The following is a 72,089-nucleotide window of genomic DNA, read 5'->3' as shown; positions in this document are numbered from 1 at the left end:
TCCATGAGGTGGAATGAAAAAAAAAAAAAAGACAGCTTATTTAGTAGAAAGTGATGATCCTGGCAACAGGGAGGAACAGATCAACAGGCTTATCAGAAGAATGAACTAAGGTGTCTACCACGATTATTTTTCTAATCTGGTGAGTTAATAAAACAGTACCTGCTCTCAGATTGAAAAAAAAAAAAGCAAGTGAGAAAAAAATGATCCATTTTTGTTAAAACAAACAAACAAACCAAAATTCTGTATATGTATATACACTTATACGATTTTGTGTGGGCATAGGCTAAGAGAAAATACAAAGGCTACTAACATTGGTTTAATTATGTTTGTATGGAAAGAGGAAAGTAATTAGGGAGAGCTAATAAATTGGTTATATTTCTTTGCATTATTTCTCTCATTACAGTGGTTGTGTAATATTGAATTAACATTTCAATGAGAAAAGTGTTAATTAACAAATGGGTATTTATTACTGTAGAACAGCATTCTAAATCATTTGTTGGCATCTGCAAGGTACTGTGTTAGAGTGGAGACTTGCAGGCATACATGAAATCTGTCCTCAAGAAGCTGCCAATTATTTTTCTACTTCTGTTAAGTCAGACTAGGTTGACATAGATAGGCCAATCGTCTAGACATATTTAGGTTTAGGAAAGTTTTAAACATCAAGGACTAAAGGAAAACACACTGAGGTGAGCCCAACATTTATTGCATTTTTTCCTCTTGAGGCATTTGCCAATTAACATGTAGTATCTGGTAGACTGGAAAGGTGGTAAGCAAATGGCAGCTTAACGCCTGAGAAATTGGGCAGAGCTTCTGGCCATTTTATGAGGGTGATGGGACAAAATAATTGTTCAAAGTGAACAAGGAGGAGGATTTTGGGCAAATACCTCAGGCTCTCAGTTAAAAACCTTGGGCCGAGCACGGTGGCTCATGCCTGTAATCCCAACACTTTGGGAGGCCGAGGCGGGCAGATCATCAGGTCAGGAGACTAAGACCATCTTGGCTAATACATGATGAAACCCCGTCTCTACTAAAAATACAAAAAAATTAGCCAGGCTTGGTGGCAGGCACTTGTAGTCCCAGCTACTTGGGAGGCTGAGGCAGGAGAATGGCATAAACCCGGGAGGTGGAGTTTGCAGTGAGCCGAGATTGTGCCACTGCACTCTAGCCTGGGTGACAGAGTGAGACTCCATCTCAAAAAAAAAAAGAAAAAAAGAAAAAGAAAACCTTGAAACCTTGAAGAATTACAACTTAGGAATATGAGTGAAAGATGTAAGTCATCCGTCACAACTCACAAAATCTGCATACTGCTAGGGTTAACTGTTAATTAATTCATCCCTAACCTAGCCTGCCAGAAGCAAAATTACACCCTCTTTGGAAGAATATAATATCATCCATAGCAAGAGAACATTTTTCATATACAATGTTTGGCATTAAATAAAAATTACTATAGATAATGGAAAAGAAAATACATTTTTGAACATCAAGGAAAAATTTCTAGAATATAGAAACGGAGAATATTATTATAATCAAGTTGTCATGAAATTGTAGAACAATATATAACATATCAGAAGAAAACTAGAAACTATTAAAAAGTAAATATAAATACTAGTTATAAAAAATACAATAACAGAAATTAAGAAATCAAAACAGAAATTTAATAAGAAGAAGACACAGTTGAGGATCAGATTTCTTTAAGTCACAGAATAGATTCAGTTTTGGTAAATAATCCTGATGCTGGGGACATAATGGAAGCCTCAGAAATCTCAAAAGCCAAAGCCAGAAATATATTTGGTTGGTCAAAGTGTGCATTTCAGGCATGGGAACAGCATGAGCAAACCATAGAGACAATAAAGTACAGGAAATGTGAACTAGTACTGTTCATCTTAATTATAGGTGGTACATAGGGGATTCAAGAAAGATGAGAGTGGAAAAATAGGTAGTGGTTAGCTTAAGAAAAGTCAATACACTATTATGTGAAAAGCAGTATATATTAATAGTAACTCTTCATTTTGTCAGTTGAGGACACAAATCTCATGGCAGAATTTAAAATGGAAATATAAGAAACTCACTTCTCACTAACTTATACAATATTTTATCAGCTGTTTACATGTACATGAATAGTGAGCTTGCATTTTCTTATGAAACTCTCAGTTAAAAGGAGTTTCTTACATCACTATTTTATTTATGAATTTGTTATTCTAGATATAGAAGCCACAATGTGACAAAGCCCAACTTTCTGAAAAATAGATGTAAACACAGAAAAATTAAAAACACCTCTAAAGTTCTGGCATCTTTCAAAGTGAAGCTGTGTGGAGCAATGGCCAGAGTTCTAAGTCCCATCATCTGTAATGCCTTGGCCCATCTTGCCATCTCAAGTTTTCCAGGTTAAAAAAAAAGTACTATTGGGAATAAAAAGGAAAGGAATACATGTGAGATATGGATGTAAAAGCCATTAGGGATGTTACTCCACAAGACTTTATTAGATGTGGAAGTTGTGGTAGAGAGTAGATTTAAAAATAATTCTGAGATTTTTCAGCCAATAATGAGCACAATTGGTTAATAACCAGAACAATTAGTATTTATAAAGATATACAATATCTTGGGAGATCTTTAAAGGGGGATTCCATAGTTGACTGAAAAATTTATATTTCTCAGCCATCTTGAAGCTTGTTATAAGAGTTCAAGATCTTGTGTTCTTACATATGGAAGAAATAGTTGCAACAGTGGAACTAAATGTGATTCTGTGGAAAGAAATGGTGAGAGAGAGAGAGAGCAAGAGCTAGAAAGAGAAATATTGAAATCAATATCTTGAAAAATATAGTCCAGAACAAGCCAAAGAAAGAGGCTATATCTCACACACCTGTATCTTAGAAACTGTGTGTCTAAGACACCTGTGAATGGCTTAGTACTGTGCTCTACACAAAAACTCTGCTTAACAAATAGTTATCAAATTTATGGACAATTTAAACATTTATTCTGATTCCTCTGTCCATAGCAGGATAACATAATGAATTAGGGAACTAAGGAGAGAGATTGCTAGAGGCAGGCTGAAAGAAGTAAAAACCAATAACAAAAATAACAAGAAACAGAATAAACTATGAAAAGCAGCAAAATATACTTAAAAAGCCAAACATCCTATGATCTTAGGAGGGAGCAACAAATGGTCATCCCAACAACATAATAGCTCATAAAGAGGATACTGGGTTTCAATAGGAAGCATGGTTGACAGTGGTAAGTATGACTCGAGATTATTAAGAAATCAACCCAACCTAAAGGCCTTTCCCTTTATTTGTATTTTAGTAAAGTTACTCCATAACAGAAATACATTACAAGGATAGGAGTAGAGTGAGATGACAGCTGAGAAAAATAAGACTTATTGTTGCAAGACTTTTTCCTTAGTTCAGCTGACAGCTGGGTTCTTTTCACATAGCCATGAGAGATTAGGCTCACAGACAATTTGAAGGGTGAGAATAATGGGATTTATTGGGCAAAAAGGGAAAAAAGGGAAACAGGGACCCCCTGCAAGGCCAGGGTCCTGCTAGTATACTTCCCACCTGGCAGATTGAATTCCAGGTTCCTCCCAGGAAGAAGAGGAACCAGGTTCTTTCCTGCTGTGAATGGTGCAAACTTCTGTGGCTCCACCCCAGCGTGTACTCCTCCCAATGTGCAGACTGGTTGGAGTTTCTCTGGAGATCTCTTCCCACCTGGCTATCTCATTCCCCCCTCTAAAGAAGTATATCTAATTGCCGTTAGAATAAGGATGAGGATCAGGATGAAGACTGATCTTAACTGCTTCCTGCTGGCAGGAGGTGCTGTTTGGGGGAAATAGCAGTCAGAGCTCCCTCAGAGGCCTATTTAAGGGTTCCCAGCATAAGGGACGAACGTGTGAGGCTCCAGTTGCATGACTGTTTAGAGTTTGATGGCCTGAAGGCAAGATGAGACAAACCAGGTTATAGAAAACGTGTATCAAAACAAAACAAGGGGAGGGGTAAGGACACCTCAAATATCCTGAAGCTTTTTACCAGTTTGCACAGGGAGAGGGAGGCCAAAAGCATGACTGGTGAAAAAACAAAACAACAACAACAAAAAAAACAGCCTTTTGCCGCATGTTGGGTTTCTGAGTTCCCTCCCCTGAGCCAATTCTAAGCCAATCAGTTTAAGGTTTGAGAAATTAACTTTTCCCAGTTTGGAGGATGCATCTGAGGAGAGTGTCCCATAGTATAGAGACAAAATTACCTATCAGTGAAGAGAGGACAGAGGAACAGAAAAGAAAAGAAGGCATTTATCAAAAGAGTCCCCGGGTTCAGGATGCATTCAAAAGGGGTACAGACTGAAGATGAATGGCTACCCATCTAGAAAGAGGGGAGCAGCCATCCCTGGTTTCCTTCTCTTTCTAGCAGATACCTTGGGTACAAAAGGGAGAGAAGGAAGAACATCCTCTTTTCCTCTTCCATCTTTGCATCCCTGAGTCTTGGTGACCTTGGCAGGTGCCACCAGGGATGCCAAAGCAGCTTGCACCCATGGAGTGAGGGGCATGGGGGGGTGGAAATTATCCACTCTACCCATGGACACCCTATTTCCCCTGCTATCAGTACCCATGAACTTCCTAGACCTCATTTATGCATTGAGTTTGGGTCAAAAATATGTCTTTAGGGCTGTTGCTTGGAATCCTCATTACAAGTCAAATGCTAAGGTGAAGCTGGGGAGTGGAGTCCTTCTCCAACAAGGGAGAGAAAAGGATGTCTTGTGACACATCCATATAGCTGGTGGCTATAATGATGCTTGCTAGGATTTGGGTGTGTGTTGCTTGGCCTTCGTTAACTCCCTTGGTATTACTTTCCCAAAAAGAAAACCTCCCAGTGATGGGTATCCTATTTATTGCTATCACCTGGCAGGATTTGCAAGATAATTGCTCAGAGTTAGAATATTGATCCTGAGTTCTACATTACCCATCCCTTTTGTTCTTTCTGAACTGTAGCTGGAGATTGTTGGTAGGTTCACAGGAGCAAGCAGGGTTAGTCTAAAAATGTAGGCAAAAACTTAAAAACAACTAGTGAGTTTAGAATTTAATGACAAATGTATGATAAGTTGTAAAACATGATTTCTCTCTCTCCAGTACCCATTTTTGTTAAAGAAAATCATGATAGGATTGAGTTGTTTGCAAAATGGACTTTAGTCTTATACTTGGCCTAATTATTGGCATAAAGTTCAGCAAGAATAACTATTTCTGCATTGGCCTTTTAGATTGGCTTTGATGGAACTCTGTTCCACAATGAATCTCAGATAAGACCTTTTAAAGCCCAGCCCAGCCATGGGTTTCTATCCTCAAATACCAGTGAGTTGGGTGTTCCTTTTCGTTTAAGGTCCCAAGATAAACTTGGAGTTCCTGGACCTGTGAGAAAGTGACATTCTTTACTGACTGCAGGTCAGGAAACTTGTGTAGGGACTGTGTAGGTAAGGGTATGAGGCCAGTCTCTTCACAGGGCTTTTATTAGTCCTGCAAGACCAGTTTCTCCAATTGTGTCTTGCTGCAAAAGAAAATGGATTCTTATCACACTGATGCAAACATCTATATTGCCATAAGTTAAGAATACTCACAGATAGTTTCAAATTCTAGAGTAACCAGGCAGAGAGAAACAAACATGCTCCAAACCTTGTTCACAGGAGAATACCTTACTCAATTATTAAAGGCCATAAATAGTGAAAAATAAGTTTCCTTGACTCTGAAAAACAAAATAAGTATCAACAATATTCCAAGCAAAAGTTAAAAAGTTTGCTTCAGATTTCTGAGTTCTGCCCATTTAGTTCTTGTTTTGCTTGATTGTTGGGAATAGGCCCCCAAATCTGGCCATAAACTGGCCCTACACCTGGCCACAAACAAAATCTCTGCAGCACTGTGACATGTTCATGATGGCCATGATGCCCACACTGAAGGTTGTGGGTTTACCAGAATGAGGGCAAGGAACACCTGGCCCACCCAGGGCGGAAAACCACTTAAGGCATTCCTAAGCCACAAACAATAGCATGAGCGATCTGAGCCTTAAGGACATGTTCCTGCTGCAGATAACTAGCCAGAGCCCATCCCTTTGTTTTGGCCCATCCCTTTGTTTCCCATAAGGAATGCTTTTAGTTAATCTTTAATCTATAATCTATAGAAACGATGGTTATCACTGGCTTGCTGTCAATAAATATGTGGGTAAAACTCTGTTCATGGCTCTCAGCTCTGAAGGCTGTCAGCCCCCTGATTTCCCACTCCACACTCTATATTTCTGTGTGTGTGTCTTTAATTCCTCTAGAGCCACTGGGCTAGGGTCTCCGTGACCGAGCTGGTCTCGGCACTTGATATTTGTGAACATTTTAGCTCCTCATGAGTGTTGTACATTTTCCTTTGTCATTTTCCAATGTCACAATCTCCAAAGTTATCAGAAACCTGTATTTGAGAACACCTGTTACAATTCTATTGTATCTTATTATAAATCATCTTTTGAAAAAGATTAAAACAAGACAACAATTGCCTGTGAATAGCAAAATGTCCAAGTTAGTTACAGTTAGAAACACACTTGACCAAGAAGTTTGGTTGTCTCCATGGTTTACAATAACTTAACATAACAACCTTAATTATGATCGATAGCATATACTTAGACATCAGAGTTTTAGAAATCCCATACAATTTTGGAACACATATTAGTATTACTCACAAAAAATATAACCTAAAAAGACTGAATATCATTTTGGCAATCCCATGTACCTAAACATGTCAAATAATCCTATTTACCTCTTTTCTAGATGTCTCAGTGGTCCTCTGATCTATAAAAAAAGCCAGGCATCAGGAAGGACAATTTTGAAACTAAAGTTAGATTTGGGGAAGGCTGTTTGATATGCTCGAAGTTTAAAACACTTGATATTATGAAATAGAATTCCATATTACCATAGATATTTGGCCAAAATAATGACTCAGAAATTTTAAACAAGCAAAAACCTTTTATAACCCTTCACAAATTTTACCTAAGAGCAGGTTAACACCTTAAGAATACCTTATTGTGTTTTACATTTTAATGCTTAATTTACAGAAAACCCATGTAATACCTTTGTGAGTTAATTGTTCACACAGAGAACCTCTTCTACAAAATTAATTTCCACAGTCCTTCCACCACTTGTTTAAACCTTCAGCTTTATCCTAATTTAAAATAATCCTTTAACCTTAGGCAGAAAATTACATTTCTGTGCATTCTTATAATCTTTTACCAAAAAACCCCCCACATTTTACTGTTCTTACACAACTTGCATGTAAGTATTTCCAGTAGTCTCAATTACATGTTATAATGGCAACTCCTAGTAATTATTAACTTTAATTTAAAACCTGGTAAATTGTTTTAATTGTGTGGGAGGTGCAGCCATGGTTTGACTCCCAGCATAATTAAGGGCGTGTGTGTCCCATATGTACCCTGGCCTTACCAACTGTGAAGCTAGCAAGTTAAATACTTCTCAAAATCCAAAAAGCAGTTTATAACCTCAAAGTACTTAGCAAACCTTACATATAACCTGCATAATTTAGTCACCTTATTTACACTTTGATGACATCTGCCTTTTGCCAATAATCTTTAAGGCTGTTTTTATTCCTCAAAAATTAAAGTCACATGAACTGAAAGGTACAACGGCTTTTATCTTCCCTTTAAAAAATATTTGATCCAAGTGCTTGTCTTTCTTTAGGCCAAGTTAATTAGAGTTCTTTTTACAGACATCACACACACACATATAACTACACACACAGGCAGGAGAAAACCCATTCCACTGGTGGTGTGCTTTAAGATACAGGACTAGGAAAACATGCAGATATCAAGCCAGAAAGGAACTCATTCCCTAAGGCAGGATTGCTAAGCAAAGCCTTGCCACGGAGTTACAGGCCATGCCCCCAGGATGTTAAATAAGATGGAGGCCTGCAGAGAAGTTTGCTATGAACCATACAGACATGCAAAGCACACTAGATTGGCTACAGCTTAAGGTCAACCTCACAAATCCTTTTTCATAATTAAAACTTTACAGAGAATATAAACAGTGATCCTTATCACTTCTAGCCTAGTAAAACGCCTTCCAAATGGAAAAGAAACTAAAAGTTACCTGCTGATGTTGTAGGGAAAAGGATGCCTGGGGAATCAATGTCTTATTCTTACACAACTGATTCCTCCACCAGGGAGAAAAGCTTAATTACTGTCCAATGAAGTTGAACCCTTGGCTGAGGAAAGGCATGGACACGTGACATTCCCCACCCCCAGCCGGGAGTGGAAGGGGAGTGAGGAACCGTCGCTCACCCATCGAGCCTGAAACTAGAAGAAAAAGGCCATGGAAAAGCCCCTGATCCTGGGAGTGACAGGGGTGGAGGTATGGTTTCCTCTACCCTCAGAAGTCCGAGGATTAAAAGGCTTAGAAGTGACAGTGAAAGGTCTTGAGTTCCCATTTCAGTCGCCCCTTCTAAGCCCCAAGTTGGGTGCCAAAGATATTGTAGGACTTTTTCCTTAGTTCAGTTAGGAGCTGGGTTCTTGTCAAATGGCCATCAGAGATTAGGCTCACAGACAATTTGAAGGGTGAGAATAATGGAATTTATTGGGCAAAAAGAAAAAAAAAAAAGCAAACAGGGACCCTCTGCAAAGCCAGGGTCCTGCTAGTGTGCTTCCCACCCGGCAGGTTGAATTCCAGGTTCTACCCAGGAAGAAGAGGAACCATGTTCCTCCTCCACTGCAAATGGCATGAACTCCTGTGGCTTCACCCCAGTGTGCACTCCTCCCAGTACACAGGCTAGTTGGACTTTCTCTGGGGACCCCTTCCCACCAGGCCGTCTCATTATCAGAATTATGTATGCATATATAATTATGTTATTAGTTGTAATGCTTTCTTTTATCAAAGCTTTTACCATTCTTAGAAAGAGGGTTCAGGTAACTAGCAGTAGGGATGGGTCCTGGGAATAATTTCTCTTTATAGGCCTGTTTTTTTCTGACTCTTAATGTTCTATCAGGGGCAGCACTGAAGACTTTAGACCAATGCAAGAATATGTGTATTTACAAAATGCCCACTGAATACTCTCTCTCTCTCTCTCTCTCACACACACACACACACACACACACACACTTTGGCACTCAGTTATCGAAACTTCAATTTTAAAATTTGTTGATAAAGAATACTGTGTTTCCCAACAGTAGTAGATAAATGAGGTCTTAGCTCTTCAAATAGCATAACTATTGACATATGATCACCAACTTTGTACTTAAAATGGCATGAACTTTATCGGCCAAAACTACAGTTAACAATATTTTCTCTTCTTGAAGCATTATTGTAGGTGATATTGTGTATGTATAATTAGATATACTATGTATATACAATATGTTACATATTATATTGTAAAATGCTTACAAATGGCTAAAATATGACTAACTCCTCCTTTCCCTTATTTTGCTTTTTGATCACTATCAATTAATCTCAGGACCTGAGTTATAATTTCACAAGAATTTGAACTTTATTTTTCTGCGGAGAGTCACGTGATTTGTAAGTATGAATCTTATCATTGCACATTATTTCTTAATTTGTTGTTTTACCCTTAGCATTTACCAAAAACTCTAATTTACATCCCCTCTATTATCCTATCATCTTTCTACATACCATCTTCTTCATTTAAAAAAGACAAATTTGTTTGGAGTTATTAAAAAAGTAAATAATGATCAAGGAAAAACTGAGGTCACAAGGGAATACTTCTCTGAGAAACGTATGTTTGACCTAGATTGCAAGTTTGCTCTATAAAAAAGTGTGCCTTTATTCTCGTGCTCTGTTAACATTGCATTACTATAAAAAGTCAGACTAACAAAATCCCAGCAGAATATGTACATTACAGCGGTTACTAAGGTAACTCCTTTAAATTTCTCTAAATAGAAAAAATTAAAAATATATTATTTGAGGGCAGATAAGTTAAGTCTGTCCCAAGGCTTTCTAAGAGTATTTTTGTGGCAGCAATAAATGACTGTAAGGAAAATATCCTGGATCTAAACTGAGTCTGAGTCACAGGTACATAATTAATTGACCGATATAAATGAAAATAAAACAGCATAGGATAAAATCCTTCTGAAGTCCCTTTTAGGTGCCCACAAGAAAGAGTGGCCTCAAGGAGGACTAAAAATGAGGAAATTAAACTATACTGTCATATTCGTCCCTTAGGGTAAATTCACTACTGAGATAGAAAGAGGCTGGGAATAATTTGCTCACTATACAACCCTTTCTACTCAAACTTTATCTTTCCTCTTGGGTGACCTTTGAAACTATAGATGTATTATATAAGAGCCTGAAATGCACATAGGAAAAATTTCAGAACAACATTAAATTACCATTTATTTGAGCAGTATAAAGTATCCAGATATATATTATTTAAAGAGACAGCCACTGGATGTCATTGTTAATGCCATGAAAATAAGTTTCATAAATATTACTATTATTCTTTACATTTGGTAGCATTAAACATAGTTCAGTCTATATTATTGAAAACATCATCAAATATATGCTTTCAAGGTTTGTTTTGTTTATTGGTGACAGTGATAAGATATTCACTAATGGATTTAGATACCTTATTTAATATGTACTTTTTCTGTTTTATTAGTCAAATAAGTAGAATGAAATACTTTATGACTTTTCTATTACTATACTTGGAGTATTTTAGGCAAAATTTGTTTTAATAACATATGAATGAGCATTTTCTTAACTAAGACATCATGATTCAGTAGAATCAGAGAAATAATGAAGACTTGGGGTCTGGCCCATATGTTGCTTTAGTTTTTCTTAGGGCTACGGGAGATAAATGATTTACGAGGACTTCCGGCATGCTGGGCACTCATTTGAGGCATTAAGATATTGCATTTGCCAATAAAATTGGTCCCCTATACTACTTAGGGCACCTCATTTAAAGTACCATTCGTTCGGAAAAGCTCCTGATGGGTTTCCACCGTTTAAGCCAAATTTAATAACTCAAATGGAATCAATCTCTTTTTTATCCAGTTCTAAAGTCAGTCTCTGACAAAAGTACCAATGAAAGGAAGGTTTGGATGAGATCATCCTTATTCTATTTGTGGTCAGACCAAAAAGCTTAGAAATTTAGGAAGGTAACTTACCCTATGTCTGGCATCTCTGTCTTTTATAAGAATCCATAACAACTCTGTTATTTATCTAAACAGATTTATAAAAATAAATTCAATGAAATCAGGGTTCTGCCAAGATTTTATGTAAATAAATGGGCCTCATGGTCAAAATTTAAAAATCAAGTATACCCTACAAACCTTTTGGAACTTTATAATGAGCTTTATAATAACGGTGCTGAGAAGGTCTATAGTAAAGAACTCTATCTACATATGTTTAATATATATTTATTGCATTTTAATTTCTATCATAATTCATCAGATCTAACATGTCATTTATCATGTGTCTTTATTGCTAGATTTTTTAAAGAAACAAACTCCATATTAAATGTACATGCACAATTATTAGCAACCGTAATATTTAATTATTCCTAGACTTAAACAGCACTTTTTTCTTCAATGGAAATATCTAAGTTTTAGTCTAGACCTTTTTCACATTCTGAATCAAAGAATCATTTGTAAGTTTTTTCCTACAACATGATATCATTTTATCAAGTTCATTTCTGTGCACCTTATCAAAGATTGACGTTTTGGGATTACTTTGAGTCATTTTTTCTACCAAATTCTCATTCTGCAAGCTTTGGTGAATGCTTGTCCTTTTAGTCTTACCATAAGCACCAGAAGAAAAAATGAAGATCACTATAGGTTTCATAACATTTCCTTAGATAACTAGTTCTCAAACTTCAGCATGCATTAGATACACCTAGAGGCCTTGTTAAAATATAGATTTCTGAACCCCACCTCCAGAGTCTGATTCAGAAGATCTTGAGAAATCAAGAATTTGTATTTCTATCAGGTTCCCAGATGATGCTAATGCTGTGTTCTAGGGACCATGCTTTGAGTACCACTGACTTAGATCTTCTCTAAATGACATGTTTAAGCATCAAGGGCTTCAGTGTGGCTAGCCATGCTATCAAGAATAACAGTCATGTCATAGAATTTTCTGCTAAACTTATTTTTAGTTGATAAGATTGATTGTCCATGGAACTCATTCCAAATTTATGGATTGTGTTGACTAGAGATATTTTGTATAGCTATTTGAGAAAAAATTTATTGTGCAAAAATCTTACATTCACTTTTTATGAAAACACGATTATGTATTAGAGAAAAGTATTTCATAATCCTATGTAATATTGGTCTTAAATTGATACAATGTGGCAGGAGCACCAAGGCACCAAGTAAAGCACTTCACTGCAAAACCGGTGCTTTTAAATTAACTAATTTAATTAGTTACATTTAGCAGCATTAAAATTGGTAGTATAATTTTGAGGCATATTTGAGTCACACTTTGTCTATTATTTGATTAAGTTTGCTTCATTTTTTCCTCATTGAATCACTGAAAGTCATGCAGCATCTCCAAACAGTTAATCTTTAAAAGATGGAAATTTTTTCACCTGACTGATACTTCTACATGATGCACAAAATGGATCATAATTTCTTTTAGCTTTGAGAATTCCATGATTTAGTTATAAAGATTTGGCAATGTCTACTGTTTTTAATTACATTGCCTAGTATGTGACAAGCAAATATTTTGGATATATCTGAATAAAAAAATGAAACAACTTTATTTATTCATAGCTTGCATCGTGAAGTTCTGAAAATCTCTTGGTTATTTCTTCACAAGAAAACATAGAAATGTAGTCTTTTCTCCAGTGACAGGTGTTTAAATCTTATAGCTGTTATTTCAATGTTATTTTTTGTTTTATAATTTAATTGTAGTGGCAACATTAATATGACATTTTAAATGACTTTGGAGAATACAAATGTAAACATAAACTGCATAAGATTTTATCAATACTGAAACTGTTTCTATAAACTTTATAAAATCAACCAGAGAAGAAGGGAGGGGGAAACATGAAAATAAGCCAAGCTTGCAGCACATTCAGCATTCATCATTAAGCCAGCTTGCTCTCTGGCCTGCTTTCTCAAATTGTTTTCTGCCTATTGCCTCCAAATCACATAGAACCTGTTACAAGATTATACTCCCTCTTAACTACTCTACAGTTAACATCTTAAGCATTGTGAAATGTTAAGTTTTCCACTTAAGATATTCTTTCAAGGTCCTGCGTGCCAATAAAACTACTGATGCCAGCTGGCCTGAAGAACTCCATGAAGATCTGACTGACTAAAGAATGCAGTTTCCAATCCTGGTGATTTCATCCCCCTTATCCCAAGCAGTCAATAACTTCTACTTTCCAGCCTCTTGTCCTCCACGATCCCCTTAAAAACTCTAGCCCAAAACTCCCCAGGGAGATGGATTCGAGGATTCCTCCTGTTCGCTCACTCAGCCACTCTGCAATCATTAAACTCTTTCTCTGCTGCAAATCCTGCTGTCGCAATGTGTTTGTCTGTTACTGCACAGCAGGCTTATGAACCTGCTGGTCCTGTAACAACACTAGTAACTCAATGTAGGTGACAATCTAGTCATATTCCTTTTATGCACATCTGACACTGTATAGGCATAAGTAAAGGCAATAAACACATCTTTCCCATCTGTCAAGAGATTGGCTGAAAAGATGTGAGAAAATGTATATGCATGTATCTAGTATTAAGAAAATATGGTATTTGAAGAACAGAAAAATAATGATTAAACTGGTGCAAGTCATCATTAAAATTTCAGGAATTGTTAAGTAGTTTTTGTGTACTCTATTGCCTTTTTGCTTCATGCCTTTTTAGAACAGAAATTATGAGGCAGTTTCTACTGTTGCCAGGACTATTCAGTGTGGAGTTTCTGTATGAATACAAACTGCCTCCATTTCTTTATCTAACCTGAGTTTAAAATTATCCCAAAGAATTTGTTTTAGGAAATAAAAAATGATAATAAAACATTTCAGAGCCAAAGTGACATGACATAGGAGATATAAATTGTAATGCTTTTCTACTCCTTAGTTTCCATACAGACAAGTAAATGGTATACAGGTTGTACCTATATAAAAAGGTACAATATATGTATAATATAGGCAGTATTCTATATTAAAAGGGTACAAGAAAATTGAAGAATCACTGCATAGAAGACATAATAAAATGAACAAAGATATGTAAATAAACCTGAAACTTAGTAACAGAAAGGACTGTAGAGATCATAGAATCTAATCTTTTTTTCAGAAGAGAAATTTCAAATCCGGAGAGGTTACCTGAGTTTTCCAAAAGATGGTTAGTGGTCATGGATCATAAATATCATAAAGATAGTGACAAAAACAGGATTAGAACAAGACTTTTCTACTAAACATTCTAAAGGAATGTTTAAGATGATATGTAAGTCTCAATAACAGTTTCTATTCATAGTTGATTGTGGATTTCAAATATAGTCTTTCCCCAAGCCTTTCTCTATAATTTTTCCTTCTGTTGCCTTCTGCATATCACCCATTCCCTGAGTTATCTACTTTTTTTCCTCTGAAGCGCCTGCATTCCTCATGGAGAAGAGACAATTCCCTAGGCAAGAAAATTGGTGGTCAGATGGGAAGCACAACTGCTTATGAAATGAATAAAGAAGAAGATAGGAGTTTGGGGGAGTGGGCATAGGAGAGAAGTCACAGGAGTGTAATTTGACAATGTTGGACTCAAATGTTCAAGCTTCTCCCTAAAGAGTCAGCAGTCACCCAGTTCCTAGAGGAGGTATCTCAAAAATCCTTTGTACTTTAACATCTTATTAATCTCATACACATGCATATGTGTGTATGGGTGTGGGTGATTTGTTTCTTCCCTCAACCTGCAAAATTATAAATTCCCTAGAGTTGTAAAGGAACTTGGAATCTTCAGCATGGTATTGGACACATAGCAGAGATTCTATAAATTACATGTTGATTGGTTGGTTTATAATTTTATGTGCATGTCTGATGTTCTCAGATCTGGAGTTATAGATCTATCCTAATTGTCTGAATTAAAAACATTCTATTCACTATTTCACTTATTCATTATTAAGTGCTTATTATGTGCCAGGCAAGTGCTGCGCTAAAACCTTGAAGCTGCAAAGATTTTACTGCCTCTACTATATCCTCCACCACCACAACTAATGAAACTGTTGCTGCTGCTGTTGCTAAGAAAAATGATAATAAAGATGAAGGCAATGATTACTAACATTCGTTGAGTGCTTACTTTCTCTCAGGCATTGTGCTAAGTGCTTTACTCATATAATCCTTCGAGCAAATATAGGAAGTAACTACTATTATTATTTTTGTTCCATTGTTGAGAAAACTGAAGCTTGTTGTCCAGCATCACATTGCTCATAGCTAACACATCTAGGGTTAGGTATCACAGCTGGGGTTAAGCAAGTCATCTGGGAGGACTGCAAGCAGTCCAGCTCCAGAGCTACTTATGATAGAGGGAGCATCTCTGCCCTCTAGGAGCTCACAATATGGAGCAGGAGAACAGTACATGACTGGATGTGATGTGTCAATTATAATTTTTAAATTAAGTGCAGTGAATGCACAAAGACTGACATGCTGAGTGGTCTTCTAGAGAAGTTATGGAGTCTTCATAGAGCAGGTAAATTATGACATAAGTCTAATAGGAGTTCTTAGCTTATTTTTTATATAGTACCTTTTGTAGTCTGATAAACTTTTCACAGACAATATTTTTAAATGCATGAAATAAAATACACAGAAAACTATATGGAAATATAGATATTTATAAAATAAAATTTTTATGTAGAAATAATTGTTTCTTCATTAATGCATTAAATAACAAGATCTCGTGATGACTCTAATAATTTTCCTAACTCAAAAAAGTAATGAACCTAAATGTTTTTGCTATATCTACAAAAACTGTGACCTGTTATGAAAATACCTAATTTCTGTTGGTGACAAAGTCATAGCTTCTGCTGATGATACAGAGGCTTGCAGCCTACAGATAATTTTTAAATATACCCTAAATTTCAGTTAGAGGGTAGCAAAAGTAAACATATATTTTTTCCCTTCCCCATTCAAAAATATATTGAATTATATTCATGGTCTATCTGAGGTCCATGGGCCTCAGGATAAGAACCCATGGAAAAATGAGGAGGCATTTATGACATGAACAAAGAAGGTATAACCTGCCATGCTGATGTGGAAAATGCCACTTTAAGGGTTATCTTAAGTTTAATCACAAAGTCCACACTTAACGAATAAGCAACAGATTATTACTTTCACACTATGAACTGTAAGAACAGCCTGCTGAGAAGCACCATTAATTAAGACTGAACATTAGGCAGGTTTGCTCTACAAATTTTGTTCCTCTTTCACTACATCCAACTTAGAATTTACATGATCTTTCCAGCACTATCCTGCTGATTTCAGTGTCTTAGTAGTTTTATTTTTAAGGTAAACATTTGGTTCAATGTAAACATAGTTTCTACTTAGGTAGCATCCAGAGTAGGGGTAAGTAAACCCAACATGTACTCATCAAAGTAGTCCCCAGTCACACCGGGACCAGCATTTTGGCAGATGACTGAGTGGGAGGATTCAGTGACTATCCAATTTGGGGCCTAGGAAACATATTAGAAGGGCTGATAGAAGATAAGAATGAAGAAAGGAAGGGGTTCTTGGTCACTCTTTGAAGGTAGGGTGGCCATTGGAATGTACTGGACATCACTGAAACAGAATGTTCACATACTTGCTTTCCATCCAGCCCACTGCTGCCAGGCTTCAGTGTGTGCTGGGAAGTTTCTCATAGCACATGCAAAGGCTCCAAGTAGTTCATTAAAGCTTCTCACCTCTTCCTTGCTCACCCTCATCTTTGGAGGTGTAAATTAGAGAGGCAGATGTACAATCTGGGAAGTTTTCCAGCTATATATTTAGAACATGGAATGTTCAGCACTGTGGGCGTTGAGCAGAGTTTTTCAGTCTGTCACACACCCAGACTCAGTGCCAAGGAAACCCCCCAAATGGCCCTTGAGTGCTTGGTTCTAGAACAAAATAGCAACCCCTCAAAGGACAGGCCACATTTTGCATATTATTTTTATTGTATAATAAATAACTGTATAATATATTGGGGGAAAAAAGGTTTCCTATTGAAGTCTGGGAAGCTCTAAGTAATCTGGCCAGATGATATCTATTAGGAGAAATATTAAAGGGTTCCTTTATTGTAATTGGTAGAAAATCGCCCCAAGAAAAACACTGGATACCAGAAGGCTGAAATAGCATAAGAGTATACTTACTTATATTTGAAAAGTACTTTCCAGCTTGAAAAGTGCTTTAATATATTTTATTTCATATTATCCTTACAAAATTTGGTAGAAAATCAGACTCAGATTGAGTAGGTCTGTCAATGTCATGAAGATATGTCATGGTAAACTTAGGTCTCAAGCTCTTCATTCAAGAAACTACTCAATAACTACCATTTGTTAAGAGAATACACGGGGAAAAAAATAGAACTCTACAATCACCAAATTTTCTCCACTATTTCCCAAATAAAAGAATCATCTGAGAAATAGAAATAGTCAAGTATGAATGGAGATTAAGGGAAGCCTCATCAAGAAAAATTGTTCCTATGGGTGGTTTTAATGCATAGAGATCTGCATAAGTGAGTTGCTTTAGTCTTTGCTACTCTAAAATTATCTGGTCTTCTTTTACTCTAAATTGTAGAGTTAGGCTCCACTGATAGAAAAAAAGAGCTCTCTTTTTTAAATTCCTCAATCAGATAATTCTGAGATGATTTCTGCATGGCTTTTCAGAAGCTCACAATAGGAATGAGGGCCAATTGCTTCCTGTGATGACCATTGCAAGAATCCACCCTTTTAATTATCTTCCTTTCTTTCCATTTTCGCTCTTTCTCATCTCTTTCTTCTCTTCTCTGAGGTCAGTTCCAAAATAAGCCAGTTGTATACAGCTTTTGTTTCAAGCTCTGCTTTGTAGGGAAAGCCTATGTTAAAAACACAGGGAACTATAGGTCTTTGTTTTATGTAACCTAAATTTCTCTGTTGCTCTATGTTTTTTAAAAAATGATGTTACTTCATACTATGAACTCCAAACATTAATGGTTGAACCAAAACACCTTAAGAAAAAAGTGAACGCCATATGCTTCCAACTTTGAAGGAAGCTGGAGTCAATGTAGCCCGTTTAAATGGCTCACAATACATACCACAAAGTTTCAAGACCATATTCAAGTGTTATGTTCTGCCCATCTCCCATAATTAGAGCTCTGAGCAGAAAAAAAAAAATGAAAACACCTTCTGCCCTGCAAGTTTTCCCAGCATAGATTCAGCCTTAAGGCAGATTTCCTTTCAATTTTGTAGGCCCCCAACTGAGGACTCTACTAATATGCTCTATTCTATTTTTATCAAAAAATTCAGCTTGCCTTTCTTAGCATGATCCATTCCAAGTGAATGTGCTTGGAATTCCTAGTCTCTTGACTTTTCTCTGGTAGCAGAACACATGTAAGCATTGTTCCTGACAGCCACATTGCCACAGGCACCTCCTTATCTCACATTCTGCATTCAAGAAGAAATGCCTTCTGCCCACTTTACTGGTCCATTCTGCATTGGCTTTGGGAAAGATGACCACAGTGCTTCCAATGAACTGAATGCTTCTAACTTAATCTAAGGAAAAAGTAAATTTCCAAATTCCTCATTCTATATTTAAATAATGACCAGTTAACTGACATTTTTCAAAAATGTAGTAAAAAGTCATATGATTGACTTGCATTGTGACATTATTTACAAAAATTTGGGGAGGCAGTCATTTAGCTGCTGCCTCCATTCATCTGCTGCTGAGGAAATAACTGTGGCAAAGTTTTTATTTTAAACATGATACCAATCTGTGTGAAGTGCACAAAAGCATTGGCTGTTGTATTTTGTTGTCTACTATTAAGCCTCATTTAAATTGTTTAAGTTCAGCATAAGGACATTCTATTTTAATTCCATGGTTGAACTCAAGAACACAAATAAATATCTGATAAACATGGTGTGCTACTGCAAAGACCCAATATTTGATATATTTTAAAAATTAGACAAGCATGAAATAATTATGATTAGATGATCATTTTTAGGTGTTTCCACATGTCAGAAGTAAATAAAACCACTCTTCCTCTTATTTTTTAATGACGTGAAATGACAGGTTTTGTGGATTATATTTAGGTCAGGTATAACCGTATATACTATTTCCGTTTAAACACAAATTATTTTGAAAAAATTTTGCTGTTCTTTAAAGTGACCACTAGATGGTATGCAAATACTCTTTCTTCAGTTCTGGTTCTACTGTTTTTAGATTTTTAGAACATGAGATGTACCTTGTGTATGTGATGTTCTGATTTAACTTTGTTCTTGTCCTTGCAATGGGGAATAGGAGGAGGAGACATTGCTTAGATTAGGTATTTTTAATTAAGTATAGTCAACACTACAGAAACAATTTTATTTCCCTACATGTTGAAGATGATATTTTGACTTTTTAAATTTTACATTTTTCATACCATTTTCCCAGTATACTCAAGAATTAGTTATTAAACAATAACATTTAAAAATTGGCTGCAATTAGCTAATGTATTTCAAACTTAGAAGTTCTCTTGACTTGAATAACTAAAAATATTTTACATTAAGTGTTTTAAAAATTGCTTAGACGTTTAAAAAACTACATGATTACCAAATATAAATGCCACCTCTACTCTGCCAAAAAAAAGTAAATAAATAAAGATAAATGTTTTGTATGTAAACTAGCGAATACTTTTAATAGCTAAAAGTAATTCCCAAGTTAGCCTATTTAAATATATGTATTTTCATATATGTGAAAATGTTCAATGTCCCTCTGTCTAACTGAAATTTTGATTTTTTTCTTTTTTGAGAGGGAGTCTCACTCTGTCACCCAGGCTGGAGTGCAGTTGCGCAATCTTGGCTCACTGCAACCTCTGCCTCCCTGGTTCAAGTGATTCTCCTGCCTCACCCTCCTGAGTAGCTGGGATTATAGGCACCTGCCACCATGCCCAGCTTATTTTTGTATTTTTAGTAGAGATGGAGTTTCATCATATTGGCCAGGTTGGTCTCCAGCTCTTGACCTCAAGTGATCCATCTATCTTGGCCTTCCGAAGTGTTGGGATTACAGGTGTGAGCCACCAGGCCCAGCCTGAAATTTTGATTTCTTTTCCCTAACTAATGAATGAAACTAATGGGTTATGTCTTAATCCATTTAGTGCTGCTATAATGGAATACAAGACACTGGGTAATTTACAATGAATAGAAATTGATTTGACTCATGATTATTGAGGATTGGAAGTCCAAGATTGAAGGTCTGACATCTAGTGAGGTCTTTCTTGCTGTGACATAACATGGTAGAAGGTATCACATGTATGAGAGGGAGTGTGAGAGAGGGTCAATCTCACTTTTATAATAAACCCACCCCTTGGAGAATGACATTAATCCATTCATGAGAGCAGGGCCCTCATGACCTAATCACCTCTTAAAGTTTCCGCTTCTCAACATTGCTGCACTGGAAATTAAATTTCCAACACATTTTGGGGACACATTCAAAACATAGCAAATTACTATTTCCCATGAGGTAATGCCATCCACTGTTGTACAGTAGTCTCCCCTATCCATAGGGAATATGTTCCAAGAGCCCACAGGGATACCTGAAACCACGAACAGTACCAAACTCTATATATTCTATGATTTTTCAATCTGATTATCCTCAGCCACTAAGTGACTAACAGGTGGGTAGCATATACAGTATAGATAGGCTGAGCAAAGGGATGATTCACGTCTTGGATGAGATGGAGTGGGTTGGTGTGGGGATTTCATCACAGTACTCAGAACAGTGCACAATTGAAAACATGAATTTTTTATTTCCGGAATTTTTTACCTCTAATTTTTGGACCACAGTTAACTGCAGGTAACTGACAGCATGAAAAGCAAAACTGTGGCTGAAGAGAGACTACTGTATAGCAAATCGATGGTGAGCCCAAGTCATTCCAAAACCAACTGCTATCTGAAGTATCATGCAACACTACCTCCGATAATTAGACAGTTTATATCCATCATTCTCACTGTATTATTCCTCCTGTAAAGCAGAAGTTTTGGGCAGCAGTTACCTGCCTATGGTCTCAGTCTATGGCCTCCCGTTGGCAGCAGTCATGCTCCTGTCATTCTTCTGCATGAGGGTTAATAAAATATCAGCAAAGCATAGCAGGGAAAGTGAAGATGACATGGATGGTCACAGGTATCCCTGACTCAAGTGCGTATGCATTAAGTGAACAATATCCTTCAATATGCAATATACTTATATGTATTAGTGCAGTTTCAGGGACAAAAACACCATATTTAGTTACATTATTTAGCTGTTTATATAAGCACATATGCCTATACAACTATACACAACTATATATGTATCCACACTATAAATGTAAAAGGTAACTTACATACATAATTAGATAAATAGTAAGGAAACTCCTTAAATCCTAAATTATCTAAATTTTCCCTATTACCCATTCTCAGGTAATTGAGACTTCAGCAGCAGCCTGAACTTCATGTTCATCTACGTGATTCCTCTTTTTACCACATTTGTTCTAAATCCTTGGCCTTATAATTTCATACTTGCTTTCTGTTCTTGTTCGGGGTCACAAAGTAATCTCAGAAGGAGATAGACAAACGTGGATTTCTCACCTTACAGAGACCAACTCAATGGTAGTCCTCCTGCTTGCGAATTTATTGCTGAATCCCCCAGAATAATTCTATCCATATAATTTCCAGCTTCTCTTATTCCACACACATACACTATTTATTTATGAGCTCACCTTTGGCTTCATTGAAAAGATGGAATGTCTTGGATTTATTCTTCTTAACCTGATATTTTATTTTCTGAAAAAATAATTGCAAGGGAAGGTGTGCTGATCTTTATAACCCATAATCAAGTAACTTTTCATCCCATCATTTCCTGACACCTGAGAGCTTTGCTCTGTATTGTTTATGTTGAGCCACTCCTAACTTAATACATCGTATTTTTTTTATCTTAATACACAACAACCAGAAAACAAACTCCAAAGAATCCTTCCTTTTCTCTGCTAGACTTGCCCCTGGTTATCAACTTTTGTCTTTTATTTCACTGAAAACATGTCAATATTCCAGCATTTTTCTTCCCATTTTTTATCAACTATGACTTCTGCAATTTTACACCTGACACCCCTCTTCTAAAAAATGCTGGTTTTAAATTTCCAGCACTCCATTTATAGCCACCTCTCCTGGCACTTTGACTGGACCTCTGGTCTCTTAGTTTGTTGACCAAGCTTTCCTTTGTGAACCTCTCTTGTGGTGTGGACTGTATGGATCACTATCTTCATGTTCCTCCAATCATTTTGATACCATGTTTATTTTAGGTCTCTTGCATTTCCATTTTCTTCCTAATTGTAGATATTTCTCAGCTCTCATTGCATTACTGAACCTTTGCTTTTCCATTTATTTTCCACTTATTTACTTATTCATTCACCCATTCCTTTTATACAGCTATCAGTTTATCCATACCACCACTAAATATGCCATATTGTATTGGGATATGGCTCTACAGGGTAAAGATCGCTATAGAAGAGCTGAGTGGCAAGTGTTGAAAGAATGCTAACATTGGGAAATAACCATTTGACAACAACATACAATTGTATATATAAACCATATAATCATAACAAAGATTAGTTCAGGCAAGAATCATCAATGGACATTAACTCTAGAAGGAAATTTTGGTGAGGTACAAGATATTCGCAGTGTCTTAAAATGTCTCCTAACATATTGGTTAACAGTTGCAAAGGAAATTATAGGGATCACAGAATACAGAAATTAAACATCACTTTGGGTGATAAAATCAACATCAGAAAATGAGACATTGTCTCCCTGCATGCATTATGCCCTGATAAAATATCACTTAAGCATTTGGACTTCAGCTTCCTCATCAATGAATTGAAGATGTGTCTTGTGAATTCAAGAACACAGCTTGGTGCCTAGATTATAGAAAACATTCAATAAATGTTAATTGCTCCATTTCAAGTCTTCTCTAATATGACTTTATACATTTCATACATTTATTCCCATGGTTCCTCAGTATGTTCTCTTCGCCCAAATCCCATGTGTGTTTCTTTTCCTTAACTAGATTGGCAGCTAGCATTTAGCATTGTGTCTCGCATAGAATAGATGCTGATGCATTTTTTTTATTGCCATTGGTTTTTGATTACTTATGTACCATGTTTTGTCTGGCCAAGTGAAGGAGAAAGGACTCTTCTAATTTATACTAAATCTGTTGCTATAGATACCACATTTTCCTCTAGGTTTTCATTTTCTTACTTCTTTCTATGATACCAGCAAATTATTTTCATCACATCTCTTTTTACCTTGATTTAGCTAACCACACAAATAACAAGCAAGAAATGTAATAATTTAGTAGAAAAACAATCTAAATGTAAAGCTTAAAAACAATTGCCCTTATAATAAAGTTTACCATCCAAAACTAATATTGGAAGACATATTCATAGATTATGTTTTGAAGCATAATGTAACAATAACGTTTTAAAGTAGAGGTGTTATCCAATTGTGGCTAAAGAAATGAATTGCTAAGACTATGCGATGCAATTTAATTAAGTAGTTTTAAATCTCATCTGTTACATTAATATTGCATTGGCAAATACGTTTATTGATTACACAGAGAAATAAGGTAACTATAGATTTTAAACTACAATTATTTTCCATTGTGTCTAAGAAATAATTAAGCTATTAAGTTTGAGTGCATGACTCATGTTAATTATGCTTCCTCAGAACTTCATTATTTACATTAAAATTCATCTGTCAATTTAGATTTTTGATTTGGAGAACAACAAAAATACGGTTTTCATTTGTTATTTAATATATTTAGCATACAGTTTATGCTAATTAGAGCATATTGTAATTTGTCTATATTATAGCATGAAATGAGGAAAATGAATATTGATTCAATACAAATAAAGTGAATGAGAGTCAATTTAATATTTTGAGTGACTTTTAGTAATCTTTTCATTAATTGTGTAGCTCAGATTAAATTTTTTAAGCTTTCTTTTTAGATAAGCTTAGTAAATGTATTAAGGTAATAAATGTTTCATAAATTAACTACTTGTCCTTCAGTTTGAGAAATTGAATGCTTGCAATAGAACCTTAATTCTTTGCATATAGAAAATCAAAGCAATATTTTCATTTGGTTTAAAAAGTTAGAAAAAGAAATTAGCTTTATGGCATCATAATCCATGGTACTTTTGTAGCTTGTTAAATGCATGGTAGTGTTGAATTCTTGAGATAAAAAGCAACGACTAACAAATAGCTCACCTTTATTTAGTCCTTTTTTCATAGTATTTAAAGCCACAGTGCCATAAGACAACACCTAGGGATATAACACCAATCTTCATCTAACTTATTTGTAAGTAATTTTCAATATCTATCAAATAATGAATAAAAAGAAGTGAGAATAAAGGAAATATTTTGTTCTAAAATCTATATGCATAATATTAATAACCTCTGTCAAATTTTACTAGATGAACAGCATCTTGTATACTCTAATTTTCATCTTAACTCTATGAACTCCATTTGACAAATTAAAAAATAGTCCTATATTAACTTAAGAGAAAAACTTTGGAAAAATTAAATATGGCAGAGTTTGTTTGAGCAAAGTATGATTTATGAATTGGGCAGCAATTAGAACCAGGAGAAGTTCAAAATGTTCTGCCCAGCATTGTGGGCAGGCAGTGTTTATAGACAGAAAAAGAAAGTTATACAGAAACAGCTTAATTAGTTACAGTGTAGAATTTGCCTTACAGGGACTTCTTCTAGTCAGTTGGCAGCCTATGAATGACTGAAGCTCAGCTGCGACTGGTTGAGACTCAGCTACTTATTACAAGAATATACTAAGTGGGGTTCAGTTTGCTTATATACTTAGTTAGGCTGGAGTTCACGATGTAAGAATTCAAAGTACTGAGGAAGTTTTAGGCTAAATTTAATTTTATTTAACAACCTCCACGTCCAAAGGTTAAATAACCTGGCCAAGGTTATGAGGGAAGTGCAGGCAGAACTAGAATTTAAAAATAGGCCAGTCTGGGTTTATAGTCTGTGCTTTTAGCCACGATGCATACTGTCTTCATAGGCATGATTATATTTAAGTGTAAAGACCAACCAAGTTTTAGTCTCTACTTTTTTCCTTTGATCATGGCTATATTCTACATTCATCTCACCAGAAACCTAAGAAATATATAACTTTTCAAATCATGTATTATATTTTAACATTTCATTTTATAGAAATAAATTATTTGGATGCCAATCTTTAAAATACCTGAAATCATTTTAACCTGATTTTCATTTTTCTGATGAAGGCTGGAAAATGTTTAAAGTGGGAACTGTAACATCTACCATCAAAGATTATTGTAAGGATTGAGGTGAGGTAAGATACCACAGAAGTTATGTGTAAAAAATTACAAAGTGTGCTTTACGAATGTGAGCAATATTTTTACTTTTCTCTGTGTGTTTTATGACTGTTCATAATAATGACATAGTTACAACTAGAAAAAGGAGATTCAACTTTCGACTAACTAGTACCACAAATAAATTCCTAAGAATGGTGCAATAAAAAGATCTGTTTTTCCCCTTGAGTATGGGGGAGATATGAGTTATTTAAGGAATTTCAACTGGTACTCTGATACACTAGCTGGTTTAGTTCCTCTGTGGAAACAATATTTTATGTTTTTTAACAATATTTAAAATTTTTAACAATATTGGGTAGAACCTAAGTTTTTTTGTATGTGTGTGCATGTCCCTTGTTTTGAAAGATATATATATATATATCTTTTTAAAAGTATCTATGATCCAGTTACCTCTCAAGTTTTTATTTATTATGGCAGGTGGGCAAGCACCCAGTTCATCTAATATACATTGTGTATATATATATATATATATATATATATATATATATATACACACACACACACACGTCAGAAATATATATATATATAAAATATATATATTTATTTATATACTGCCACTCTGTTCACACAGAATGGCCTCTTTAGACAAGAATAAAAGTAATACTTTAACATTTTTTCAACAAGTACTAATTCTACCACCTGCATATCCGGTATCTAAAGGACACAAATCTCCCTCTAATTACATGGAATATTAGCGCTTCAGACACGTGTACAGAATTCAATCATGAATTAATTGTAACTTAATACTTGCCAGATGTTCACTTGAGAGAGCTAATGTTTAAGAGGTGGCATAGAGATTCATTAAGTACTCATTCCTCTGAGTTCACTAACTTCCCTCGTTTCTCCATCCTGAGTTAGGCCACAAAGAAGCAATATTGATTTTCCTTACGTTCTCATAAAATACTTCGAAGTCAGGAAATAAGACCACATCTCATATATAGCCACTTCCAGAAGATCATTCCTCTTCTGTTGTAAAAACAGTTTTCCACCCTGACATGTAAACAGCTTGATAGTCATCACCCCCATCCTTACAACAAGGAAAAATTGAAAACGAACAACTCTTCTTGGATCCCTCAGATAATTGGGATTCCAGGAAAACCATTGCCCCAAAACAGGAAAGACAGTCAAAGAAGCACAGTTTACCAGAAGGCATAAGCTGGTGTAGACAGTGATTGGTAGGAATAATTAATAGAATTGACAAAAATGCTACAGGTGAACTAGCCTCAGAGTTAAAACCCCTGGAAGGCCCCACACTTTTATTATTTTTACCCCCAGGAACCCTACCAGGTTTTCGTGGTGAAGATTAGAGAAAAAGCTTCCTATATGTTAGGCACCGGGAGGGGAAACACAACCACTTTAAAATACACCTAGAGCATTCTGTTCTCTTTAACAAAGGTTGCTCTCAACTGTAACTACTTTACTAGAGCCTCATCTGACCTGGGAGAAGTGCAATAAGCCAACTCCCAGCCCACTGGCCTTCCTGTCTCACATAAGTGGAGAAATAAAAAGGCTATGAGACTCTTCTGATGGTCACAACCCAGGGGCTCTGTTCCCCTAAACCCCCAAATGGAGATTTAATTATAGGATTATAGAATGCTTTCCCTCCCCAGCACTTCACACACTGTCAGGGCTATAGGATTATATAATAGCAGTAGATTACATCTTACAGACTTTATATATATATATATATATATATTTTTGTTACACTTTAAGTTCTAGGGTACATGTGCACAACATGCAGGTTTGTTACATATGTATACATGTGCCATGTTGATGTGCTGCACCCATTAACTCGTCATTTACATTAGGTATATCTCCTAATGCTATCCCTCCCCCCTTCCCCCACTCCACAACAGTCCCCAGTGTGTGATATTCCCCTTCCTGTGTCCACGTGTTCTCATTGTTCAATTCCCACCTATGAGCGAGAACATGCGGTGTTTGGTTTTAGTCCTTGTGATAGGTTTGCTGAGAATGATGGTTTCCAGCTTCATCCATGTCCCTACAAAGGACATGAACTCATCATTTTTTATAGCTGCATAGTATTCCATGGTGTATATGTGCCACATTTTCTTAATCCAGTCTATCATTGATGGACATTTGGGTTGGTTCCAAGTCTTTGCTATTGTGAATAGTGCTGCAATAAACATACGTGTGCATGTGTCTTTAAAGCAGCATGATTTATAATCCTTTGGGTATATACCCAGTAATGGGATGGCTGTGTCAAATGGCATTTCTAGTTCTAGATCCCTGAGGAATCACCACACTGTCTTCCACAATGGTTGAACTAGTTTACAGTCCCACCAACAGTGTGAAAGTGTTCCTATTTCTCTACATCCTCCCCAGCACCTGTTGTTTCCTGACTTTTTAATGATTGCCATTCTAAGTGGTGTGAGATGGTATCTCATTGTGGTTTTGATTTGCATTTCTCTGATGGCCAGTGATGAGCATTTTTTCATGTGTCTGTTGGCTGCATAAATGTCTTCTTTCGAGAAGTGTCTGTTTATATCCTTCACCCACTTTTTGATGGGGTTGTTTTTTTCTTGTAAATTTGTTTGAGTTCATTGTAGATTCTGGATATTAGCCCTTTGTCAGATGAGTAGGTTGCGAAAATTTTCTCCCATTCTGTAGGTTGCCTGTTCACTCTCATGGTAGTTTCTTTTGCTGTGCAGAAACTCTTGATCTTTGACAAACCTGACAAAAACAAGAAATGGGGAAAGGATTCCCTATTTAATAAATGGTGCTGGGAAAACTGGCTAGCCATATGTAGAAAGCTGAAACTGGATCCCTTCCTTACACCTTATACAAAAATTAATTCAAGATGGATTAAAGACTTAAATGTTAGACCTAAAATCATAAAAACCCTAGAAGAAAACGTAGGCAATACCATTCAGGACATAGGCATGGGTAAGGACTTCGTGTCTACAACACCAAAAGCAATGGCAACACAAGCCAAAATTGACATCTTACAGTCTTGTAAGGCACAGGTTCTTTTTAAGAAGTGGTTTCTAGGGAAACCAAATTACAACAGGGTAAACAAAAGAATAAGAACACTAGAAGAAATTGAAACCTCTGACTCATGCAGCAACAGTAAACAAAACTCAGTTTAACCCCTAGCCAGGTAAACTAAAAGCCTATTTACTTCAGTTCCTATTACCCAATATATCATGTCCAACATTCAACAAAAAATTACAAGGCAAGGACAAGCAGAGTCTGAAGAAACAAAGCAAACATCAGAACCAGACTCAGATATAGCAGAGACTTGGCCATTACCAGAATAGAAATTGTAAATAAGTATGATTAATATACTAAGGACTTCAATGGAAAAAATGACACACAAGCAAAATTGTAACACTTTTGGTCTCTACCTGCAACACAGTCCTTAGCATTGTCTAGCAATCTTTCTGTGTTTCCCTACTTTGCTACCTTTTCTTGCATTCTTCAGAGATGCCATTTTACTATTCTCAAATATCAGGCACTGAATCTTTCGTTTATAGCATTAACACCAGAATTTAATAAAGAAAACAGAAGCTGTCGCACAATCACTTGACTTCCTATTGGGAAACTACTCAGAACATGGACTCCAGAGTCAGACCTATGTTCAAATCCTAGCCCTACTAAGCATATGGCCTTGGCCTTGGGGAGGTAACTTAACCTTTCTGAAAGAGTTTTAGCTTCTATATAATAATGATAATAAAATTATTTTCTTCATTGAATTATTTTGAGGATTAAATGAACGTGCATTTTAAATGTTCAAAATAGTGCTTAGTACATAGTAGATCCTCATTAAATAGTATAAATTAAAATTATTGTGATTGTCACTGTTGTTTATGCCATCCATTTCTACAAGCCCGACTTCTTAAATATTTATTCCCTTCTGTTTTAAAGGAAAAGGTATCCTTCTTGGTACAACATGAAAAGCTCATCCTTTCACCTATATTTTGAATTCTATTCCCTCCTGCCTTTCAGGTGCTCATTTCTAGTTTCGATTACTTTTAAGTCTCGTTATCCTGTATCTTTCCTACTTATTTCTTCGTACCTCTTTCTCATCATCATTTAAGTATGCTTAATTCTGTCCACCTTAAAGGCAAAGGAAATGAATTCCATTTTCACTAGCGGCTTATATCCAACAAACTCTCCTACAGACAACTATTATAAACTGTAGAAACATACAAAAATAACTGTGTGATGGCCCTAAAAATGACAAACATCAGAGAGAACTGGAAAAGATTCAATCCTTGAAAGAAGAAAAACAGACTGGGTGAGATTTACACTTATAGGGCTTTTCTCCTGAAGGCACTCCAGAGCCCCAGTGTCATGAGTGGCTAGGACTTAAGTAGAAATCTGAAGTCATGTGCTTGAGAAGTAGAAGGGTAGAAGGCAGTGCTACAAGGGTGGTTGGAAACTGAGAGTGGAAATTTTCAAAAGGACAGATCCACAAAATGGGAAGCTCCAATGGGTATATAAGCTCCCCTGAAATATGAATTCTTCCAGAGCTGCAAAAATCCCAAGTGAAAAAAATTCAAAAACAAACAGCTACAAGGTTAAAAGAGTTAAATAGAGATTTCACCTGTTGCCCATTTCAGGGAAAAAGAGTTGGAATCCTGACAAAGCAGAAGCACTTGATAAACAACTGTGTATTGAAACTCTAGGAAAGCTACTTTAGGAGTGAAGACTACATCCTGGACTAAAATAGTCTCCCTAGGACAGAAGAAAAACAAACAAACAAACAAAAAAACAAAATAGACCCACTCTTGCAAAGCTTACAGTTAAGCCTGCAGGTTTCCTGTCTGGCAATTACTGAGTAGATTCTATTGAATCAACTCTTCCGAAGATAACAACAACTTCTATTTAAAACTCCAAACCAAACAAATAGAAAACCTACCTGAAGGCACTGGGTTACTAAAAACAGGCAGAAAACTGCAGGGATGTAGGCCGTTGGAAGAAGGGATCACACTGGATAGATTTTCCATTTTTCACAGCTTTACTGAAAATAGGTTGGACTTACCACAGGGACAGCTAAGCATAGAGAAAAACATCTTTAGTCTTACTTGCTCAAAGAAAGAGAAAGTAAAGGTATGGACAGTCACAACAGCTGAAGTGAGACAGTGACAGCCCCAAGTTGTATCTGACCTCTGAACGGATCTCTGGCTGGTCACCGAATGACACACTGATAGGACAGACTGCAAGCGACCCAGCAGTAACAAAAAGAGCTACACATGGATTTCAGCTATCACCCACGTTAGAGAAAACAGAGCTTGTAAGTTTTAGGATGGCCAATTTCTACTAACAATTTCTGGTATGTTAAGCAAATCATATTGTGAGCAGTTTAAAACTAGTTCTGTCCCTGCATAAATAGGATGTAGATTATCCTATAGCAAAAACTGCTAAGTAGTTAAGAATAAACATAAATTACAGTTTAGATGTCTGCTTATTATGAGCCATTATTTATTATAATTAATAAAAAATTAAAACCCTGAAGGGAATAGAGAAGAATCCAGAATCTGTACAATATATAATTTTTTTATGCTTAGGATACAATCCAAAATTACCAGGCATATCAATAAATATAAAAACATGACCCACAATCAAGAGAAAAGGCAATCAGTGGAGACGAAACTCAAGATAACCTAACTGTTTTAATTACCAAATAAGGATTTTAAATTACTTACTATAACTGACCTCAAGGAAATAAAAAGTAATAAATCGATTGGAAATCTCAGAGATATAGAAATTATTAAAAAATTGCAACTCAATAATATAATAAATATCTCAGTAAAAAATAGCAAAAGCTTTAAATTGGAAGTTTATATAAGAAGTTCTATAATTGGCAAAAATCATATTAAAAGATGTTCATTATTACTAGTTATCTTCAATGTAAATTTAAACTACATTGAGATACCGCTTCACACCCACTGGAATAGCTAAAGTAAAGCCTGAGTATACCAACTATTGAAGAGGATTTGAAGCAAGTAGAACTTGCCTATATTGTAAAATGTTAATCATTTTGAAAGTTTAGCATTATCTTGTAACTTTAAACATATGCCTAACCTTTGACCTGGTAACTACCTAGGTATTTACCCAAGAGAAAAGATGGGCAGTATTTTTCTTCACAGTGTACAAATAGCGAAGTCAATCTAAATATCCAGCAACAAGAGAACGGATAAACAAATGTGATGAATGAAACTCCATCCAGTATGAAAAAGCACAGACTGTGGTATCTCAATAATATGGGTAATTCTCAGAAACATTTAGCTAAGTGAAAGAAACCAGATCTAAAGGACTACATAATATATAATTCCATTTATATGAAGTTCAAGCATAAACAAAATTAAACTATGGTGAAGTCAGAAGACTAGCTATCTTTAGTGTCACAGGTAATGAGTAGCTGGGTCAGCGTCACAGGCAGTAAAGGAATTTACCATGACAGTTGTATGTAAAGAAAGGCAGATATATTAGAGAAAGTATGAAAATATGTTGTAAGTGTGCAACAGCCTGATCAGCAAGAGAGGAGCCGACGGCAAGGAGACAAAGGCTTGCTGGGGATTTTATAGGATGGTGCTTGTGCTGGAGAGAGCTACGTGCAGTACTGATAATACCAAGGTCATAGCGAGCTAACTTGCATTTTTCTATCAGGGTCTGCTGATAAGCTGGGCTCAGGAAGATCGCAAGTCATTTGCGCGGGAGGGCTATGTGTCCTGGACCATGAAAAAAGGCAGACTTACATAAAGCAGATATGCTTCCTCCTTTTGCTTTCCCCTCCTTGCCAAGACTGACTCCTTATCCCTTTAGGACTCCACATTTAGGAGATAGGATTTGACTAGAAATGGGCATTAAGGAACTTAGGATGATGAAAATATTCGGTATCTCAATTGTGGTGGTGGTTATATGGTTGTGTACCTTTGTACAACTCAATGCTCAAAACTTATTCTTTAATTAAGCAAAAAAATTATACCTCAATTTTAAAAAATTTAAAAAAAATTTTCGTTCTTACATAAATACTGGCTAGCATGCTAGCTGCAGTCCATTCCCTGACGTTGCCACATCCAATGCACAACTTCTGGAAATCTTCTGTGCTCTTTCTCTGCTCTGTCAGAACATATTAATATTCAGGCTCTCATTTTCTCTCATATGGCTTATTGAATTATCTTTTAATTAAGATCTCTGAAATGTAAGTGAAGTTATCTTTTTAAAATGCAAAATTGATAACATCACATTATTACTTAACAATTGATCTTAAGCTAAATCTCAAACTCCTTTCTGGGTTTTATAAGTGTCTTTATGTACCGTCTGTGTCCCACCTCCATCTTACTTTTTACAATTTACCCACTAGAATATTTAGTCCCAGACATTAGAAGTGTTTTCTGTTCAATTTCAAATCTTTCTCTATCTTTAAATTCCTCATATATGCTTATCCTTTGACATGAAGCAATCCTATTTTCCTCAACCTGACTAATTCCTACTCAATCATCTAGTCTCAGCTTAAACCTTTTGTTCTAGGAAGCTGTTCCCAACAATGTATTCTGTTCAGGGCATAAATGTTCTCAAAGATACCTACGCCTTTCAAACTATATTTAGTTACTCGTTTATTTGTCTATTTTTCTTACTAACTCCAAATATGTGATTTTAAGGATTATGTCTGTCATGTTAGGATTGCATTTACAACACCTACAACGATTTCTGGTCCATGGAAGGACTTCAATAAATATATAATTATTACTCAGTGATTGAATAATTAAATAAATGAATGATGAATGAAATAAAAAAATCAGTGAGTGTAATATTCTTGGCCTTGTTTTAAAAGAGGAACTACATAAAGTAGGCATTTAGAGAACAGTTGAATATCATCTACAAAATTATAGCCAAAAGTTTCATTCATAAATGTCTCATTGCTGCTTAAGTGTGCCACCTTTTGTATTGGCTGTTTTTAGAAACCTCTGACTGATAAGCAACATAGTCTTAACAATTTCTAACGATTTCTGGTATATTGAACAAATAAGATTGTGGGTAAGTTTCTGTTCTTGCATAAATAGGATATAAGTTCTGCTATAACAAACTGCTAAGTAGTTAAATAGTTAAATGTAAAAATAAGAATAAAAGGTAACGGTTTATAAGTAGACTTTCCAGAGAAAACTCAAGGAAAGCAACATAGTTATTAGAAGAAAATTTCCAGCAGCAAATTTGGGATTTAATCCATGGCACCTCTCAAGCATCACAAGAATGCATACAAATCTAATGATAACTAGGTAAATTATTTTTCCTAATTTTATTGCTCTGTAACAATCTGTCTATATTTGTTACATCCTCATTCTTTCCCAGGTTAATACCTGGCAAACCAATAAGATATGAAAACATTTGAGTGAATAATAAAACTTTTAAATAATAAAATAATGAGTTGTTTTCATTTTTTGTTTATTTTATTTAGTACTAGGTGATAATGCTATTAGCTAGCATTTACCAAGTGGTTACTGCTTATCAGATAATGTTCAGTTACTGACCACTGACAGATTTTGTTCCACCTTATTGAAAAATAAGTGAGAAAAATGAATGATGGATATTTATAACATAATATCAAGAAAAATAGCAGATTATAAAAAACTTAGTGAGTATAATTCTGATAATTTAAAATTATAGGTATACTGTGTGTGTGTGTGTGTGTGTGTGTGTGTGTGTGTAAAAAGCTGAGCAAATTACTCACCAAAATGATGACAATGATTATATCTGCATGGTGAGATTTAGGGTGACTCTTATTTTAAAAATGTTTTTACTGTGTTTTAAGTGGGCATTTAATGATGAGCACACATTATTTCAATTATCAGTAACAATTTCTCCCTTCTCACATACATTTTCACTTTGGAAAAATTAGAAGAGAAATATTATACATTTAGTTATTTATTAATCTTAGATCCACTTCTATGTCCATAAACAGAAACCTGTTACTTCAAGCTTTATAAATTTAGGATATTTTTCTCTATGTTCTATGCCTGAGCCATATTTTACCAGAATCAGAGTGAGTGGGAATGCCTCACTGAAAGACCAATGAATAATGTTAAAGGGAATAAATTGTAGTTGTGTCTTGGCTCCTGTTTTTTCTACTTAGTATATAGCTAAACAAATCAGTTTAGTTTTTAAATATATGAGCCCCACTAGAGTTAAGAACATAATCACTAAATACATTTATTTACTCTTACAAGTTTAAATGTACTTGAGAACTTATTGAAAAAGAATAATTTCTCATGAACTATGAAAACCCCAGAGTATTAGAGACAAGAATTTCCCACTATTCAGACAATATAAAATTATTCCATCCCAATTCCACTTGAGATATATATATATAGATATATATATATATATATATATATTTTTTTTTTTTTTTTTTTGAGAGACATGGTGTTGCTCTGTCATCCAGGCTGGAATGCAAGGGGTAATCTTGGCTCACTTCAACCTTGACCTCCTGGGGTCAAGTGACCCTCCCACCTCAGCCTCCCAAATAGCTGGAACTATAGGTTTCACCTGATAATTTATGAAGTGACAACTTGAGACTACAGCTTGCAGCTAAGCTAACATACTTTAGTAGGCTCAATAAAATTTGTGAACCTGGATTCAAAATCAGACATTCTATTAAAACCATCTAGTGATTTTCTTATTGTTTATACTTACACTTAAATTTTATAGGTTTTAATTTCCTATGTCTCCAGTCTTTGGAGCAGGTTTAGAGAACATTTTGAGAAAATATTTGGAACTGATTCCTACAGTTCATCTTTCCACAAGAGTACATTGGCACCATACTTGCAATAATGCAATTATTTAATAGCATGTTATCTACAACAAGGGGGTTTCTGTTCAACCACTTGTGTAATTTCTGCCCTTTAGACACTGACAAAAGAGCTTCATTCTATATTAACTCAATTCTTATCAAATATTTGAAACAAAGTAGTCCTTGAGAAAGAATGTCCAGAAAACATGCTATCTATCTTATCAGTAAATAGCTGGGCTTGCTTTCTCAGGAAAAGACCCCTTCTATAAATAAGTCTCCTAGAAGTAATTACCTTCTTAGGATATTGAAGCTTAGTGAATATGGGCTCATGAGGAACTTGTCCCAATTTCCAGTGACAAGAGCAAGGGAAAAAATGTAAAACCCCTCATGGTAATTTTCTTAATCTTTGAGATCTGGTTCTACTCTTTAACCCTATGCTTTGATTAGCAACTGATACTGAGGACTAATAGTTATCATATCTCATCTTCTACCTATACTCAGTGTATCTTGTCTTGAAACTAAGGTTGGGAAGAGAATATCCTTCATTAAAACTACGAATGGGAGATAAGGGAAAATGATGATGTGGTACAACTCCTATTTTTTCTTATACCACTACAACAATTAGCACTTTAAAGAATGTCTTCGTGTATTAGTCTGTTCTTGCACTGCTATGAAGAAATACCTGAGATGGGGTAATTTATAAAGAAAAGAGGTTTAATTGGCTTACAATTCTGCACCCTATACAAGAAGCATGATGGCTTCTGGGGAGGCCTCAGGAAATCTTCAATTATGGCAAAAGGCAAAGGGGAAGCAGGCACACCTTATATGGCCAGAGCAGAAGGAAGAGAGAGAGGGTGGAGGTGCCACACACTTTAAACAACTGGATCTCTTGAGAACTCTATCACGAGAACAGCACCTAAGGAAGATATCCACCCCTATGATTCGATTGCCCCCCACCAGGCCCCACTTTCAACATTAGGGATTACAATTCGACTTGAGATTTGGGTGGGGGCACAAATCCAAACCATACCACTTGGAATAAACTCTCTTGACATTGACAATTCATTATTTCATATAATTTTTCCATAATAATGGGTCAAGAAGGCTGTGATAAGTGTTTTATTCTACGTTTATTCTTTGAATTAACACAGAAGGCCTTCTTTAGAAATGTCTAATGACAAGAAGGAAAGTTTTATTTGATGTTTATCAAGAATAAACTGAATAAAAACTTTTCTGATTTTTCCACCACATATAAATACTTAATGCCTCCTAAATTGTTATTCAAAGGGAATGATAGCAGGAAATTATAAATTTGATTTACAATTTGGGGTAAGAAAATGTTCTCCCTTGACAAACTTTCTCCAAATTGGTCTAAGGATTACAATTTGCATCCTTTACTAATCACAGTATACCATGAATTAAAATTAAACCACTGCATACTTAATATAACAGCCTTATTATAGTACCATTTATCTCTTACCTATTCTTTGTACAATTTTGTCAGAAATTTTATTTCTACATGTTTCAAATACCACACTTTTTATAATTAAGCAATCAACTTAAAGAATTTAAGAAATGATAAGATTATTATTTTATATTTATCTGCATATTTACCACTATAAATGCTCATCATTTCTTCCTATATAAAAGAATTTCCATCTGGAGTTATTTACTTTGTGCCTGAAGAACTTTAGCAATGTTTTTGTGTATGTCTGCTGCAACAAGTTCTATCAACTTTTGTTTACCTGAAAATGTCTTTCTTTCACCTTAAATCTTTAAAGACACATTTCCTGGATACAGATTCTTTCTTTCAGAATTTTTAGAGTATTATTCCATTATTCCATTGTCTTCTGATTTATGTTGTTTCTTAAGAGAGGTCAGTTATAAATCTTTTTGCAGTTCCACTATCTATAATTTTTTTGACCGCTCTGGTTGCTTTCATAATTTTTTTCTATTTATCAGTAGTTTGACTACGATTTTCCTATGTGCATTTTCTTCTTTATTTAAGCTTTTAGGGATTCACCAAGTGTCCTGCATCTGTAGGTTGCTCTTTTTAAATCAAATTTGGAAAAAATATTAGTCAATATCTCTTCAAAATTTTTTTCCTGCACCTTTTCTTTATTCTCCTTTGGGGACTCTAAATTACACTTATGTTATACTACTTGATATTGCCATAATGGACATGGAGGCTTTATTTTATTTTTCAGTCAGCTTTCTATTTGTACTTTAGTTCAGAAAATTTCTGATGACTTATTTTCATGTTTACAATGAAATAAGTTTTGTGCAATCTGCTGTTAATTATATGCAATGAATTTTTATTTCAGAGATCGTGTTTTTCAGTTTATGGTTTCCATTTGTTCCTTCTTTATAGTTTTATGGTTCTTTTGAAATTCTCCATTGCTTCCCTAATTTTCCCATCTTTTTCTATAATATCTTTAACATATTTATCATAATTATGTTCAAGTTCTTACTGGTAATTTCAACATTTGGGTCATAAGTGAGTTTGTCTCTAGTGAACTGTAATCACATATCTGATTTTTAAGTTTACATTGTGTATTGTAGGGACTTGGGAATCTGTTACCTTCTGAAGAGTGCTGTATTTTTTACAGGAAATCAGCTAAGTTACTGGCAGTTTACTTGATATTTTAAAAGATTATCTTTAGGCTTTCTTAGAATGGAGAATTTTGCTTTTTCTTTGAGTCTTACGGCAAAGTGTTTTGTCTTTGTATGCAACTTTTACTCCTAAGATGTAACCCTTACATTGTTTCAACAGAGATCTTGAGATATTTACCAATTTCCTCAAAATGGTGAAATTCTCACTGTAATCCTGTTTCTCCAGTAGTGGACAGCTGCTAATACTCAGTACAACTCTTCTAGAGTTTTAGATGTTTTCCCCAAATGGGCTTATTGATGTCTTGTTTTGTGCATGTACAGTTTAAGGGGTCATCCAACGATTTGAGAGGGATTAATATGCAGTATCTGTGGTACTCTTCTTTCTGAGATTTTATACTCTAATCCCATTGTCGGCCTCCTTAGACTAATAAGTCAGTGGCTTTCTTCTTGAGTTCTATCAAAGGTATGTCACATAAACTAGGTGTTTCCTCAAGGAAAAACCATATCAATGGGAATCTTACTCAGAGAGAGAGAAAATTCCTCCAGTTTGTGTTTGTTCTTATTACTCTTATTTTTTAAAAAATATTTGTATTCAATATTTTGTCCATAGTATATAATTGTTATCAGCAGGTGGGTTATTCATTTATAAGCTAAAAGCTCCCTTCACTTTTATTTGCTTGATTTGCAAATTATTAGTGAACTAGAAATCTTTGAAATATTTTACTAAAATTAAATTCATTTAAATGCGAAGTATCTCTTAATTATGTGCATTTTGGCACAACAAGTGAAAAAGCTTCAGAAATTAGGTATGTCATTATATTAAAGTATATCAGGCATTATGCAATGGGCACACTAATGTTTACACAAACAGATTATTGAAAGATGACAATCAAGAATCTCAAGTCATCTTGATCCAAGTATTTGCTGAAGTTGCCAACATGTTTTCTAATGTTTATTAGTATTACTCTTGCATTTTACTCCATATAATTTAAATTGTTTACATTAATTTGCTTGTTTAAGGCAATACTATGTGTCTTGGGAAAGACCTATATTCAACATAAATAATGATCTTTAAGAACACCTCACATTCACAAAATAATCCGTAGTTTACAAACAAAACAAAATTCACATATTTTTACACAATTTAATTTTCTTAACCACTGCCCGAGGCCATGGGAGCCCACCTTTTGCATCAGTGTGGCCTAGGTGTGAGACATGGAGTCAAAGGAGATCATTTCAGAGCTTTAAGATTTGGCTACCCCACTGGATTTTGGACTTGCATGGGGCCTGTAGCCCCTTCATTTTGACCAATTTTTCTCATTTGGAATAGTTGTATTTACCTAATGCTGGTACTCGCATTGTATCTAGGAAGTAACGAACTTGCTTTTGATTTTACAGGCTCAGAGGCAAAAGAGACTTGCCTTGTCTCACATGAGACTTTGGATTTGTACTTTTAGGTTAATGCTGGAATGAGTTAAGACTTTGGGTTACAGCTGGAAGGCATGATTGGTTTTGAAATATGAGGACATGAGATTTAGGAGGGTCCAGGGGCAGAATTATATGGTTTGGCTCTGTGTGCCAACCCAAATTTCACCTTGAATTGTAATAATCCCTGCGTGTAGTGGGGGAGACCCAGTGGGAGGTAATTGAATCATGGGGATGGGTTTTTCCCATGCTGTTCTCTTGATAGTGAACAAGTCTCATGAGATCTGATGGTTTGATAAAGGGGTGTTCCCCTGCACAAACTTTTTCTTGCCTGACACCAAGTAAGATGTCTCTTTGCTCTTCCTTCATTTTCCTACATGATTGTGAGGCCTCTCCAGCCATGTGGAAATGTGAGTCAATTAAGCCTCCTTCCTTTATAAATTACCCAGTCTCAGGTATCTATTAGCAGCATGAGAATGAATGAATACAACCACTCTCTGTGATAGCATGTCAGACTCTTTCCATCTTATAGATTAAAAATTAGAATCTTAAATAAGTTATGGCGACTTCCCAGATAAAACACAGATACAGATAGTAGGTGATGGGACCAAACCCTGGTCACAGATATTCTACTCCTGGTAAAATTTTCTTTCCACTAGTTCATAGTAATCTCAACATTTGGGTCCCACCTCATTCAGCTTTGGATCTAAATGTTTTTCTTGGTGCAAGTCAAATACCTTGTATCACCTTTGATATAACAGAGTAACACAGGATATTTGATGGTACCTTAGAGTTGGAACTTGGAATAACAGATGAGAAAATAGAATTTATAAAGCATTAAGAGACACATAGACTGACACAGCTTGGACTATAATTTGGGTGTCTTAAGTCTACTAAATATTACACTGCATCATTCTTGGCAGAGTGTGAAGAAATAAGATCTGGTTCATTGTTTTCTACTATTCATGTTTATATTTTACACCTTAATTAACTTAAAGCTTAATAAGATGATTCATTTCTACTTTTGTAGGACAAATTTATAGGAAAAGAAGCAAAAGCAAATGAATGCATTTTTTAAAGTAAATGGTAGACTCAAGTCTGTCTCTCTTAGCCTCAGATGTTTTATATAAGGCCTGAAGACAAATTTTAAAAATGTATTTGCCAGCAGCCTTTTATCTCTACAACCTAGAACTAGATAGACTGCTATCTATTCTCTGGGGCTATGGGTGGGGGTGGGGTGGGGGAACAGGAGATAAACATCATTCAGTCTTTTATCTGCAGAGCTCATTTGTTTACCCCACTTTGAAATTAAACTATTCTTTTTAAACATGCAGCTCTGAAAATAAGATACCAGACTCGTAACCTCTATGCAATATACCATATTTTATTATTATTATATATAATATTATTGATTATTATCCTTCCATGTGATTTTTTTAAGTCGAATTGGATCTAAAGAAATTGCTACCTGAGTGTCTATTTGGCTTCTCCCTCCTCTATACAATTGCACCATTACTTTGACTGTTAGATGTCCTATGCAGAAGTTGAAGCTGCTTCTGAAAAGCTCTTGCCTTGCTAATCAAGCTGAAGGCATATGATTGTAGAGAGAGTTCCTTAAAGAACTTATATGTGATTCTTGTTACTAGGAAACTATATTCCTAGATTAAAAATCTCTTTCATATAGACACAGCTCAATATAGACACAGATAGATACGTTATATATACATATGCATGTGCATATCCAAAACTTTGCACATATATAAAACCAAGTTAAAATAGGAAATAGCATTACAGAGATACAATTTCTACAACTATAGTTAAATCAAAAAGTTGTATAGTTGTATAGTTGCATCAAAAGTGTTTGATATGTCAAGCATATAATTAATCCTAGATATTTTATTATTGTCTTTAGAAATATACAAAATGGAAATTTAAAGGATAAAACCAGCTAAATTGAAATCTTCCCAGTTTTAAGCTTTTCTGTATTGGAAATATGTGTGGAGGGTAATGAAGGGAGGCATCTGGTTAAATTGTCAGAGCTGAATTTAGATATATTACAGGATTTATAAATATGCTTTCTCTTAAAAGAGTAAGAAAGACATATGTATATCAATGTCATCAGTTTCTTTGGACTTAAAGAGCATGAGAGACCATGCAGTTAAATTATCTTTTTATTCCTGCATTTTTGTTTTCTTTTTTACCTAAGCAGAATTACCGTGTAATATTCTTGTATTTTTGATAAAATTACAAAAAGCTGCCCTTTGCAAATTGATATAGTGGTAAAGAACATCCATCAAGTATTATTTTCCAAAAATTTGTACTGGAGGTCTCTTCTTTAAGATTAAGACAATATAGAGTAATACAAAAAGGAGGATCATTTTGACCCAGTGGCCAGCAGGACTGTGAAGCTTCTTGGGATACTAGAAAAGCTTCAGGAATGGGAACTGTCTTACACAGCAGAATGGCTACCAGCTTTACTGCATTTAAAGGAAGTATACTAGACTGGAAGTGATGTTTAATTCTGCCAGATTTAATATGTCAGATCGTACATTCTCTCTAAGTCCTGAAGGTGATTGAGAGACTTCATCATAGCATCTTTTTAAGTCATGAGGGGTCCAAATGGTATTCTATACATGTATGTGGTTCCTGTCCCCAGCACACTATACAACAAAAAGTATCATAGACAGATCTCAAGCGATTTAGAGGCTTATTTTGCCAAGGTTAAGGACATGTCCAGAAAAAAAGAAACAAATTCATGGGAACAACCTGTGGTCTGTGCCTTTTTTCAAAGATGATTTTGAGAGCTTCAATATTTAAAGGGGTAAAGTGGGTTGGTGAAGAAGGAGGGAGAGTATGGTCACGTTACTGAATCCACATGTTGCAAGAGAAAAGGAGCACGTAAGGGAATAGTCAATTATGTATTAGTAAATTGGCACTTTAGATAAGGTAAAGTGAGCATAGAGTAGCTACCTGTGTTGATATCTAGCCTTTTATCTGTAGCGATCTGCTTAGGAACAAAGTGAAAGACAGTTTCTTACATGACCCAGCTTTCAGCTTATTTTATTTTTATTTTTTTTGTCTCCTGGAATAGCAAATTGGGGTCCCGAGATTTTATTTTCCTTTCACAACACATACTCTTAAACAGAAATGACAAATATTCAGTAGCTGACCTAGAAAAGTTAGTTTTATAAAAGTCAGTATGTAGTTGCTATGGTCTGAATGTTTATGTTCCCCTAAAATTCGTATGTTGAAATCCTAACCTCCAAGATGATGGTATTAGGTGGTGAGACCTTTTGGGAGGTGATTAAGTCAGGAAGGCGGAACCCCCAGGAAAGAAGCTCCAGAGAGCTGCCTTGCTTATTTCGCCATGTGAAGATGCAGTGAGAAAGGCACCATCTATGACAAAATGGGACCTAAGTAGACACTGAATCTGTTGGTGCCTTGATCCTGGACTTGCCAGCCTCCAGAGCTGTAAGATACAAATTTCTGATGCTGAGAATCTACTCAGTGGATAGTACTCTGTAACAGCCCCTTGAATGGACTAAGACAGCATTTGATAGAGGATGGTGAACAAAATACAAACTGTTGTGGAATATGAAAATTTGGGTCCCTTACTAAAGTATTTCTGTGCCCTTGTAAGGATGACAAAGGGAAAAGTTTTAGTGAGGAAGTGAATTGGAATTATGAATTCAGGAAGTATGAGTAGTTGAAGCAGGTCAGATAGTACAAAGGAAAGAAATATGAGGAAAAGTTGCTGAAGGAGTGCGAAAAATCACAAAATCTTGAAGTTTCCAATGTAGATTATATTTAATCAATCACAACTCTCAGATTTTACAGATCTGCATATTGTAAACCAGAAATTGATTGGTCAAGCTCCTAAGATGTAATTTTGACAGAACTACAGCTACATCTTTATTCTCTTGATTCTCATTCCAGATTTTTTTCAGTATACTGTACTGAACTCATACTGTGTTCCCATAGACTCTTATACAATTTCATTATTATTTCTCTCATTACTGGGAAGCAAAATAACCCTATTTCATCAAGCTTCTAGGCATAAACAGATAGAAGCACCCGGATCCAGAGATAAAGGACTTTCTTCAAGAGAATGTCTGGACTTTAGATGGATTCTGGAAACAGAATCTCTGGCAATAAAATTTTTGGGTTGAACACATCTATAAAATTATATAATTTTGGCTGAAAATGAAAAATGAAGTAATTCAGCATTTGAAAAATATTAACTCATTTAATATAACTCACTTGTTCATTTTTTTTCCTTTCAGGGTAAAGAAGCAAATTAAAGGAATTGAGACACTGACAAAATAACAAGCAAATTTATATATCACCTTCTAAAACTAATACATCTTCTAGGTGTTTCTGAAAAGTTATCACACAGAAATTATCTGATTGGACTAAATCACCCACTGAAAAAATAAACCTGCATGGGAGATATATACATTTATAAAATCAGGCAGGAAATGTAGTTATGTTATATTTAGATTGTAGCTGGCTTCAACGCTGCTTCTGGATTCATCACGGGTGACTGGTGGACATTGAGAAGGTTATCCCTTTTAGGAAAACAATCTATCTTTGCCAAATATTAACCAGGAATAGATTTATATGGCTTAAATGACCACCTTGGCACTTTGAAATTTGAGAAATAGCACTTCTAGTAAGAAAAATTATTATATGGGGTTTTCTCTTTTTAAAACATTTTATTCTTTTGATGTAAGTTGATTATAACACAAAATTTAGAAGCAAGAAGAAAGATGGATAACTTCGACTAAATAAATAAAAATCATGCCACATAAAATCACTATAACACAATTAAAAAGGCAGATTTCCAAAATATGAGAGATAACGCTTGCACTATGCACTACAAATTAATGTATCATATCCCTAATATATGAAAGACTCTTTAAAAACAAGGCTCAAATGCTGGGTGCGGTGGCTTACGCCTGTAATCCCAGCACTTTGGGAGGCTGAGGCGGGCAGATCATGAGGTCAGGAGTTCGAGACCAGCCTGGCCCATATGGTGAAACCCTGTCTCTACTAAAAATACAAAAATTAGCCAGGCATGGTGGCGGGTGCCTGTAGTCCCAGCTACTCAGGAGGCTGAGGCAGAAGAATCGCTTGAACCCGGGAGGTGGAGGTTGCAGTGAGCCGAGATCACGCCACTGCACTCCAGCCTGGGCGACAGAGTCACACTCCATCCAAAAAAAACAAAAAAAAAATTTAGAAAACTGAGCAATTATCATGAATAAAGATTTCCCACAGAAATTATACAAATGGCCTTTGAACTCATAAAAAGATGCTTAATTTTACTCATTATAAGGGAAACATAAAATAAAATTACCTGCTTGATATTATTTATCATCTATCACATTGGCAAAAATTCAAGTGTGACAAGACTCTTTTGCTGAAGTTGTACAGCACCAGGCACTCTCAAATATTGCTGATGGAATACAAAAATACAACAGAATTGTGAAGAACTTCCCAATAACTAAAAAAAAAAAAAAAAAAAAACTGATATGAAGTTACTCTCTCACCCAGTAATCCCACCTCTAAAGATTTACTCTTAAAATACATCTCCAAGAAAATCAAACAAAGCAAAACTTCACCAAGACAATTATTGCAGCAATATTTCTAATAGTAAAATATATGAAAAAAAAATTCTCCTTTATAGGAAATTGGTTGAATAAACTAGGCTAAACACATATGAATGGACAACTACACAACTATGTAATAAAATGAGCATAATCTTCATGAATTAATATTGTGTAATCTCTAGGATGTATTGTGAAGTGAAAAAACAAAGTGGGAAAATATACTTAATACAAAACCTGTGTTTAAGCATGAATGGGTATAAAATATGTATTTATATATATGTATTTTTAAGATCTTAATTTTTAAAGAAAGAAAGGAAGTGTCAATCAGATACTAAAGAAAATGGTTACACAGAGAGAGTGATGGGCATTGAGTGGAAGAAAAAGAGTTGAGAGTGGGACTCTTCTAATATGTTTTTACTTTGAAACTATGTCAATAATTTACATATTTAAAAAAATAAAGCAAAAGGAATGCAAATGAAGCAAGTATCAACATGAAAAACAAATAGAAACAAAGGAATATATCACTGCAGCATTGATACCATAATTATACCAAAGAATTAATGCACTTATTCTAAAGTGGAATTTGTTCATTTTTGAACAAAGTGCTCTGAGGGGACATCCTTGATGGGATATACTCTAAGGAAAAGACAGAAAACAAGAGAAAATGCCGAAAAATTCTAAAAGTTACATAGTGGTTTTGATGTTGATAGTGGTAGGCATGTAGTGATTTCAAAACTATTTTTATGCAGTGTAGAATTGAACAAAGAAAGGAACATATTGATACTATTGGGAAGTAGGTTCTCATTATGGGAGAAGTGAGATGCAAATATGAAATAGGAATGGAGATAAAGAGCCTTGTGATGGCCAGGCGCAGTGGTTCACGCCTGTAATCCCAGCGCTTTGGGAGGCTGAAGTGGGTGGATCACAAGGTCAGGAGTTCAAGGCCAGCCTGGTTAATATGGTGAAACCCCGTCTCTACTAAAAATACAAAAAACAATTAGCCGGGCGTGGTGGAGCACACCTGTAATCCCAGCTACTCAGGAGCCTGAGGCAGGAGAATTGCTTGAACCTGGGAGGCTGAGGTTGGGGTGAGCAAAGATCACGCCACTGCACTCCAGCCTGGGCGACAGAGGGAGACTCTGCCTCAAAGAAAAAAAAAAAAGCCTTGTGATGTAGGAGAGTATTAGAAGTATCAGTACAGTCATCCTTCAGTATCCACAGGAGATTGCTTCCAGGACACTGCAGATACCAAAACCCATAGATGCTCAAGTCCCTTATATAAAATGGAATAGTATTTGCATATTACCTATGCAAATCCTCCCATATACTTTAAATAATTTCTCAATTATTTTGAATACCCAATAAAATGTAATTGTTATGTGAATAGTTGTTATACTATATTTTTATTTCATTTTTACATAATAAAAATTGTTATTTTGTGTTGCATGTTTTAGAAAAATATTTTCCTTCTGTGATTGGTTGCATCCACAGATGCAGAACCTGAGGTATGAAGGACTAACTGTATAGCCTCTTAATTTAAAAAAATGTCTCTCTCTCTTTCTCTCTCTATCTATCTAGGCATTTCTTAACAATGTCCACTGACAGAACCTAGAATTCCAGTAGCTATAAAGTGTTCAGATCTTTTAAAAATATATTTTATTCCCCACTAAAAATCACCAAGCCTTCATAAAGAAATGACTACAGGTGGGGCAGGAAAAAGTACAAGTTGGGAGCATGCCAGAAAGAAGATAAAAGGACTCCAAAACACAAGGAGATATGAAAGGAACACAGGAGCCAACTTAAAAGAACATACACTGGCCAAATTTGGCACAACTTGAGTATCAAAATGAACAAAAACCGTGAATGGTTTTATAACTCATTCAATAAAAAAAAGAATCCATGAGTTTATATATTTTTTAAAAGTTAAGAAAGTAGAAAAAGGGAAGTTATACTTTACAGAATGCCAATCTGTATAGGATTGATAGAAATATAGGATTGATAAAAGTATAATATCATCACCATAGTATTAATTCAGCAACAATCACCAATGGATGGTAGAACTATTGCACAAAAGATTTTTGTGGAACAGGATTCACACAGTCCCAAGTGCTTTTCCACAGACTACTTGGGAATTTCAAAGAAAACATACTTTAATAGTTCAACCATTATGGAAGATAGTGTGGCAATTCCTCAAGGATCTAGAACCAGAAATACCATTTGACTCAGCAATCCCATTACTGGGTATATACCCAAAGGAGTATAAGTCATTCTACTATAAAGACACATACACATGTATGTTTATTGTAGCTCTATTTACAATAGCAAAGACTTGGAACCAACTCAACTGCCCATCAATGATAGACTGGTAAAGAAAATGTGGCACATATACACCATGGAATACTATGCAGCCATAAAAAAGAATGAGTTCATGTCCTTTGCAGGGCCATGGATGAAGCTGGAAACCATCATCCTCAGCAAACTAACACAGGACGAGAAAACCAAACACTGCATGTTCTCACTCATAAGTGGAGCTGAACAATGAGAACACATGGACACAGGGAGGGGAACATCATACACTGGGGCCTGTTGAAGGGTTGGAGGAAAAGGGGAGGGAGAGCATTAGGACAAACACCTAATGCATACAGAGCTTAAAACCTAGATGACAGGTTGATAGGTGCAGCAAACCACCATGGCACATGTATACCTATGTAACAAACCTGCACATTCAGCACATGTATCCCAGAACTTAAGGTAAAATAAAATTTAAAAAAAGAGAATAATGAAATCTGAGAGATGCCACACTGACCAAGGAATCAAGTTTGGCATTGCCAAAAATTTGGCACGCTCTCTTATGAGCCTCACAATGTGATGTATTGGGAAGGAGGCAATATCACTTGCATAGTTTTCCTGCCAAAAATGTTAACATGAATCTAATCAAGAAAAAGTAACCAAAAATTAGAAAATTAAAAGATTTTTGCAAAACAATTGTGACAGGATGTTAGAAATGTCAATGTTATGAAAGATTACAAAAAAGAGGAGAAATAGTCTAGATTATACATAACTAAAGAGCCATAACAACTAAATGCAATGTGTGATCCTTAATTGGATCATGGAATAAAAAAATTAAAAAATAAATAAAACATTATTGGGACAATCAGGAAAATCTGAATATAAACTTTTCAGCTTCAGCCAAATGAAGCTTCTATAGATTGAAATTAATTTAAATGAACTATCTAAGAACTTGTGTTACTCAGGAAGGATGTTCTACTTGTGGCATTACCAATAACAGAACATATTTTATGTAAAACTCATGAAAACATAACTAGTGATTTTGCCGAATTGAAAGTAAAAAATATATATATTTAATAGGATGTATATGTGATAACGTAAACACTCACTTTGAAGAGTATAAAAGAATTCAAAGAAAAAAAAAAGAAAAAGTGCATCAATCTCTTTCCCAGAATAATTCTTCTTTGTATTTCAGTATGCATTGTTTCAATCTTTTTTCTAAACTTGTTTTATTTTTATACATAATTTGGCTTTTCTGTACACTATTTAGCACAATGCCATTTCCAAATATCTTAAAATATTATGCTATAACCCCGTTTTTACAGGCACAATAGTACCTTATGATATGAATCTAAATCTGTATGGCTTTAATTATTTTCTAGATTGGTTTAGCAAGAAAGTTCTAAGCTTAAGTTCACTTTTTCAGGAGATATGTCTTCTCCTAGGTTCTGGTGCATATATCTGTAAATGAAAGGGAGCCTGTAGTTAGACAAAATAATTTAAAATCCAGGAAATGTCTTTTTATAAAGTAAATACAGTTAGCAGACATATCACACTAACAATCTTACATTTGACTTGATTGCTTTTCTATGTAAAAATATTTAGAGCCCGGATCTCATTAGTTAAAGACATAGAACAACAAATGAAAATGTGGCTTGAAACGATACCTATGTAAGTGCTTGACTTTGTGGTTTCTGAGCTTCTTCTGCTAGAAAAAATAAGGAAAGTTCTCAATGTGGGTAATTGGAGACATAGCTTAGGGACTGCAAAAGAACAGGGGTAACTAACTAGCAAAGACAGTCTCTTAGACTCAACTTGGGACTGGGCTCCTGCACAAAAGATCCCCCAACTCAGACGTGGCTCTGACAGATCCCTCTCTCACCTCTGATACCTCTGTATCATAGATTGTTTTCTGGCTTCTGAAATGAGGCTCTGTCTCCTTACACCTTATGTACATAGTGCTCATGTACTCTCACACTTCATGCTGAACCATTTCATACTGCAGAGGAGTTTTTATTTCTCTAGTAACTAGGTAAGTATCATTTTTTGATATCATATATGCAAACTTATACATGAATCAATCTCACTCCAGATCTATAATTGCCAAAAAAGACCCAAAAGCAAAAAACAACCTTTTAAAAATACTCAATAAATGACTTAAAATAACTAAGAGCTTACCTTGTTATATACTGAACACATTGACTTTGAAAATATTTGGACGTTAAAACCCGTATTTTTCTGTGTATGGGTGTAAACAACATGCTCTTCTTGTATATTATAGGAAACTCAGAGCAGAGCTCTATATTTGTATTCAGGCAGCCAGCAAGACAGAATTCAAGCATTAATATATGTATATATTTTTACATTTTAACTTAATTAACTATAAAATAAGCCCAAAGTAACTATTTTCCCTGTATTTTTCTCAGGCTTATGCCCCACACCCCTCTAACGTAGGGATAAACAGTTCTGCCCAATAGTTGGCCTCATTAGTTATTGCTGCATCACTTTCAGCTGGTACAGTGATGGCTGGCTGCCTGCCAAAGGGCAATATTCCTTCTCCGCGGTCTCTCTCATTCTCTCATTAGCTGCATGTGAAATTGTCACTTTTTTTTTTTTTTTTTTTTTTGAGACGGAATCTCGCTCTGTCGCCCAGGCTGGAGTGCAGTGGCGCGATCTTGGCTCACTGCAAGCTCCGCCTCCCGGGTTCACGCCATTCTCCTGCCTCAGCCTCCTGAGTAGCTGGGACTACAGGCGCCCGCTACCACGCCCGGCTAATTTTTTGTATTTTTAGTAGAGACGGGGTTTCACCATGTTGGCCAGGATGGTCTCGATTTTTTGACCTCGTGATCCACCCGCCTCGGCCTCCCAAAGTGCTGGGATTACAGGCGTGAGCCACTGCGCCCGACCATTGTAACATATATTTCTTTAAGAAGACTTTTTCCATGAGAACCTAATTCATTCAATATTATATCTAGCTTGAAATTCTGCCTATCACGTGCTTTTAAGTGTTTCAAGAAACTTTATTTTTAGCTTGTCCCTTTTTGTGCCCTTTCAGCATTTATGGTTTGCCTTTCTCTGTAGCAAGGCGGTTAGGAAAAGCTAATGGCTAAAAAGAAAGAGCCATTCAGAGATAAGACCCTCGTGAATTATTGGGATGATTATTTCTCCTGCTTTTTCAAATATTTACATAGCAGCTTGTAAATGAGCATTGTTCAGTTGGTGTTATTTCCGTTGGCACCAAAGGTCAACATTTCCTTTAATAGATTCTTTTTAAACGTACGTTTACACTCACAGTGCTCTGATCTTGATTTCTGTCTATTCATCATCTCAAATGGTGCAACAACAATGTAGTTTTGATAATCTATAAAAAGTCCTACCAGACTCTAATCATAATTCAGTCCATGTAAGTGGCAGACTCTCCTGAGCCACACTCTACCAATCTTACTCCTTGAAAACAGTTTGCCAAATTGAGCTACACACTGAGGAAATATGAATTACATTTAGACTTTTTTAGGGTGGGATGATGAAAAGGATTTACCAAATTCCGTGAAAAATTGTATTGTCACTGCATGTTGAAATGTATTTGATTTGAGCCTATTTCTTACGTTTTAGGAAGAAAGAAGCCAGGTTCTCACACTCCATTTTTCCATGTCTTCCTTAGTCTAAAGGACAAACCCTGAAGTCACAGATTAATAACTTTGAGATAAGAATATTTGGGATATTCACTATCACTGCTCTTTGGTGAAAATAAGAGGAAATGGGTAGATGGTGCTCATTGGCACCATAACTCCAGTTAACCACAAATCACAGCAAGGGGCCAAATGGTTAAATCAAAAATAATTTGCAGAATTTTTCTTCTGCCTATAATCTATGTGAAGACAGACAAATTCCCTTGTCGTCTTTAATTGCCACTGGAAATATTTTTTCTAGTATATTCTCTAATGAGGAAGTAACCCATGGAGGTTCTCAGTATCATGCAAATATCTCATTCTATTTTTCATAATTTGAACTTATCACACCAAGAGAATCCAGAGTAGCTAAACACCCTCTATCCTATTGTCTACAGCTATACTCTGCAAGTAGTGAAGTTGTACTACTTAAAATATGCTGTGGAATTCTGAAAACCAGTAAGTTTCAAAGCCGGAATAATTTTTATTCTGGTGGTTGTTGAAATGGCCAACAGGGAAAGCTCTGGGGCCGATCAGCTGCAGCCAATAAAGACAAGAGCAGATTATTTGACGCAGTACAGAGTCAAAATGCTGATCTCACCAAGCCAACACAAAAGGTGTGAATAAAAGAAATCTTTGTTATAAAACTTAGCAATCATAGATCTCCTAGTGTTCAGAGTTTGGGTGAGCTCATTTCCATTATGCTTTCTCTTTCCAGTCATCTCTGATGAAATTACATATTCCTTCTATTCTTTTTGCGGTTATCCTTAGGGTTTTAGCAGGTATATTGAACTAAGTTTAATTATTATTTCTACCTGACTCACTCAACAATACAAGGAACATTGAATTATTTAACCTGAAAATTACCTTCTGTTTTAATATGGTACATTTCTCTGATATTTATTTTTTTCTATTTTTTGTCACCACAAATCACTATTATTTTTATTGAGTCAATGTTAATGTAGATTTACCTACATGTTTGCAAAATTTTTGCATACTTTTCTGTCTGGCATCTCAAATTTCATTCTCAAATATTTTTTCTTTTTTCTTGAAGTATATGTTTTAGAAGTTTCTTTAATGTGGTTCTATTGAAGGTAAACTCTAATTTTGTTAGGTGGGGGCAAAAGTAATTGTGGTTTTGCCACTAAAAGTAATATCCTTAACTATGTCCTTATGTTTACCTTTATTTTATTTTGTGTTTACAGACCTATGTTAACAGTTATTTTCTTTTAGCAGAGTGAAGAGGTTGTTCTACTACCATCTGGCTTCTATAGTTGAGAAGTTGTAAGTCTAAATGCTAATTGCAGGCTATCTGTCTTTTCTCTTTGATAACTTTTAAGATATTCTGTCTTTGAAGTGATACAATGTCACCATGACATGTACAGTGCATTTTTTTTTCCTACTTGGATTTTGCTGAGAATCCTGAATCTAAAAGTCCATGTCTTTAGTTATCGAAAATGTTCAGCTATTATTTCTTCTAGTGTTTTCTTTCAAGTATTCTATTTTGTCCTTCTAGAATTCTGCAGGTGAGATGCATTCAATGTTCTAATTTTTATCACTTAAAGCTTCATGTTTTCTATTCTTTTGATTCCCTAGACTTCCATTTAATAATTTAGTGTACTAATTATCTTCAGTGCATTTATACCTGATGTTTGTGTCATCCAATTTTAGTTATTGTTTGCCTATTATATTTGTGTTTTTGTTTACTTGATTTGTTTTTAATAGCTATCTCCTTTTTAAAAGTCTCTCACTCATTGCTAGCTTAAGTCCCATTCAATTTTAAACACGTTACTTATGGTCTCCATCTTTCTATAATTGGAAATATTTGTAGAGCTAATTCTGTAGATGATTTCTGCTGACTCTGACTCCAGTGACTGGTTTTTGTGTTGGATTATTCGGGATTATGAGCTTATATTCAATTATCCTTTTTTGAACTAAGAGTGAACTGAGGGGCCAGGCACAATGGCTCACGCCTGTCATCCTAGCACTTGGGGAGGCCGAGGTGGGTGGATCACCTGAGGTTAGGAGTTTGAGATCAGCCTGGCCAACATGGCGAAACTCGGTCTCTACTAAAAATACAAAAATTAGCTGGGCGTGCCGGGCGCGGTGTCTCACGGCTGTAATCCCAGCACTTTGGGAGGCCGAGGCGGGCGGATCAGGAGGTCGGGAGATAGAGACCATCCTGGCTAACTTGGTGAAACTCCGTCTCAAAATTAGCCGGGCGTGGTGGCGGGCGTCTGTAGTCCCAGCTACTAGGGAGGCTGAGGCAGGAGAATGGCGTAAACCCGGGAAGCGGAGCTTGCAGTGAGCCGAGATCGCGTCACTGCACTCCAGCCTGGGCGACAGAAGGAGACTCCGTCTCTTAAAAAAAAAAAAAAAAAAAAAAAAAAAATTAGCTGGGCGTGGTGGCAGGTGCCTGTAATCCCAGCTACTCGGAAAGCTGAGGCAGGAGAATCGTTTGAACCTGGGAGGCGGAGGTTGCAGTGAGCCGAGATGGAGCCACTGCACCACTTCAGCCTGGGCGAAAAGGCAAGACTCCATCTCAAAAAAAAAAAAAAAAAAAAAAAAAAAAAAAAAAAAAGAAGACTGAATTGAGGTACGTCCTTCTAAACATGATCTGTCTTTGATACTGCCAGATACCTAAAACCACTTGGTGTCCTGGGACTCACAAGTAGTATAAATTCAGGTATAAAACTATGTGAAGAAACCACTGGCTATGAATTCTCAGGGGGCAGAATTTTTCTTCTGCCTGTAATCTATGCGAAGACAGACAGATTCTCTTGTCATCTTTAATGCCACTGGGAATATTTTTTCTAGTACATCCTCTAATGATGAAGTAACCCATGGAGGTTCTCAGTATCATGCAAAATCTCATTCCATTTCATCGTATTGTATGGCCTGGGCCTGTTTTCTTTCTATTATGAGGGCAGTTACTGCTTCAGTTTTAGTTTTCCTAACTCTTTCAGATTCTTTTCCTTTTTCACATTCTATTAGGATATATATATTTTTATATTTCAAAAGTTCAACTAGTGATTTTAAAGGATGCTTGTATTATTTTATTAGGAATTTTTGTTTTTAACCAAAAAATTTTCAGGTTTTATAATTCATCCTTGTGGCCAGAAATTGGTTATTTTTTTCCCAATGTGACCCAAAAGACTAATGAAGGTAAACATTAAAAATGTGGATTATAATCTTAAATTCATCACTGGTACTCTGAATTTTCATCTTTATGAGCAATTAGCAATATGTCTGAACTTATTTTCCTATTTAATGAATGTAATTTTACTACCTTATTTAATCCAGATTCTGAGGAATTTTAATATGCCAAAAAAATTCAAGTCTGATCACTACTATGAATTATTTGAGGTATATTTTGGTATGAGGTATAAATAATAATATACATGAGTTGTTGACATAGTAAGATTTAAAATGTAGTGTTCAGAAAATAGGAATGATAAGCCCCAAATTAAGCATATTCGTTTTGTGTTAGTATATATTTCATACTTGTCATTATGTATTAGTCTGTTTTCATGCTGCTGATAAAGACATACCCAAAATTGGGAACAAAAAGAGGTTTAATTGGACTTACAGTTCCACATGTCTGGGGAGGACTCAGAATCATGTCGGGAGATGAAAGGCACTTCTTACGTGGCAGCAGCAAGAGAAAAATAAGAAAGAAGCGAAGGTGGAAACCTCTGATAAACCCATCAGATCTCGTGAGACTTATTCACTATCACGAGAATAGAATTGGGAAAGACTAGCCCACATGATTCAATGACCTCTCCCTTGGTCCCTCCCACAACATGTGGGAATTCTGAGAGATACAATTCCAGTTGATATTTGGGTGGGGACACAGCCAAACCATATCACATTACTTGCAAACCTTTTTTCTTTAACAAGAAAGTAAACCCCAACTTAAAGCCTTATGTAGTAGACAGCAATAACTACCTATAGATTTAAAAGCATTATTTCTGTGTTATTGCATACATTTAAAAGTTGTCTTTTACTTATGACAATTTTACCATTTTCTTTTTATAATAGTGCAAGCATTTATGTATTTGAGTTTAGAAAGTAAATCCATTTAAAGAGATTATTAAGAAAATAAATATGTGAGTTGTTGACATAGTAAGCAAGTAGTGTTCAGAAAATAGGAATGATAAGTCCCCAATTAAGTATATTCTCTAAGGTACTACTTCATCAGTAACCATTGGATTTGATCTGGTCTTTACAAACTCCTTAGCTTGCTTTTTATGTTATAAACAAATTATTTTATGAGGCTGGAGGTGGAAAATTGGAAGAGAGTATATGCTTACAGAATAGCGTTCAAAGTACAACCTAGGTCTTAATAGTATGATGATCAACCTAGTTAAGGTAAACAAATTTGATTATAATTAGTTAGTAATCTATCTTAATAAAACAATACAAAAAACTCAAACTACCTCTAAAAGCTTAAAAATCAAATTAGAATTCAGCAAGGGAGCAAATTAAAAATAAATTATCTAGAGAAGTGACTGCTAAACCATCATATCAGAACACCTGAGGAATGCATTGATTGACTAGTTCACAACTACTGATGGACAGTTTGACTATTCAATAGTCAATAGTTCACAACTATTGACGGATAGTCAAACAATTGACTTACTGATTCTAACTGCCTATGGCCCACTCTGAAAACTGAATTGGAATTTTTAGTGGTAGGTCCTCTTAAAATGGATTGGAAGCAACTTATTGTAGTCTAATACTTTAACAATATATTCCTGGCAATATTTCTTATCTAATAAATTTGACTATGTATAGATAGTATATATTATTTATTTCATAGCAAAAAGCATGTTATACTTTAAAGGAAAGAAAAGAGCAAAGAAATAGGCAATTCAGAATATAATTTTAGATATAATGCATATATATCTCATAAAATTTCTTTCTTTTCTTGGTTAATATTATTAAAATGTGCTATAAGTGTAGATCTATTTGATTTTGCTCTCCTTGTTATGTTACGGTCTATATATTGACTAAGTTCTCTAAGAAACCTACTTGAAACTATCTTCTCATGTTTTTCAAAGGCCAGTTGTCTCACATTTCCCTGTTATTATGGCTCATTATGCTTCCATCACCTACAACTAAGTTGTTCTCTCTGGGCCTCAGTTTCAACATCTATAAATAAGATGGAGGTAATATTTATATCCTTGTTATAAATAATGGATATTATAATATTAGGTCGGTGCAAAAGTAATTGTGGGTTTTGTCATTAAAATTAATGACCTAATATTATACTGCTGATTCATATAGTAAGAGACCTCTCACTTTTGGAAGATGCCTTTAGGTTGATATGAAACTTTTTTAGCACTAGTGGAAATATATTAGTTTCATTTTGCTCAGAAACAAGTGTTTTAAATTTCAAGACTATAAGAAAAGAAAGTTGTTTCCCTTGCTTGAAAATGACAAAATTGTTACCATCTACTAAGAATGTGATACCTTATATAAGTTTCTTTTAAGCAGCAACTTGAGGATATGTTAGTAAAACATAGCTGAATTTTTACCAGGTTAATATTTTGAAATAGCATTGCAAGACCATTACAATTTCCTTGTCAGATATTCCCTGAGCTGATTTTAATCTTTAATGACTGAATATTCCATACTAGTATTATTTCCAATTGGTTATTTGAATATACTTTATTGGTGATCAATGGCATCATCAATAAGAAAAATCCCTTCAAATATAAACAAAAGAAAATGTGAGAATTTTGAAATGAAAATATATTGAGATGGCATTGAAAAAAGATGGGATGACTAATTGAATGAAAAAGTATATATCATACAGTGACAAGAGAATATCATAAAATTACACATGATAAATAATTTCTCAAATGTAATGAACTCCAATGTTAGGTTAGATCTAATACTTATCAATAATTATAAACTGATTAGATTATGTCAAGGTTACTCTTCTTATATATCATTTGCTTTGAACTTCTTTAGAAGATACTATTGTTTGAGATATTTTAAAGAATACATTAAGAATTTTTCATAAATTTCTTTTAAGTCAATTAAAAGAAAATCCACACACACCACCACCACCAACAATAAATCTGAATACTATACTTTTTCAATTTTAAGAATTTGAAAACCCTATTGTAATTTTGTAAAGACTCTAAGCTGTGTTTTCCTGCTAGTAATTCTTTTACTATTTCTGATCCTAAATTACTTCCAAATATTCTTGAACAAATATTATGGTTAAGGAGGCACGACAAAAGCATATGTGATGGTAATGGGTTATATTTTCACACTGACAGATGAGAATATTTGCACATAACAGGGACAAAATATGTTCTAGGGAATCCTAGTGCATTAGACTCTTGGATTAAAAATTTAACATATCAGAAGCAAGTGTATTTTGTCATGACTGCAAAAGCAAAGAAGATGTGATATAAGAAAGTAGAATCAATGGGCAGAAAATCAGTGAGTTTTCCTGCTTTGTTAACGGAAAATAAAACTAAATTGCAGTTTTGAATAGGTCATCTTTGACAAGCACTAGGAAATCATGAACAGCATGGGGGAGAAAAGAGCTGCCAAGACTGTGCTGCTGGCCACCGCTTGAGATTTGGGGACAACTGATTACTGCTTTGAAACCTATCAGATCTAGGAATGAAAAGGACCTGGAACAATATCAGCTTTACCATGGAATCCCAGTGAAAAACTTGTCCAAGCAAGATAACATAGCTCTCTCACTCTTTCACCATTAAGTACATGTATGTGCATTTACATATATGCTATATGTATATATATATATGCCTAAAATATTTTTAATCACAACTTAAACACAAAAAAGGGAAGGCTCTCCAGAATCAACATAAATTTAAAAGTGAATAAGACAGGGCCAGGAGCAGTGGCTCATGCCCGTAATCCCAGAAATTTGAGAGGCTGAGGCGGGCAGATCACTTGAGGTCAGGAATTCAAGACCAGCCTGGCCAACATGGTGAAAACCCATCTCCACTAAAAATACAAAAATTAGTCAGGTGTGGTGGGGTGCACCTGTACTCCCAGCTACTTGGGAGGCTGAGGCAGGAGAATCCCTCGAACCAGGGAGGTGGAGGTTGCAGTGAGCTGTGATCATGCCACTGCACTCCAGTTTGGGTGAAACAGCGAGACTGCCTCTCAGAAAAAAAAAAGAAAAGTAAATAGGACAGAGGAATTGCTCAAAAATTGGGTTGGTTGACTATGAAAAGAAAATTGTGACTTTATTATCACTAGTGCTTTCTACATCTACTGAAAGAAGGAGAACATGGCATTACACAATATATAATCACATGGGATGGAAGCCTTGCACCTGGTCTAATGTTTTTGTCTAACTCATATCTCATGAGAAGAGAGAAAATAAAAAGACTGAGAGGAGAAATTAAATGTGATAATTCACATCTACTCAATTAGACCTCATGATGTCACAACTTTTGAATGTATTCCAGAGTTGCATGTACTTTCAAGATTCTTATGATTATAAAATAGATTGTAATAGTTATTCCACCACAAAGCAATCATGTGAACACTTCTGGCAATTTTTTTAAACCTCTGCCTTTATAAAAAATAATGAAGAAGTAGGTCTACATAACTAACATGAAAAGTAAACCTTCTTACTATTGATTTATTTTTTCTTACTTGTATTTTGTTCTTAGGTGCAAGAAGGCAAGTTTTAAAAAGGCAGTGATTACTTGTGCTGACATTAAACTAGGGAAGCAACGAAAACTGGAAATTCTGTGAAATTGGTTGAGTACAACAATAACTATTTTTAAAGCCCTACCTGAAGGCATACACTCTGAAAAAAGATCTCAGTAGTGTTTTCAGACAATACCCTTTAGGATCTAAGATCTTGCCTTCATATTTCAGATTTATTAAAAAGAAGTAAAAAAAACAAATAATGGCTTTTTGTTGAATTCTGCCAAAGTTGTTTCGACTGTCAAGAGACAAAATTACAACAAATTTAGTTATAGATCTAATTGACTTTTATTCATAATTCATGAATCATGCAGCCTCTATTCTACAAAGTATTATGACTATAAGGAGTATAATACCAAGAGTTTGAAGTGTGCTTCTCAGCCAGAGTGCTCAGGAACCAAATCAACTAAAATTAAATAGACTAAAGAAAAAGCCAGATTAGGATTCTACCTGCTTTAACCAAGTAGCTTGTTTGTTAATTTTTGCAGCTGAGTCACTACAGTACTTGACGTATTCATCCACGTGCAACAAGAAATATTAGCAACTGCAAGACTCCTTTCTATTCAGCTAGTATGTAGCAAATCTATTATCAAGCATCCCAAGGCTGGATTAAATTGAAACAGGCAGTGAGAACATGTGGGTCTAGAAGTCTAATGCTATATAAAGAGATCATTCATATAATTTGAAGCAGTTGCTTTAAAGCTGTTGCTAACATTAGCCACCAGGTGAACTGGAGGATCCCTTAGGTCATAAAAGATTTGGGTTTGATATGAATGATCCAACACTCCATCAAGTTTCTCACAGAAGCCATTGATTGTGAAATTTTAATTATAGCATCATCTTGCCAAGCGAAAGAGGTAGGCATAAGCCAGAAAGAATTAAGGGACTAAGAGTCTCATTATGATGTGGAGTCTTGTTCTCATAGAGCTGTCCACAGAGTGAAGTCATCAACTTCTTATCCTGGTTTTCAGTTTCAATGTCTCTGGTCATGGCACTGGGCATTTGTGAAGTCTCTGAGTGGCCCACACATCTGGCATGAGAATATTCTCTTGAAATTTACATTGAATTTTCAAGCTCTAGCTCATGGAGCTTCTGGAACAGAGAAGTGCTGGTTAGCAATTCCATGGCACAACATTAGTTTGGAGGAAACTAAAAGACTTCAGGATTCAGTCCAGTCTGTAGGTAGATTTCAAAAACCCAAAAACAATGAACAGGGTTACAGTTGAATAATGGAGTTACCGTTTTTCTTCTGAAGTACAATTGTTTTCTCTACAATTACCCCCATTTCTACCAAAGATAATCAAAGTAAGACGAATTTGTTTGCAAAGTTTAGCCTCATCAGACTTGGCCTGGTTATTTACATAAATGCGGTAAGAATAGCAATTGACCACATAGGCTCTTTTAAAGTACATTTTGCTGGAACTTTTGATAAGGAATATCAGATTAGACTTTTAAAATCCCCTTAAAGCAAAGATGTCAAAGCAAGGCCGACTTCAGACTTTACCTGCTGTAGCTATAGATACATATAGGACATACACAAACATGGCATTCCAGTCAATGTCTTGATAGCATAACCAGTATTTCCAATTCTATGCTATTATAAAAAGATAGATTTTGTTGTTGTTGTTGTTGTTTTGAGATGAGTCTTGCTCTGTCGCCCAGGCTGGAGTGCAGTGGCACGATCTCGGCTCACTGCAAGCTCAGCCTCCCGGGTTCACGCCATTCTCCTGCCTCAGCCTCCCGAGTAGCTGGGACTACAGGCGCCTGCCACCACGCCCGGCTAATTTGTTTTTTGTATTTTTAGTAGAGACAGAGTTGCACCGTGTTAGCCAGGATGGTCTCGATCTCCTGACCTTGTGATTCGCCTGCCTCGACCTCCCAAAGTGCTGGGATTACAGGCGTGAGCCACTGCGCCCGGCCAAAGATAGTAGATTCTTATCAAGCAAGGCAAGTAACTATGTTACCATAAAAACATAAGAATACTCATGAGTAGTTTCTGAATTTTAGAGGGGATCAGGTAGGGAGAAAGAAATAAATGCTTGCATTTTTGTTCACAAAAGTGTACTTTACCCAATTGCTGAAAGCTATAGATAGCTTACAGGAAACAAAACAAAACAAAACAAAAAAAAACAAAAAAAAAACCCTTTTACATTTGGAAAATAAAACAGTTAAAGAACAAAAAAAGTTCACATAAAAAGCCATAAAATAATTACCCTTTTCAGATCATCTGGTTCCATGCAATAAATTTTTGTTTTGCTTCATATAGGTTAGTTTCATGAAGCTATCTCTTCACTAGAGTTCTAGAAATTCTTACTCAGTCCAATGGAATGATCTTAAAGCTGTAAGAAATCTGTATTCCAAAATACTTGTCAAAGTTTTTACCATAAATCTCCTTGAAAAAGATATAAGTTTGAACTCTAGCTTATTGCAAATGTTTTTAGAGAAGACTCAGTGATAACTGTGGAGGACAAAGACAATGTTCACGGTTAAAATGAAATGAGATTTAATTATAACCAGCAATTTAGAAGGAAATTTTATTATTTTTGTGGCGTATGGCATTTTAACAAAGAAAATTATGACGTAACAGCTTTCTGGAAATCTCCATACAATTTTATTTTATTTTTTATTTTTTATTTTTTTTTTGAGATGGAGTCTCGCTCTGTCACCCAGGCTGGAGTGCAGTGGCGCAATCTCGGCTCACTGCAACCTCCACCTCCTGGGTTCAAGCAGTTCTCCTGCCTCAGCCTCCCGAGTAGCTGGGACTACAGGCATGCGCCACCACACCTGGCTAATTTTTTGTATTTTTAGTAGAGACGGGGTTTCACCATGTTGGCCAGGCTGGTCTTGATCTCCTGACCTTGTGATCCACCCGCCTCGGCCTCCCAAAGTGCTGGGATTATAGGCGTAAGCCACCGCGCCCGGCCTCCATACAATTTTAAAAACACATACCTATAACATACTCATAACTTAAAGAAGGTTTAGCATTACTTATTTGACAATGGTTCCCATATAATTTAACAATTAAGAAAGCGGAATTATTTTAATATTTCTCTCGTACAAGGTAAGAAACACATTATCCAAAACTTTCCAGGGGCCCGACCTAAAAATTCCAAAGTTAACTCAAGATCAAAAAGACTATTTGGAATTTGATTTTTGGAAGTTTGTAAAAAATATCAAACATTTAAAACCCTTAATCAAATAGGATCACAGTTCACTGTGAAATATTAATTTAACCAGACTAACAATTACAAGGTCAGGCATGGTGGCTCATATTTGTAATCTTGCACTTTGGGAAGCCAAGGGAGGAAGATCACTTGAGCCCAGGAGTTTGAGACCAGCCTGGGTCACATGGTGAGACCTTGTCTCTATGAAAATTTTTTTTTAAATTAGTCATGGGTGATGGTACATCCCTGTTGTCCCAGCTATTCGGGAGGCTGAAGCAGGAGGATTTTTTGAGCACAGGAGGTGAAGGCTACAGTGAACTGAATTCACATCACTGTACTCCAACCTGGGTGACAGAGAGAGACCTTGTCTCTAAAAAAGGAAATAATAAAACAAGACTTTAAAAGGCAAATATAAACAGTTACTCAGTTGTAAATAAAACTTTACCTCTTTAACAGAGAGGACCCTATTTTCTTAAGTGATCAAAGACCTACTGAAAAACAACATGAAGCACAGGGAATCATCTTGATAAAACATAGAATCCCTGTTTTCTAGGAGAATTGCCTAAAATTTCCTATGCTAATTACCTACTTCCTAGTAAGAGCAGATCAAGAATCCAAGAAAACCTTGTTGTTTTAACAGAGAGGATCAAATTGTAGTTTTGTATCAGTCTCATTTTGGAATTAATGCTCCACACTTACACACACAAATTAACAAGGTGTGGTGGCTACTGCCTGTAGTCCTAGCTAGTTGGAAACTGAGGTGTGAGGATTGCTTGAGCCCAAGAATTCGAGGCTGCAGTGAGCTGTGATTGTACCACTGCACTCCAGCTTGGGCAAAAGAGTAAAACCATGTCTCATTAACTAAGTAAATAAATAATCCACCATAATATAACTTAAAGATTTATAGTTACTGAAAAAGAATTTTAAAATACACAAAAAGTTTCCTTAGAAACTTCTATTTACACTCACCTAATTTACTTGATCTTAACAGTTGTGTTGGTATTGCTCATGGAAAACATAGTTGGCCATTATCTTAAGTTATTTTTTGACAAATCAGGTAAGTATCAAAAATATCACAGTGTCAATGAAACTAAAAAGATAGTTTTTTCCTTTTACTTCCATGACTGACATGAACCAAGCAATTTATTTTCATCATGCATTCTGCTCTTAAGTTGGATTTATAGTTTTATAAGCTTAAACATCTAGGAGATAGCAAGCTTGTTTGACTAATAACTCTAGGTTAAAAAAAAAGCATGTTTGCCTTTGAATTAATGCTGACAAATTTGAAGACATTTCTGTTTGTGTTTTATCAATAATCTTATAACTAGCTTTATTTACCAAAGACTACCAGAGATCACATGAACTAAAAGTCATTTGAGTTAGTTTCTATTTGAGAGAATACTTGATTTATTTAAGCACTTTCTTTTCTAAGCCAGTTGAATAGAGTCCTTTACAAATTTTGGCAGCATCAGCTGAGTTAGAAAAATATCATGTGTACCTAACATACTTACATATAAAGACATACATATACATACAGACAAAAACACGTCTTATGGCTTTCATTGAGATATTTGATTTGTCAGTTTCCAAATAGTTTCCTTCCCCTTTTCAGACTATAAGTCAATTACCTCTACCATTGTCCTAAGGAATTCTTAGCCAGGGAATCTTAAATTTATACTTCCAAAGGGATGACTCTTAATTGAAAAATTTATACCTAACAGGCATGCAGAAAGAATGCATGTATTTTTCAAGAAAGAGTTTAGGACATGTTACGTAGTATTAGGAGTCAATTTTATAGAGGCTGTAGAATAAATATTAAATCTGAATGTCTCCTAAACTCATCTGTGTGGACAGAATTTCTAATTTCTGCTAAAATTATATATGACACATTTTCCTTTAGTTTGGTCTTGAGGTTTCTGTCTGGAAAGTGGCTATAAACTCTAGCCCTGCCCTGACGGGCCTATCAGGATAGTCACCCTCTAGGAGAGCCCTCACAGGAAGGAGACTTAGGTTCAGATATGTCAGTTTGGTGAGACACAAAGGATCAAAATGAAAGTTAAGGCCAGGTGCAGTGGCTCACACCTGTAATCCCAGCACTTTGGGAAGTCGAGGCGAGGGGATCATGAGGTCAGGAGTTCAATGCCAGCCTGGCCAATATGGTGAAACCCCATCTCTACTAAAAATACAAAAATTAGCCGGTGTGCTGGGATGCACCTGTAGTCCCAGCTACTCGGGAGGCTGAGGCAGAAGACTTGCTTGAACCTAGAACCTGGGAGTCAGAGGTTGCAGTGAGCCAAGATTATGCCACTGCAAGCCAGCCTGGGTGACACAGTGAGACTCTGTCTCAAAAAAAAAAAAAAATTATAAGCGTCACTATGAGATTTTAGAAAGATGTACTCAATTAGATAGGTAGGTCTTCAATTTAGCTCGTTTCTTAACTGGATTAGTGATTTCTTGGTGGAGCCCATTAACAAATAGAAGTGACAAAGCGTTTTCTATGCCTGGACTCAGCATGGATAGTACCGAAAAAGAAGCAAACCTACTTGATAAACACTTTTTACGTTCTAGGTGGCATAACAACTAAGTGCAAAGGTTGGTAGATTCAAATTTTTGTCCTACCAATTAGTTGCTTAAGCTTTTCAGTTTTCTTTTGCAAAGCATCATTTAAAAGACGCAGTACAAATTTTTGAAATCTTAGTAGGAGTTTCTGCACATCAACAGGCATCCCTGGATGGGCCCAATTTTGAACCCCTCATTTTTAAATGCACTTTTTAAAGTACAGTGTTCTTCATCTGGTATGTTCCACATTGTAATCACATGTTGGTGATTACAATTCTAAATTATCTTTAGTAAGATTTTACCATTTTTGTAAGTATTTGCAGCTTCCAAGGCCTAATATGTATACATATTGTGAAAGGCAGGCATACTCAGAAGGTGGAGTACTCAATTCTCTAGAAATTAAAAATCCCATTTTTATGTTGAATCTTGGCTCTGTTGAATCTTGGCCCAGAAAAAAGCCCAAGAAGGAAATGCTACAGAGGTGGGTTGTATAATGCTTTCACCGTGCACCTTCTTGCATGAACATTTTCTTGATGCTGGCAGGTGCTATCCTGTTCAGTGTCCAGTTTATCTTTTCACAATAATCTCACTTGGTGGTGGGTTGCTCCAATAGCTTTTAAGGTCCTGAACTGTGTCCACTAGTCAAGTTGCGACTTTGGCTCTGAGTTCTCTTTAACCAACTTAGCCAGTGATTCCCCCTACCTAAACAAGAAAAAGAAGCAAAGAGGATAGAACCCAAATTCCTGCAAATTGTAAAAGCCAGAGTTCGCACCCCTCACAGTGATATCCTCTTACTACAACTGCTGTCAGTTACCTTGAAAACTGCAGCTCTTGCCAGTGACTTATTAGCCACCACAAACTCAAAGCTTTCACCTCTCTCACAGAACAAACTAACCCTTGGTACTCACCCTAAGGTCATGCTCTCTCTCATAGTAAAAACTAACCCTGGATTTGAAAGCCAAAAAGATCTGGGAATTCAGTGCAAAAAGAGCAGATTCTGTCCTGAGAGGGACTTACAGCCTTCAGGGCTCTATGAGAAAGACAGGGGCCCTCTTCTGCATTTCTCATGGGGTCTTGAGAGTCACCAGCAGTGTTCTTTGGGTCTCTGTCACCAGAAATGACAATATTACAAGGAATTTAGTTACATCTTGAGTTGGCTTTTATTCATGATTCATGAATCATGAAGCCTCCATTCTACAGAATAGGATATGAGCTCCCTCTGGGCCATAACAGAACCTTGGGTTTTGTAAGGTGGGAACAAGAAAACAGAACAATTGAAAAATGTCTGACTGATTAACATCAGGCGACTTCAGATTACTTTTTTTTAAAGGTTAAAGCAGAGGAGACTTCCTTATTATACTGACTCAGGTAAACTGGAATCTCCTGTTTTCAGCAAACAGGAAATTGGTCTGTTTGGGGATCTATCTGCTTCCTTAAAGCTTCAGTTTGATTATGTGGCATTTAGCATAAATATCTTCATTTTGATTTGGTCTGGTCTGTTGGGTCTAGTGCAAGAGTTCAGCCCCAAGGAATGACCTCGCATACGATTTGTGTAACATAACTTTAACACTTTTTGAATTATATAACTATACATATTAACTTAAATGAGTACTACTGAGTAAAAAGAGGCAATCATTATATTTTATCTTCAATCACCCTTGATAGAAAATGGGTTAAAGATCTTCTCACAGTTATTTTTATTCCTTATATCTACTGCTCATTTGAAGGAACAGAAAACATTCTAGCTAACTTTGAAGCATTTATACAGTAATTGGAGAAAGGAGATTTACACTTTTGTAAATGGGTTCTTTTTGCCCATTGCCCAGATAGAGCTGATTTATCAAGACAGAGAAATTTCAGTAGAGAAATAGTTTAATATACGGAGAGCCAGCTAAACTAATGACCAGAATTTTATTATTACTCAAATCAGCCTCCCTGGAACTTTGGAGGCTAGCGTTTTTTCAAGGATAGTTTGGCAGACAGGGGGCTAGGAAATGTGCTGGGGTGATCAGACCCAACACCAGGTCGTGGGGGTAGCGAGGTCTGGCGGAGTCAAAGGATTGAGAAAAAGACAGTTTGACAGAGAAAGCTGGGACCAGAGGGCCATCGCAATTGTAGAGGCTGCGAAGGCCCGGAGCGCTGGGAGCCCACGCTATTTATTGGTAATCCAACAAAGAAACAGGTGGTGAGAATGTGGAGGTCAAAAGGGCAGGCACATGATCTACAGCTGTACTAGTAATCCAACAAAGAAACAGGTGGTGAGAATGTGGAGGTCAAAAGGGCAGGCACATGATCTACAGCTGTAATGGTTTAACATTTATAAAGAACATGTTCTGCTACTTGAGATAATGGAGAGCAGGTTCTTTTAACTCAAGATACAATCGATCCTGGAGGAGCAAGGAGCCAGCAAGCCTAGACATATTCCAGAACTACGAGCCCTGGATTCTATCCAAGCCACGAGGTATTTTATGTCCTGGGCTTAGATTATGGGGCGTCAGGGTAGCCTTCCACCCTTTATCACAGAGCTTGGTGTTCCAAAGGCCACAAGGGGCTTTAGACCCTGGACCCTGGATGTGTTCCAAGGCTCTTTTACATTATGTCAGACATACAAGCCCTTCCTCAGCTTCTCCCAACACTCAGCTTTTCCCAACAGAAATAGGTACTGCTGACTGGTTGAGAATGTAGTCCTAGGGGTGTGGAAATTGGTCTTTGTGCACCGTGTCCACTTCTGAATGGGGACCTTCAGAGGAGTTGCTGGTCTAGGTGGGGCCATCTGGTCACCAGAAATACAAAAGTCTGAAAAGATATCTCAAAAGACCAATCTTAGGTTCCACAAAAGTGAGTTATTTGCAGGAATAATAAAGGAAGTTGCAAACCTTGTGACATCTGAAATAATGGCTGGTGATCATTTAACTACTCTTCTTAGCAGAATTCAGGCCCTTCTCCTTCTAGTCTGGTAGCCTTAGTTTTACAAAGGTAGATTAGTCTTTGGAAGATCATTTAAACTATTAATTTCTCTCATAGTTAGATTGGCTCATGTCCAGGAATGACCAAGGGCAGTTTGGAGGTCAAAGGCAAGATGGAGTTGGTTAGATCAGATCTCTCACTGTCATAGTTTTCTCACTGTTATAACTTTTGCAAAGACAATTTTAATTCCCCTTTTGGGGTTCACCACACATTATTTTTAAGGTATGAGCTATGGAGATGGGAAAAGGCCAATCACTGCTCTAACTTCTTCTTGCTGACAGGGGAATATTTGGGATAGGGGTTGGCTCCAGGGTAGGAGGAGTGAAACTGCTTCATAGCTGTCTGTGTGCATTCATGGGTGCCTGGTTGAGGATTAACAGTCAGACTATAAGACAATCAGTGTTAATATAATGAGTGAAAGTCCTAGTTCTACATGTCCTTGTAGAATTGATCTGAAGCCCCGAGGGATCGTGGTGAATAGCCCCAAGAACCAGTCTGACTTGGGATCATTAGTAGATTAAGATTTGAGCTAGAGGTTGTTTGAAAGACAAATTGAGATAAACAGGAAATAGTAAGTTTAAATGTTCCATCCCATATTTTTTATTCTGTTTTTAGTTCTGAGAATAGATCAGTTCAATTAAAGTTTTATCCCATTCCAGGAGGTAGCATTGCAGATGGGCTGGGCCTTTCTATGCAATGGAGGCAAATAGATTTTTAATAAGATGCATTTCTATGGAAATAGAAGAAAAACAATGGTTAATGTTGGGCATACATTTTCCAGATGCTAGACTCAAAGCATCTTTAGTTAAAAAGGAGGAAGACAGTGGCAATCTGACACTTTTTTTTTTCACCTGAATTACAAGGAATGAGCTTCATTTTGCAGGGCCTCAGGAAAAAGGTAACAGTAATTTCATTAGTCCAAGTCAGCAAAATGAAAGCATTAGTTTGGGAACTTCTAGCCCAGAAAGAATTGAAGATTCAGTCCAAATTCCAGAAAATAATAAATACTCAAAAACAACAGATAAGACTAGAATATAACAAGTGTACGATATTTTTTTCTTCAACCATAATTTTTCTCTCTCCAATCCATGCTTTTACTAAAGACAAACCATAATAGAAAAAAAAATTTGCATAGTAAGTTATAGTCTTATTATACTTGGCCTGATTATTTGCATGAAATGAAGCAAGAATAATTATTTGTCACATAGGCTCTTTTTTTTTAATTGGCTTTGCTGGAACTTTTTTCATAAGAAATTTTATATTAGACTCTTTAAAGCCTCAAGCCCAGCCATGGGTTTATTTGTGCCAACAATACTTATATGAATTGGATAAATTCCTCTCCTCTGGAGGTCCCAAGATAACTTGGGGTTCCTGGGCCTATCAGTAGGTGACATTCTTTACTTAGCACAGGTCAGGGACTCTGTACAGGATCTGCATAGACAAGGTATAAGACCAAGTTCCCAAGGGCTCTGTAAGTCAACTTTGATTCCTTAAAGCAATCTATTTATATCTGAAAACATGTCATTCCAGTCAAAGTCTTGGTAAAATAACTAATGCCTCCAATTCTGTCCTGTTACAAAAGAAAATAGATTCTTACTTTACTTTTGCAAATAAATATCTTGCCATAAGTTAAGAATACTCACAAATGATTTTCAAATTCTGTAGAAATCAGATAGAGATAAATAAATATGCTCCAAACTTTCCTCAAATACTTTACTCAATGATTAAAAGTTATAAATAGCTAAAAAGAAAAAAGATTTCTTAACTTTGAAAAACAAAACAATCAGTAATGTGTAAGCAAAAATGCATAAAAAGTTCAGTCACTGCAATTAACCATTATTTTGCCCAATATTGGGCCAGCAGTCCTTATGAATACATTGGTTTTCTAGAAAAGTCCTGGTGTTGTGTTTTTTTCTCTCTCTATTTCAGTGGCACAATCTCCAAAGTTATTAGATACCTACATTCAAGAGTTCCTGCCAGAGTCCTATAATTGATTACAAACCTCCTTTTGAAAAGGATCAAAATAAGACCTAATTGACTGTGGATGACCAAAGTCTTGAGATATCCACAGGTAAAGATGCAATGAAAAAAGAAATCTTGTAATCTCTGTGGCACATAATCATTTAAGATAGTAATCAAAATTATTACTGATAACATATCCTGAGATAGAATTATAGGAATCATATAATTTTGGAACACATACTGATAACATTTATATGAATATAACTCAAAGAAAGTTAAACATAATTTTTATATTTGACAATGCTTCCTGCATAATATTAATATGCTAAATAAACGGAATATGTCTCCTTTGATCCCCAAGAGACCTAATACTTAAAAAATTAGTGAGGTCAAAAAAAGAATTAAGAATTTGATTTTAGAAAGTTTGTCAAATATCAAAGGTTTAAACACTTACCACAAAACAGAATCCAGGTAACTGTAAGTCCAAAATGATAATTTAAAGTTTTTAAAAGGCAAAAAAGCAATACTTGTAGACACAGGGGAGACTCAGCTTTCCAAAAAACAAGAGCCAATAAAGACAGCATGAGGCCACTGAATCTGTCTCTTCTTTCTCCTGTAGTGTATTTGAAAAGCAAATAAAAAAACCTTTTACTATCTTTTAATATTACATGAGCATCTTGTTTAAAAGAGAAAGCTGAATTTTACCTTCACGTTAGGTACCATTAGTTAAACGCAATTCTTAATAATGTCTTATAAACAAGTCTATTCAATCTCAATCACTTTGAACATAAGGTAAGATTTTCAGAAGCCTTTTATAAGCCTTTACAATTTCCTGTTAAAGAGCAAATTAATGCTCTTAAAAACCCTGTTATTCAGAAAGATAGGTGTAGATTCTGGCCCTGCATCAGTGTGTTCTTATTTTAATGTTCGATTTGTGGAAAAACTAAATAATACACATTTAATTTTAGCCAACTTGCTCACACATATAATTTTTAAGCCAATTAATTAGAGCTCTTTCATATATTTTGGTAGTGAAATATCACACATACAACACATATAAATATAGACAGAAGCAGATCTGGTAGGGTGATAAGATTCTTCATTTGCCAGTTTTTAAGTTTCTCTTTCTCATTTTAGACTTTCAGTTTCTTTATTACCTGTTCCCCACCTTAAACAATAGTCATCTAGGCAATTCCAAATTTGCATGTTTAAAGAGATAATTCTTAAATGAAACAAAATAGATAATTCACTTTTTATTTTAAAATGACATGAGTAAAAGTTCCCTTCAGATGGCCAGGAAAAGCAGACATATGGATATATTGTTACCTATGGATATGTTGTTAAAGACCTGTTTCTTGATTGGATTATTGGCTTTAGGGTGGAACCTTTTAAGGAACAGAGCCAGGAAAGCATGCAATTACCAGGGCTTAATAAGCAGGCACAGCTGGAAGGCAAAACAGATCTCCAAAATCAAGGATCCCATTTATACATCTAATCGTGTGTCCTCAAAAGAGGCAAATTCCATGGAACGAGAGAGTGCAATGCTTCCATAGTGTATTTTATTGTAAGGACATTTCCCCAAGGCTGCGGGGCAAACAAACACCAATTAGCCCACTCTGTAATCAGCCCATTCCTCATACTGTACATTCTAGGTGTCTAACAGCATGTTTTTTTCATTTAAATGCACAAAAAAGGAGTATCACCCTGTAGTAATAATCACTCACTGTAAGCAATTGCTATTAGCAATTTTAAAACGTGTATCTCTTATGTAACTATTATACATGAAGATTACATTTTCTCATAATGTAAAATAACTTTTGGTCCCTCCAAATTTCAAAAACATTAGATATAAGAGGAAGGAGGGACAGACAGGGAAACTGAAAAAACAGAATTCAGTTGACCAAGAAGTTTTTACAGAGAGAGAATGGGGCCTTTATACCAGTATCTTTACACAAATGGCTCAAATATCAGCCTTTATTAATTTTATTTTTAACTAAAGAGCTCTCAGAAAAATCCTTTATTTTATTATCAGAGTTTAGCTAGGAGAAACAGCTGATATTTCTGGTTTTTAACTTTACCAAAGATAAGCTCCAAGGTGAAAACAATTTTAAGCTTTAGTTAAGGTTATGACTTAACCAGAGGTATACAAGATAGTTTCAAAGAGATGGCAAGTGGTTTTAACAAGATTTAGAATTGCCCCAAAGGTAGCTAAGAGAAAAGAAAATTTGGGACAGGAAATCAAAAGCTGTTCATGGGGGAAAATATAATGAATAAATGGCAAAACTCTCATAAGTACTAAATCTGAAAGGACTCTGATATGGTTTGGCTGTGTCTCCACCCAAATCTCATCTTGAATTCCCACATATTGTGGGAGGGACCATGTGGGAGGTAACTGGATCATGGGGCCAGGTCTTTCCCTCCTGGTGGTGAGTGGGTCTCAGAAGATCTGATGGTATTATAAGGGGGAGTTCCCCTGCACAAGCTTTTTGTTTGTCTTCTGCCATCCATGTAAGAGGTGACTTGATCTTTCTTGCCTTTCATGATGATTGTGAGACCTCCCCAGCCATGTGGAAATGTAAGTCCAATAAACCTCTTTCTTTTGTAAATTGCCCAGTCTTGGGTATGTCTTTATCAGAATGTGAAAACAGACTAATACAGACTCATTTCCTAAACTGCACATAGAATGCCGGCTGCCATTATAACAGGGCAAAGGTATAGCTACTGAGCTATACCATTGGCATTTACCATTACTCTTCCCAGGAGTGTAGGGCAGCCATTTTCTAGTGTACAAAGGATTTTTAAGTGCCCAAGAGAATTCT

At 35.7% G+C, this 72,089-nt stretch overlaps 1 pseudogene; it reads left to right on the top strand.

The window, feature by feature from the left end:
- Window positions 1-109, top strand: part of RPL7P61 (ribosomal protein L7 pseudogene 61) — a 1,057-nt pseudogene extending 948 nt beyond the window's left edge.
- The last annotated feature ends 71,980 nt before the right edge of the window (window positions 110-72,089 follow it).

Source organism: Homo sapiens, chromosome 2, assembly GCF_000001405.40.
Source record: "Homo sapiens chromosome 2, GRCh38.p14 Primary Assembly".
In the NCBI taxonomy this organism is placed as follows: Eukaryota; Metazoa; Chordata; class Mammalia; order Primates; family Hominidae; genus Homo; species Homo sapiens.
This window is presented reverse-complemented; position numbering and strand designations above follow the sequence as displayed.